The sequence below is a fragment of the Panulirus ornatus genome, chromosome 73 (genome assembly GCF_036320965.1).
Source record: "Panulirus ornatus isolate Po-2019 chromosome 73, ASM3632096v1, whole genome shotgun sequence".
Classification (NCBI taxonomy): Eukaryota; Metazoa; Arthropoda; class Malacostraca; order Decapoda; family Palinuridae; genus Panulirus; species Panulirus ornatus.
The window spans coordinates 5934712-5997118 of NC_092296.1; the positions used below are offsets into that span (position 1 = coordinate 5934712).

The following is a 62407-nucleotide window of genomic DNA, read 5'->3' on the forward strand; positions in this document are numbered from 1 at the left end:
GTTGGCACCTCAGGTGTCGCCCCCCTACACACACACACACACACACACACACACACACACACACACGGATGAGGTCTTGGTTATGACGACTATGTGAAACGATTGAGAGAGAGAGAGAGAGAGAGAGAGAGAGAGAGAGAGAGAGAGAGAGAGAGAGAGAGAGAGAGAGAGAGAGGGGGGGGGGGGGGGGCGTGGAGCGCCTCCTGATAGATAGATGATCCGAGAGTAGCCGGGGGAGGTAGGGAGGGGGAAGGATACCGCATGCCTTTTTCTGTACTTTCCCAAGAGGTGGCTCCCACCCTCTTCCCCCTGTGTGAGTTAGCTGAGAGGAATTAGTTGGAGCGTCGCTGTGTCGTGTGTGTGGACACGTGCCCAGCCCTGACCTCCTTCACCTCTTGACCTGTTAACCTTTTTTTTTTTTACTCCTACTTAATCTGTTTACTCTTTTGACCTGGTCGCGCCTTGACCTGGTCATACCTTGACCCGCTGACCCCGTGACCTGCTGTGGGTCACGCTGCTGCTTATTATGTCCAGTGTGTCCGTCTGAACTTTTAAGTCATGTTTCGACCGTCTCAACTTAGTCAAGTACTGATCGTCCGAACGTAACCCTCCCCCTTCTACCCCCGTCCTTTGTAGGTTACCACCCCATACATACACCAGTAACGAGGGGGGGGGGAGGCTAGGCCGGCTAAGCTAACGAAATGTTTGAAGTCTGAGTGTAGGAACTTTCAGAGAGAGAGAGAGAGAGAGAGAGAGAGAGAGAGATGCTGGGTTAGGCGGCTCAGGTCGGGCAGGGTACGGGGTTGGGGGGGGGGAGGTCTGGTGATCTGAGGTGTGTGTGTGTGTGTGTGTGTGTGTGTGTCCTGAGGGAGATATAGGGTGGTGCGCACGACTCGCTAAGTTCAGGGAGTGGTCGGCATTCTCAGCATTGGGCGGCGTCCCACGTAAATCTGCCTTGAAAAATAGTATGAACCACGTCAAGATAATCTGTAAACCAGTATGAACCACGTCAAGATAATCTGTAAACCAGTATGAACCACGTCAAGATAATCTGTAAACCAGTATGAACCACGTCAAGATAATCTGTAAACCAGTATGGACCACGTCAAGATAATCTGTAAACCAGTATGAACCACGTCAAGATAATCTGTAAACCAGTATGAACCACGTCAAGATAATCTAAACCAGTATGAACTACGTCAAGATAATCTGTAAACCAGTATGAACCACGTCAAGATAATCTGTAAACCAGTATGAACCACGTCAAGATAATCTGTAAACCAGTATGAACCACGTCAAGATAATCTAAACCAGTATGAACCACGTCAAGATAATCTGTAAACCAGTATGAACCACGTCAAGATAATCTGTAAACCAGTATGAACCACGTCAAGATAATCTGTAAACCAGTATGAACCACGTCAAGATAATCTGTAAACCAGTATGAACCACGTCAAGATAATCTAAACCAGTATGAACTACGTCAAGATAATCTGTAAACCAGTATGAACCACGTCAAGATAATCTGTAAACCAGTATGAACCACGTCAAGATAATCTAAACCAGTATGAACTACGTCAAGATAATCTGTAAACCAGTATGAACCACGTCAAGATAATCTGTAAACCAGTGTGAACCACGTCGATATTCTGTAAACCAGTATGAACCTCGTCGAGATATTCTGTAAACCAGTATGAACCACGTCAAGATAATCCGTAAACCATTATGAACCATGTCAAGATATTCTGTAAACCAGTATGAACCACGTCAAGGTAATCTGTAAACCAGTATGAACCACGTCAAGATAATCTGTAAACCAGTATGAACCACGTCAAGATAATCTGTAAACCAGTATGAACCACGTCAAGATATTCTGTAAACCAGTATGAACCACGTCAAGATAATCTGTAAGCCAGTATGACCCATGTCAAGATATTCTGTAAACCAGTATGAACCACGTCAAGATATCCTGTAAACCAGTATGAACCACGTCAAGATATCCTGTAAACCAGTATGAACCACGTCAAGATAATCTGTAAACCAGTATGAACCACGTCAAGATAATCTGTAAACCAGTATGAACCACGTCAAGATATTCTGTAAACCATTATGAACCACGTCAAGATATTCTGTAAACCATTATGAACCACGTCAAGATATTCTGTAAACCATTATGAACCACGTCGATATTCTGTGAACCAGTATGAACCACGTCGACATTCTGTAAACCAGTATGAACCACGTCAAGATATTTTGTAAACCAGTATGAACCACGTCAAGATATTCTGTAAACCACTGTCAACCACGTCAACTTTGTATAGATATATTAACACAAGTGGCCAACCCTAAATGCCTTTGCAAGCAGTAAAAAAAAAAAAAAGACAAGGGGGATATATATCCTGCTTGGGGTCCATCACGCGCTTGTGTGCTGGCTGGCTGGCTGGATCAGCAGGAGAGACGGTTGATCCAGCAGGCTGTTGGTGTCGGTGAGGTGCAGGATGTTAGGTATAGGTCGGGCTACCCCCCACCTCACAGTGCGCCTCCTGTGTGTACCGGATTTAGGGGGGATGACCCGGAGGGGAGGGTGGGGGTGCTGCTCGTACCGTCCACACCACCACTAACCCACCCACCCCCCTCCCCCGCCCCACCTCTCTCTCCCCCATGGCTTGAGTGGGAGGAGGGGTGGGAGAGGCTTCCATGGTTGACGCTGCCACCACCAACACACCTGCTCCTTCCACCCCCTCCTCCTCCTCCTCCCTCTCTGATCCACCACACCTGCCCCCCTCCACCTCCTGACCCACCACACATACACCCCTCCTCATAACCCACCACACATACACTCCACGTCATAACCCACCACACATACACCTCACCTCATAACTCGCCACACATACACCCCTCATAACCCACCAAACCTCCCTTGCCCCTGACCCACCACACCTACCCCCATGTGACCCACTGACAGCAAGAACAGTATTGCACCTCGCACGACAGTGTCCCACTGGACAAACGTACCACTGAAGTTAACTATGAAACTATGATAATGAAAGAAAACGTTATAGGAGAAGTGTACAAGCTAAAGTTGTAACAAAGTAAAACTTTGGGCAAAGGAAAGGATTTACCTAGAAAAAATGTCAAAAATGATTTAAATAGTTTTCCCCCAAGACGCAGAATTTTCCATTGATGATTACCACAATGAATTATCAGGTTTTGGAATGCTGCAATAATAATTAGAAATTATATTATCAGGTTTTTTGGAATGTTGCCAAATTAAGCCTTTGCTACGTAATCTGTGTGAGGTGAAGGTACCGGAAACGTGTTTTAATGACACCTTTGTAACCTCCACCACTTATTGTCACCAACATTTATTGTATCCTGGTAAACGGATTTTCTTAACTGCCGTTGAAATATGAGATATTCATATTCGGCCGTTGCTATAATAGTCAATCTTAAAGTTTATATATATAAACAAGGCGACTCAGAGAGCAGGTAATATAGGTAGGTTGCCTATAATTGTTGTGGTTACAATGTAGATGGAAACGATGGCTCGACGAGAGAATTAAGAATAAGAAAATGGGTGAATAAAGCTGTTAATAAGAAAAGGAAAATGGGTAGATAGCACGCTAATTTGGTAAGAAAAGGAAAATGGGTAGATAACACGCTGTTTTGGTAAGAAAAAGAAAATGGGTAGGTAACAGGCAAGGTTAGCAAGAAAATGGGTAGATATCAGGGTAGGTTAGCAGAAAAAAAGTAATATCGTGGAAGGTTGTGTAGGTTCATGCTGAGTGATAGAAAGATCAGCGTTTATGTAGATGTGCTGAGAAGAGAAAACGTATATTGGACGCGAGAGAGATATGACGGACATCACATGATCGACTACTTGTATTGACGCGCAAAATCCATTTGTTTTGTTCCGAATCTTTGTCGTAGTATCGATGTCATGGTTACGGCAACGTATCTTCGGCCTTGGAGGGAGTTATAATTCCCTGCTTAGGGTGGTGTGCAGCTCAACTGGGGAATAAGCGCCAAACCCAACCAGCAAGAGCAATCTCCGGATTTTGCCGGCCACTTAATGTTGCCCTCTCGCCTGCCCAGCCTTTAGGTAACGCGCAGACGCGCTGTCTATGGTTGACTCTGCTTAACTAAGTTGGTAACTCGTTGTAGATGATATGATTGATCATTATGAGTGATTTGGTATAAGTCTTGACTGTGAAGTTACCTGAGGAAAGTCCCTCGTGTGAGTTGGTTAGGCGAGAGCTGGTAACACGGAGGCCTTGACTCCGGCTTGCCCTCCCATGATCCATCCTCCCGTAACTTGCAAGCGTAGTCAAATACTGTACCATCCCAGGCTCCGCACCAGCACCTTCTCCAGCCATGTGAGGATCAGCTCGGGGTCACGTAGGCAGGGAGACAGTTGTTCTCCGGGAGGGTAAAGCAGGTGGCTTGGTCCAAGCATGTTTATGTAGCCAGTTTTCGTCGTTTTTGTGTGGCGCGGTTGGCGCGCCAGTAGCCGGTGTGTTTTGAATGCCGCGCCTCTGTATTGTCCCCCGTCATATTGTTCTTCGTCCGAGGACGTTATAGGACTAGATTACATAATCAGAGGTAGGTGTTGTGTCGTGCTGATTATAGTTTAAAACGTTTTGTTGGCTTGTATTGCGGGCGTCCGGGGATGTTGCGGTTAGCGGGGTTGTCGGCGGCGCCTGTGACGTCATGGGCTACCTAGCCCACCATATTTGCAACATGGCGCCGTTCTTCGGGCGCACAGGTCAAATAAATTATCAGGGGTTAGTTGTGTTTGGTTGCTCGACAAATCATAGACTTTGGTGTCGTTAATGGATGTTAAATACAGCTGGTAGTTGACGTGAGTGGGCAGTTAAGAGGTACAGGTGAGATGGGTTTGGCGGGAACTGGCGCTAGAATGGGAACGCGTGCGTGGGTGTTCAGGGACATTGGCGGGAATCGGGAAAAGTTACCCGCGTTCTTGGAACTAATTTCCCAACGTGAGATCTTCCGTCAATGTCGAGGCCATGAGAATGATATTGACGGACGGAGTTCTTTCGCAGTCTCTATCTTTCTTTCTTATGGAACATCATTTAAAAAAAAAGATTGAACACAGTTACGGTCATTGCCAAATGTTGCTGGTCATTTGGATATATGTCTTTTTAACTACATTCGTGTTTTCATATAAAACTTTTTCCTTAAAGAAACTTAATTAAAGACTTTTCGAAACTGGTTTGAAAGCAGATTCCTACGGTGTTGTTGAAAGCATGGGAATACAACTGGCTCAAATGTTGTCATACATGGAGATGAATGCAGTCGATTGTGATTTAATTACAATGTAATTGATTTCAAGTTTTATTTTGACAATATACTGGGATTTAGACTCTCTTTGCCAAAATGCTTATAATCGTTGTAAATGGAATGGAGGAAATAAGTGCGATAGACTTACAAGAGACTTAGAATATTTCCATGTTGTATTGGCCAGAGTTAACAACACTATGGCTCTTTGCAACACAGCTCTTACGATGGTGATTAAGCTTGCTCACCAGGGAAGCCAAATGTGACCCACCAGTACACTGTCCCGCTAGTACACAATTCTACCAGTGTACACTTATCAATAAATACAATCCCATCTTTACGTAATATCATGTCAGTATATTATCCACCAGCACATAATGTATATTATCCCACCAGTACACACTCGCACAATACATAAGGTTTCACAGTCTACACTCATGCTAGCACAGTGTCTCCCACAAGTTATCGCACCAGTACACACTAGTGGCCTAAGTGTTGCCAGTGGTGGTGTTATGTCACGAGTCGATGGCAACACTGGTCACGGGGCCTGGCGCCATCTTGTTACCCGCCACAACTGAGGTTGCCTCACGTGACTTGACCCTCCCCCACCCCCCTTCTCCCAACGCCGTTTCCCGCTGTAATAGAAGAGGAAATAACCGTTTTAAGAGACTAGGTTATTACCGGACATTTGATGCTGCTGGAGCCATGAGAACGGGACTTTGGCGCGAACGGATGTTTTTACTAAGTACTAATTAATACACTACCCGCGGATTGTTGATAATTATCCTAAACATCATATATTTTACTGTAAATTACGTTAATGATTTACACTGAAGACTCCTTTTACATATCAAATAAGGCTTGGCCCCAATGTGACTTGAATCCGTAACCGGAGCCTCGAACGTAAAAAAAAAAGACAAAGCCTAAGTTCTGTCTAATAAGCTTTGTGAAGGACGAACTTAGTATCGACTGATGAGCGTTATTATGGATGATCGCTGATCAGTATCGACCTGACAAGCGTTGTTAAAGATGATCGCTGGTTAGTATTACTAACTTGCGTTGAGAGGAGTCTTGAGGACCTTACTGCTCCCTGGTGGACAGGAAGTGCCAGGAAGTGCCAGGAAGTACTGCACATGGCCCCATCCCCTTCCATGACTTGTCATCCTTCCACTGGTTCACAAACTCCTTCATGAACCCCATGCTACGTACCTAGTGTACTGTAATTCAGTGTCGGGTGTTGTGGTTCACGAAGTTGTGCTTCGTGACATCTTTTTTTTTTAATGGGTGTTTGTTGTAGTGAAGGGCAGTGCTTGTAGTGTGTTGTGGAGGGTTGTGGCGCTCGGACCACATTGTAGTGTTGTGGGTCGGCGCATAAAAATTCGAATCAGTGTCGAGAGTCAAGTTACAAGTTGTGTAATGTGTGTTGGTGGTCTTGGCTACGTTTTGTTGCGCAGGTTTTGTATGGTCTGACTTGAATGTATTCTTTCATGGTCTGGAATTTACTTAGATAATTATTGATATGATCGTCCTTGTATCACAGGAATATTAGGTGATCCATTATGGTCTGCTGATTCGAAATTCGTGTGTCGAAGCGTTTCGTAGAGATGGCCATTTGAAAGATTTTACATTACAGACTGAAAGTGACTGAAAGGTTATATATATATATATATATATATATATATATATATATATATATATATATATATATATATATATATATATATATATATCCCTGGGGATAGGGGAGAAAGAATACGTCCCACGTATTCCCTGCGTGTCGTAGAAGGCGACTAAAAGGGGAGGGAGCGGGGGGCTGGAAATCCTCCTCTTTTTTTTTTTTTGATTTTCCAAAAGAAGGAACAGAGAAGGGGGCCAGGTGAGGATATTCCCTTAGAGGCCCAGTCCTCTGTTCTTAACGCTACCTTGCTAACGCGGGAAATGGCGAACAGTTTGAAAAAGAATATATATATATATATATATATATATATATATATATATATATATATATATATATATATATATATATATATATATATTATCCCTGGGGATAGGGGAGAAAGAATACTTCCCACGTATTCCCTGCGTGTCGTAGAAGGCGACTAAAAGGGGAGGGAGCGGGTGGCTGGAAATCCTCCCCTTTCTTTTTTTTTTTTAATTTTCCAAAAGAAGGAACAGAGAAGGGGGTCAGGTGAGGATATTTCCTCTAAGGCCCAGTTCTCTGTTCTTAACGCTACCTCGCTAACGCGGGAAATGGCAAATAGTATGAAATATATATATATATATATATATATATATATATATATATATATATATATATATATATATATATATTTTAAACTATTCGCCATTTCCCGCATTAGCGAGGTAGCGTTAAGAACAGATGACTGGGCCTTTGAGGGACTACCCTCACCTGGCCCAATTCTCTGTTCCTTCTTTTGGAAAATTAAAAAAAAACAAAACGAGAGGGGAGGATTTCCAGCCCCCCGCTCCCTCCCCTTTTAGTCGCCTTCTACGACACGCAGGGAATACGTGGGAAGTATTCTTGCTCCCCTATCCCCAGGGATAATATATATATATATATATATATATATATATATATATATATATATATATATATATATATATATATATATATATAAAGCGAAGTTGATGTGTTGGTTGAATCGTTTTCATGTATTATATCTTAACGTGGGTTAATGTTAAGTAAATATGGCATAGCACGGGAAAATATTGGAGGTGCACAGTATACTGCTGGTTGGGTCCTACCCACTTGTTGTCGAGATGGAGAATAAATAAGGGGACAAAAAGAGTTGTGTGGGCAGTTCTTGAGCGCGAGACGGGGTGGTACAGCTTGAAACTTCTCTCCCACAAGGTCTTGTGGAGGTCAAGTTTGTACTGTGGTGGCCACTCCTCTCTCTCTCTCTCTCTCTCTCTCTCTCTCTCTCTCTCTCTCTCTCTCTCAAGCGGCCGCCCAGCACTCGTTTACCATTATCTCACACTCAGCACCACTGCTGTCCCACACGTACCACCAGCGCCGCGGTTCCACACTCGGTACTACTGTTCCACACTGGGTACTACTGTTCCACACTGGGTACTACTGTTCCACACATACCACCAGCACCAATGTTCCACACTAGGTACCACTGTTCCACACTGGATACTACTGTTCCACACTAGGTACCACTGTTCCACACTGGTTACCACTGTTCCACACGTACCACCAGCACCACTGTTCCACACTCGGTACCACTGCTGTCCCACACGTGCCACCAGCACCACTGTTCCACACTCGGTACCACTGCTGTCCCACACGTGCCACCAGCACCACTGTTCCACACTCGGTACCACTGCTGTCCCACACGTTCCACCAGCACCACTGTTCCACACTCGGTACCACTTCAAACTGGTTACCACTGTTCCACACGTACCACCAGCACTACTGTTCCACACACATCACCACTGCCTCATGCTTGACCACCACTTTCCACCTCATCCAACACCACACCCACTAACACTACCCTTCTTGTCTGTCCTTCTTTCGTTAAGTTTTAGTTATTAAGTTTTAGTTAAAAGTGTCAGTCACAGTTCATATCACTTGCACGTACAGTGAGATACTTCACACTTTATGAAGTCGAGAGAGAATTATTCAAGATGATGAATAGATAGTTATACATTACTGCACATGGATCAGCTGTGCTTTGCACATAGTTTACATAGGAAAGAAACCCGTATGTTAAATGTAACACTTTCATATATATGTATATATATATATTTTTTTTTTTTTTTTTTTTTTTTTTATACTTTGTCGCTGTCTCCCGCGTTTGCGAGGTAGCGCAAGGAAACAGACGAAAGAAATGGCCCAACCCCCCCCCCCATACACATGTACATACACACGTCCACACACACAAATATACATACCTACACAGCTTTCCATGGTTTACCCCAGACGCTTCACATGCCTTGCTTCACTCCACTGACAGCACGTCAACCCCTGTATACCACATGACTCCAATTTACTCTATTCCTTGCCCTCCTTTCACCCTCCTGCATGTTCAGGCCCCGATCACACAAAATCTTTTTCACTCCATCTTTCCACCTCCAATTTGGTCTCCCTCTTCTCCTCGTTCCCTCCACCTCCGACACATATATCCTCTTGGTCAATCTCTCCTCACTCATTCTCTCCATGTGCCCAAACCACTTCAAAACACCCTCTTCTGCTCTCTCAACCACGCTCTTTTTATTTCCACACATCTCTCTTACCCTTACGTTACTTACTCGATCAAACCACCTCACACCACACATTGTCCTCAAACATCTCATTTCCAGCACATCCATCCTCCTGCGCACATCTCTATCCATAGCCCACGCCTCGCAACCATACAGCATTGTTGGAACCACTATTCCCTCAAACATACCCATTTTTGCTTTCCGAGATAATGTTCTCGACTTCCACACATTTTTCAAGGCTCCCAAAATTTTCGCCCCCTCCCCCACCCTATGATCCACTTCCGCTTCCATGGTTCCATCCGCTGACAGATCCACTCCCAGATATCTAAAACACTTCACTTCCTCCAGTTTTTCTCCATTCAAACTCACCTCCCAATTGACTTGACCCTCACCCCTACTGTACCTAATAACCTTGCTCTTATTCACATTTACTCTCAACTTTCTTCTTCCACACACTTTACCAAACTCAGTCACCAGCTTCTGCAGTTTCTCACATGAATCAGCCACCAGCGCTGTATCATCAGCGAACAACAATTGACTCACTTCCCAAGCTCTCTCATCCCCAACAGACTTCATACTTGCCCCTCTTTCCAGACTCTTGCATTTACCTCCTTACAACCCCATCCATAAACAAATTAAACAACCATGGAGACATCACACACCCCTGCCGCAAACCTACATTCACTGAGAACCAATCACTTTCCTCTCTTCCTACACGTACACATGCCTTACATCCTCGATAAAAACTTTTCACTGCTTCTAACAACTTGCCTCCCACACCATATATTCTTAATACCTTCCACAGAGCATCTCTATCAACTCTATCATATGCCTTCTCCAGATCCATAAATGCTACATACAAATCCATTTGCTTTTCTAAGTATTTCTCACATACATTCTTCAAAGCAAACACCTGATCCACACATCCTCTACCACTTCTGAAACCGCACTGCTCTTCCCCAATCTGATGCTCTGTACATGCCTTCACCCTCTCAATCAATACCCTCCCATATAATTTACCAGGAATACTCAACAAACTTATACCTCTGTAATTTGAGCACTCACTCTTATCCCCTTTGCCTTTGTACAATGGCACTATGCACGCATTCCGCCAATCCTCAGGCACCTCACCATGAGTCATACATACATTAAATAACCTTACCAACCAGTCAACAATACAGTCACCCCCTTTCTTAATAAATTCCACTGCAATACCATCCAAACCTGCTGCCTTGCCGGCTTTCATCTTCCGCAAAGCTTTCACTACCTCTTCTCTGTTTACCAAATCATTTTCCCTAACCCTCTCACTTTGCACACCACCTCGACCAAAACACCCTATATCTGCCACTCTGTCATCAAACACATTCAACAAACCTTCAAAATACTCACTCCATCTCTTCTCACATCACCGCTACTTGTTATCACCTCCCCATTTACGCCCTTCACTGAAGTTCCCATTTGCTCCCTTGTCTTACGCACCTTATTTACCTCCTTCCAGAACATCTTTTTATTCTCCCTAAAATTTACTGATACTCTCTCACCCCAACTCTCATTTGCCCTTTTTTTCACCTCTTGCACCTTTCTCTTGACCTTCTGTCTCTTTCTTTTATACATCTCCCACTCAATTGCATTTTTTTCCCTGCAAAAATCATCCAAATGCCTCTCTCTTCTCTTTCACTAATACTCTTACTTCTTCATCCCACCACTCACTACCCTTTCTAATCAACCCACCTCCCACTCTTCTCATGCCACAAGCATCTTTTGCGCAATCCATCACTGATTCCCTAAATACATCCCATTCCTCCCCCACTCCCCTTACTTCCATTGTTCTCACCTTTTTCCATTCTGTACTCAGTCTCTCCTGGTACTTCCTCACACAAGTCTCCTTCCCAAGCTCACTTACTCTCACCACCCTCTCATATATATATATATATATATATATATATATATATATATATATATATATATATATATATATATATATATATATATTGTTAGAAGCAGTGAAAAGTTTTTATCGAGGATGTAAGGCATGTGTACGTGTAGGAAGAGAGGAAAGTGATTGGTTCTCAGTGAATGTAGGTTTGCGGCAGGGGTGTGTGATGTCTCCATGGTTGTTTAATTTGTTTATGGATGGGGTTGTAAGGGAGGTAAATGCAAGAGTCCTGGAAAGAGGGGCAAGTATGAAGTCTGTTGGGGATGAGAGAGCTTGGGAAGTGAGTCAGTTGTTGTTCGCTGATGATACAGCGCTGGTGGCTGATTCATGTGAGAAACTGCAGAAGCTGGTGACTGAGTTTGGTAAAGTGTGTGGAAGAAGAAAGTTGAGAGTAAATGTGAATAAGAGCAAGGTTATTAGGTACAGTAGGGGTGAGGGTCAAGTCAATTGGGAGGTGAGTTTGAATGGAGAAAAACTGGAGGAAGTGAAGTGTTTTAGATATCTGGGAGTGGATCTGTCAGCGGATGGAACCATGGAAGCGGAAGTGGATCATAGGGTGGGGGAGGGGGCGAAAATTTTGGGAGCCTTGAAAAATGTGTGGAAGTCGAGAACACTATCTCGGAAAGCAAAAATGGGTATGTTTGAAGGAATAGTGGTTCCAACAATGTTGTATGGTTGCGAGGCGTGGGCTATGGATAGAGATGTGCGCAGGAGGATGGATGTGCTGGAAATGAGATGTTTGAGGACAATATGTGGTGTGAGGTGGTTTGATCGAGTAAGTAACGTAAGGGTAAGAGAGATGTGTGGAAATAAAAAGAGCGTGGTTGAGAGAGCAGAAGAGGGTGTTTTGAAATGGTTTGGGCACATGGAGAGAATGAGTGAGGAGAGATTGACCAAGAGGATATATTTGTCGGAGGTGGAGGGAACGAGGAGAAGAGGGAGACCAAATTGGAGGTGGAAAGATGGAGTGAAAAAGATTTTGTGTGATCGGGGCCTGAACATGCAGGAGGGTGAAAGGAGGGCAAGAAATAGAGTGAATTGGAGTCATGTGGTATACAGGGGTTGACGTGCTGTCAGTGGATTGAAGCAAGGCATGTGAAGCGTCTGGGGTAAACCATGGAAAGCTGTGTAGGTATGTATATTTGCGTGTGTGGACGTGTGTATGTACATGTGTATGGGGGGGGGGGGGTTGGGCCATTTCTTTCGTCTGTTTCCTTGCGCTACCTCGCAAACGCGGGAGACAGCGACAAAGTATAAAAAAAAAAAAAAAAAAAAAAAATATATATATATATATATATATATATATATATATATATATATATATATTTTTTTTTTTTTTATACTATTCGCTATTTCCCGCGATAGCGAGGTAGCGTTAAGAACAGAGGACTGGGCCTTTGAGGGAATATCCTCACCTGGACCTCTTCTCTGTTCCTTCTTTTGGAAAATTAAAAAAAAAAAAAAAAAAAAATTTTTTTTTTTTGCTTTGTCGCTGTCTCCCGCGTTTGCGAGGTAGCGCAAGGAAACAGACGAAAGAAATGGCCCAACCCACCCCCATACACATATATATACATACACGTCCACACACGCAAATATACATACCTACACAGCTTTCCATGGTTTACCCCAGAAGCTTCACATGCCCTGATTCAATCCACTGACAGCACGTCAACCCCGGTATACCACATCGATCCAATTCACTCTATTCCTTGCCCTCCTTTCACCCTCCTGCATGTTCAGGCCCCGATCACACAAAATCTTTTTCACTCCATCTTTCCACCTCCAATTTGGTCTCCCTCTTCTCCTCGTTCCCTCCACCTCCGACACATATATCCTCTTGGTCAATCTTTCCTCACTCATTCTCTCCATGTGCCCAAACCATTTCAAAACACCCTCTTCTGCTCTCTCCACCACGCTCTTTTTATTTCCACACATCTCTCTTACCCTTACGTTACTTACTCGATCAAACCACCTCACACCACACATTGTCCTCAAACATCTCATTTCCAGCACATCCACCCTCCTGCGCACAACTCTATCCATAGCCCACGCCTCGCAACCATACAAAATTGTTGGAACCACTATTCCTTCAAACATACCCATTTTTGCTTTCCGAGATAATGTTCTCGACTTCCACACATTCTTCAAGGCTCCCAGATTTTCGCCCCCTCCCCCACCCTATGATCCACTTCCGCTTCCATGGTTCCATCCGCTGCCAGATCCACTCCCAGATATCTAAAACACTTTATTTCCTCCAGTTTTTCTCCATTTAAACTTACCTCCCAGTTGCATATATATATATATATGCAGGGGTGTGTGATGTCTCCATGGTTGTTTAATTTGTTTATGGATGGGGTTGTTAGGGAGGTGAATGCAAGAGTTTTGGAAAGAGGGGCAAGTATGCAGTCTGTTGTGGATGAGAGAGCTTGGGAAGTGAGTCAGTTGTTGTTCGCTGATGATACAGTGCTGGTGGCTGATTCATGTGAGAAACTGCTGAAGCTGGTGACTGAGTTAGGTAAAGTGTGTGAAAGAAGAAAGTTGAGAGTAAATGTGAATAAGAGCAAGGTTATTAGGTACAATAGGGTTGAGGGTCAAGTCAATTGGGAGGTAAGTTTGAATGGAGAAAAACTGGAGGAAGTAAAGTGTTTTAGATATCTGGGAGTGGATCTTGCACCGGATGGAACCATGGAAGCGGAAGTGAATCATAAGGTGGGAGAGGGGGCAAAAATTCTGGGAGCCTTGAAGAATGTTTGGAAGTCGAGAACATTATCTCGGAAATCAAAAATGGGTATGTTTGAAGGAACAGTGGTTCCAACAATGTTGTATGGTTGCGAGGCATGGGCTATGGATAGAGTTGTGCGCAGGAGGGTGGATATGCTGGAAATGAGATGTTTGAGGACAATATGTGGTGTGAGGTGGTTTGATCGAGTAAGTTCTTTATGGGAAGAAATCATAAGTAGCAAATGTACGTACAATTGTGTTGAGAAAACACTCAGTGACTCTCCAGGCATACAGACACATCCCAGATAGAAAAGACCAAGAGAAACATACAGGAATGTGAAAGCTGTCAAGCCATTTACAGATGTAAGACATGTGTTACATTTCTTTCTGGTTACCCTTCCAGCTCTCAATCCAGAGGAGGCAAAGATTAGAAAGTGATATGAAAACTAATGAAGAAAAGTAATGTGCATATGACAAATACTGGAAGGTGCAGCAGTTATTCCATGAGGGAATGAGAGACTGGTTAGAATGTACAAATTAAATCCATTGAACAGTGGAGATGAGGAGGAAGATTTTAGATAAAATAGCATAACTATAAAGTGCCTACTTTTATTTTGGAAAAATATAAGGGACCATGGGATGACTCCTGGATGCCTTCAAAGAAAATATACAAAACACCAGATGAATTGCACTTCATATGCTTCATAGAGAGCCAAAGCATCGAACAGGCCCTCAAGAAGCAGTCTTGTTTATAGACAGCTTTGGTGCTTTGAATGATGAAAGAACATTGGAAGTTGGCCTGGTACACATACCAATGTTTTTGCTTCTACTGAAGTTGATGCTTCTCTGTTGAATATGATATTTGTTGTGAAAAGAAAGAATGTCTTTTACATAGATATTAATAAGAAGCATTATTCTTGTATTTTAACTTTCTAAAAGGGGAAACAGAAGAAGGAGTCACACAGGGAGTGCTCATCCTCTCGAAGGCTCAGATTGGGGTGTCTAAATGTGTGTGAATGTAACCAAGATGAGAAAAAAAGGAGAGATAGATAGTATGTTTGAGGAAAGGAATCTGGATGTTTTGGCTCTGAGTGAAACAAAGCTTAAGGGTAAAGGGGAAGAGTGGTTTGGGAATGTCTTGGGAGTAAAGTCAGGGGTTAGTGAGGGGACAAGAGCAAGGGAAGGAGTAGCACTACTCCTGAAACAGGAGTGGTGGGTGTATGTGACCGAGTTTAAGAAAGTAAACTCTAGATTGATATGGGTAAAACTGAAAGTGGATGGAGAGAGATGGGTGATTATTGGTGCATATGCACCTGGGCATGAGAAGAAAGATCATGAGAGGCAAGTGTTTTAGGAGCAGCTGAGTGAGTGTGTTAGTAGTTTTGATGCACGAGACCAGGTTATAGTGATGGGTGATTTGAATGCAAAGGTGAGTAATGTGGCAGTTGAGGGAGTAATTGGTGTACATGGCATTTTCAGTGTTGTAAATGGAAATGGTGAAGAGCTTGTAGATTTATGTGCTGAAAAAGGACTGGTAATGGGGAATACCAGGTTTAAAAAGAGAGATATACATAAGTATGCGTATGTAAGTCGGAGAGATGGCCAGAGAGCGTTATTGCATTACGTGTTAATTGATAGGCACCCAAAAGAGAGATTTTTGGATGTTAATGTGCTGAGAGGTGCAACTGGAGGGAGGTCTGATCATTATCTTGTGGAGGCGAAGGTGAAGATTTGTAGAGGTTTTCAGAAAAGAAGAGAGGATGTTGGGGTGAAGAGAGTGGTGAGAGTAAGTGAGCATGGGAAGGAGACTTGTGTGAGGAAGTACCAGGAGAGACTGAGTACTGGATGGAAAAAGGTGAGAACAAAGGAGGTAAGGGGAGTGGGGGAGGAATGTGATGTATTTAGGGAAGCAGTGATGGCTTGCGCAAAAGATGCTTGTGGCATGAGAAGCATGGGAGGTGGGCAGATTAGAAAGGGTAGTGAGTGGTAGGATGAAGAAGTAAGATTATTAGTGAAAGAGAAGAGAGAGGCATTTGGACAATTTTTGCAGGGAAATAATACAAATGGGTGGGAGATGTATAAAAGAAAGAGGGAGGAGGTCAAGAGAAAGGTGCAAGAGGTGAAAAAGAGGTCAAATGAGAGTTAGGGTGAGAGAGTATCATTAAATTTTAGGAAGAATAAAAAGATGTTTTGGAAGGAGGTAAATAAAGTGCGTAAGACAAGGGAACAAATGGGAACTTCAGTGAAGGGGGCTAATGGGGAGGTGATAACAAGTAGTGGTGATGTGAGAAGGAGATGGAGTGAGTATTTTGAAGGTTTGTTGAATGTGTTTGATGATAGAGTGGCAGATATTGGGTGTTTTGGTCAAGGTGGTGTGCAAAGTGAGAGGGTTAGGGAGCATGATTTGGTAAACAAAGAGGTAGTAAAAGCTTTGAGGAAGATGAAAGATGGCAAGGCAGTGGGTTTGGATGGTATTGCAGTGGAATTTATTTAAAAAGGGGGTGACTATATTGCTGACTGGTTGGTAAGGTTATTCAGTGTATGTATGACTCATGGTGAGGTGCCTGAGGATTGGCAGAATGCTGGCATAGTGCCATTGTACAAAGGCAAAGGGGATAAAAGTGAGTGCTCAAATTACAGAGGTATAAATTTGTTGAGTATTCCTGGTAAATTATATGGGAGGGTATTGATTGAGGGTGAAGGCATGTACAGAGCATCAGATTGGGGAAGAGCAGTATGGTTTCAGAAGTGGTAGAGGATGTGTGGATCAGGTGTTTGCTTTGAAGAATGTATGTGAGAAATACTTAGAAAAGCAAATGGATTTGTATGTAGCAGTTATGGATCTGGAGAAGGCATATGATAGAGTTGACAGAGATGCTCTATGGAAGGTATTAAGAATATATGGTGTGGGAGGCAAGTTGTTAGAAGCAGTGAAAAGTTTTTATCGAGGATGTAAGGCATGTGTACTTGTAGGAAGAGAGGAAAGTAATTGGTTCTCAGTGAATGTTGGTTTCCGGCAAGGGTGTGTGATGTCTCCATGGTTGTTTAATTTGTATATGTTTATGGATTGGGTTGTTAGAGAGGTGAACGCAAGAGATTTGGAAAGAGGGGCAAGTATGCAGTCTGTTGGGGATGAGAGAGCTTGGGAAGTGAGTCGGTTGCTGTTTGCTGATGATACAGCGCTGGTGGCTGATTCGTGTGAGAAACTGCAGAAGCTGGTGAATAAGTTTGGTAAAGTGTGTGAAAGAAGAAAGCTGAGAGTAAATAAGAGCAAGGTTATTAGGTACAGTAGGGTTGAGGGAGAAGTCAATTGGGAGGTAAGTTTGAATGGAGAAAAACTGGAGTAAGTGAAGTGTTTTAGATATCTGGGAGTGGATTTGGCAGCGGATGAAACCATGGAAGCGGAAATGAATGATGGGGTGGGGGAGGGGGCGAAAGTTCTGGGAGCGTTGTAGAATGTGTGGAAGTCGAGAACATTATCTCGGAAAGCAAAAATGGGTATGTTTGGAGGAGTAGTGGTTCCAACAATGTTATATGGTTGCGAGGCATGGGCTATAGATAGAGTTGTGTGGAGGAGGGTGGATGTGCTGGAAATGAGATGTTTGCGGACAATATGTGGTGTGAGGTGGTTTGAGCGAGTAAGTAATGAAAGGGTAAGAGAGATGTGTGGTAATAAAAAGAGTGTGGTTGAGAGAGCAGAAGAGGGTGTTTTGAAATGGGTTGGTCACATGGAGAGAATGAGTGAGGAAAGATTGACCAAGAGGATATATTTATCAGAGGTGGAGGGAATGAGGAGAAGTAGGAGACCAAATTGGAGGTGGAAAGATGGAGTGAAAAAGATTTTGAGTGATCAGGGCCTGAACATGCAGGAGGGTGAAAGGCGTGCAAGGAATAGAGTGAATTGGAATGATTTGGTATACCGGGGTTTATGTGATGTCAATGGATTGAACCAGGGCATGTGAAGCATCTGGGGGTAAACCATGGAAAGTTCTGTGGGGGCCTGGATGTGGAAAGGGAATTATGGTTTTGGTGCATTATACATGACAGCTAGAGACTGAGTGTGAATGAATGTGGCCTTTGTTGTCTTTTCCTAGTGCTACCTCGCGCACATGCCAGGGGAGGGGGTTGTTATTTCATGTGGCGTGGTGGCGATGGGAATGAAAAAAAGCAGACTATGAATTATGTATTTATTTATTTATTTATTTTGCTTTGTCGCTGTCTCCCGCGTTAGCGAGGTAGCGCAAGGAAACAGACGAAAGAATGGCCCAACCCACCCACATACACATGTATATACATACATGTCCACACACGCAAATATACATACCTGTACATCTCAATGTACACATATATATATACACACACAGACATATACATATATACACGTACATAATTCATACTGTCTGCCTTTATTTATTCCCATCGCCACCTCGCCACACATGGAATAACAACCCTCTTCCCGCTCATGTGTGCGAGGTAGTGCCAGGAAAAGACAACAAAGGCCCCATTCGTTCACATTCAGTCTCTAGCTGTCATGTAATAATGCACCGAAACCACTGCTCCCTTTCCACATCCAGGCCCCACAGAACTTTCCATGGTTTACCCCAGATGCTTCACATACCCTGGTTCAATCCATTGACAACACGTCGACCCCGGTATACCACATTGTTCCAATTCACTCTATTCCTTGCACGCCTTTCACCCTCCTGCATGTTCAGGCCCCGATCACACAAAATCTTTTTCACTCTATCTTTCCACCTCCAATTTGGTCTCCCACTTCTCCTCGTTCCCTCCACCTCTGACGCATATATCCTCTTGATCAATCTTTCCTCACTCATTCTCTCCATGTGACCAAACCATTTCAAAACACCCTCTTCTGCTCTCTCACCCACACTCTTTTTATTTCCACACATCTCTCTTACCCTTACATTACTTACTCGCTCAAACTACCTCACGCCACATATTGTCCTCAAACATCTCATTTCCAGTACATCTACCCTCCTGCACACAACTCTATCCATAGCCCACGCCTCGCAACCATACAACATTGTTGGAACCACTATTCCTTCAGACATACCCGTTTTTGCTTTCCGAGATAATGTTCTCAACTTCCAAACATTCTTCAAGGCTCCCAGAACTTTTCGCCCCCTCCCCCACCCTATGATTCACTTCCGCTTCCATGGTTCTGTCCGCTGCCAGATCCACTCCCAGATATCTAAAGCACTTTACTTCCTCCAGTTTTATTCCATTCAAACTTACCTCCCAATTGACTTGACCCTCAACCCTACTGTACCTAATAACCTTGCTCTTATTCACATTTACTCTTAACTTTCTTCTTTCACACACTTTAACAAACTCAGTCACCAGCTTCTGCAGTTTCTCACACGAATCAGCCACCAGCGCTGTATCATCAGCGAACAACAACTGACTCACTTCCCACGCTCTCTCATCCACAACAGACTGCATACTTGCCCCTCTTTCCAAAACTCTTGCATTCACCTCCCTAATAACCCCATCCATAAACAAATTAAACAACCATGGAGACATCACACACCCCTGCCGCAGACCTATATTCACTGAGAAACAATCAATTTCCTCTCTTCCTACATGTACACATGCCTTACATCCTTGATAAAAACTTTTCACTGCTTCTAACAACTTGCCTCCCACACCATATATTCTTAATACCTTCCACAGAGCATCTCTATCAACTCTATCATATGCCTTCTCCAGATCCATAAATGCTACATACAAATCCATTTGCTTTTCTAAGTATTTCTCACATACATTCTTCAAAGCAAACGCCTGATCCACACATCCTCTACCACTTCTGAAACCACACTGCTCTTCCCCAATCTGATGCTCTGTACATGCTTTCACCCTCTCAGTCAATACCCTCCCATATAATTTACCAGGAATACTCAACAAACTTATACCTCTGTAATTTGAGCACTCGCTTTTATCCCCTTTGCCTTTGTACAATGGCACTATGCCAGCATTCTGCCAATCCTCAAGCACCTCACCATGAATCATACATACATTGAATAACCTTACCAACCAGTCAATAATACAGTCACCCCCTTTTTTAATAAATTCCACTGCAATACCATCCAAACCTGCTGCCTTGCTGGCTTTCATCTTCCGCAAAGCTTTTACTACCTCTTCTCTGTTTACCAAATCATTTTCCTTAACCCTCTCACTTTGCACACCACCTCGACCAAAGCACCCTATATCTGCCACTCTCATCAAACACATTCAACAAACCTTCAAAATACTCATTCCATCTCCTTCTCACATCACCACTACTTGTTATAACCTCCCCATTAGCCCCCTTCACGGAAGTTCCCATTTGCTCTCTTGTCTTACGCACTTTATTTACCTCTTTCCTAAACATCTTTTTATTCTCCCTAAAATTTAATGATACTCTCTCACCCCAACTCTCATTTTCTCTCTTTTTCACCTCTTGCACCTTCTTCTTGACCTCCTGCCTCTTTCTTTTATACATCTCCCACTCATTTGCATTTTTTCCCTGCAAAAATCGTCCAAATGCCTCTCTCTTCTCTTTCACTAATAATCTTACTTCTTCATCCCACCACTCACTACCCTTTCTAATCAACCGACCTCCCATGCTTCTCATGCCACAAGCATCTTTTGCACAAGCCGTCACTGCTTTCATAAATGCATCCCATTCCTCCCCCACTCCCCTTAACTCCTTTGTTCTCACCTTTTTCCATTCTGTACTCAGTCTCTCCTGGTACTTCCTCACACAAGTCTTCTTCCCAAGCTCACTTACATGTGTATATATTTATATGTCTGTGTGTGTATATATATGTATATGGTGAGATGGATGGGTATGTATATTTGCATGTGTCGACGTGTATGTATATACATGTGTATGTGGGTGGGTTGGGCCATTCTTTTGTATGTTTCTTTGTGCTACCTCATTAACGCAGGAGACAATGACAAAGTAAAATAAATAAATAAATATTCTTTTTAATTCATTCTTAAGGGAGATCTGTTGGTTTTGTACTTGCTTCATGTGCATAATTTTTTCCAGTACATAGCTTTCAAAATATCCATTAATATCCACAAAACTTGGCTGAAGGTGCATCACATTCAAAAACTTGCACACTGATAAGTTTTTTATTGACAGCTGAACATCAAAAAAAGACATAATTGATAAAGACAACCACTAAACTTGACATGCAGTCTGCCTATGAATAGAGAGATATCTTACTGTTCTGCTTGGAGGGGCCTCCATGTTTCTGTGAACTGAAAAGAATGTCAGTTTTTTCCTAGCATTGTAGCAAGTGCCTTATGCCTGAATTCTCAGTAGTTAGGGAAAGTAAAATATTAAGCAGTTAAATATCATACTGTGTGCTTGAATGTGCTCCTCAGATATATATATTTTTGTCATGCCCATTTGGCAGTTCTTGCATTAGCGAGGTAGCTCAAAGAACAGAGGACTCACCCCCATGGGAACATCCCCTGGCCCCCCTCTCCATTTAGTATTTCTGGGAAATTACATAGGAGGGTATTGATTGAGAGGGTAAAGGCATGTACAGAGCATCAGACTGGGGAAGAGCAGTATGGTTTCAGAATTGGTAGAGGATGCATGGATCAGGTGTTTGCTTTGAAGAATGTGTGTGAGAAAGACTTAGAAAAACAAATGGATTTATATGTAGTATTTTTGGATCTGGAGAAGGCATATGATAAAGTAGACAGAGATGCTTTGTTGAAGGTCTTAAGAGTATATGGTGTGGGAGGTAAGTTGCTAAAAGCAGCAGAGGTGTGTGATGTCCCCATGGTTGCTTAATTTGTTTATGGATGGGGTGATTAGGGAGGTAAATGCAAGAGTTTTAGAGAGAGGGGCAAGTATGAAGTTTGTTGGGATGAGAGAGCCTGGGAAGAGTCAGTTGTTGTTCGGCGATGATACAGCTCTAGTGGCTGATTGGAGTGAGAAACTGCTGAAGTTGGTAACAGAGTTTGGAAAAGTGTGTGAAAGGAGAAATATGAGAGTGAATGTGAATAAGAGCAAGGTTATTAGGTTCAGTATGGTTGAGGGACAAGTTAATTGGTATGTAAGTTTGAATGGAGAAGAATTGGAGGAAGCGAAGTGCTTTAGATATCTGGGAGTAGACTTAGCAGCAAATGGAACCATGGAAACAGAAGTGAGTCACAGGGTGGGGGAGGGAGCGGTGAAGAATGTGTGTAAGGAGAGAATGTTATCTCGGAGAGCAAAGATAGGCATGTTTGAAGGAATAGTAGTTTCAGCAATGTTATATGGTTGTGAGGCATGGGCTATAGATAGTGTTGTACATAGGAGGGTGGATGTGTTGGAAATGAAATGTTTGAGGACAAAGTCAGCCACCAAGCTCTGCAGTCTCCCACCTGAATCAGCCACCAGTACCATATCATTGGTGAATAACAACTGATTCACTTCCCAGGCCATCTCATCCCCAAAAGACTGCATACTCACCCCCTTCCCAAGGCTCTTGCATTTACCTCACTCACCACCCCATCCATAAACAAATTAAACAACAATAGGGACATCTCACACCCCCTGCCACAGACCGACCTTCACTGGGAACCATTCACTCTCCCCTCCTCATACTTGTACAGATGCCTTACACCCTAGATAAATCTTAGTTTCTAGCAGCTTACCTCCCACATCAAGTATTCTTAAAACCTTCCACAAAGGGTCTCCGTCAGCTGTATCATGCGCCCTCTCCAGATTCATAAATGCCACATACAAATTCTTGTTTTTCTAATTATATATCACATACATTCTTCAAAGCAAACACTGATCCACACACCCTCTACCACCTCAGTAACCACGCTGCTCCTCCTCAGTCTGATGCTCCATACATGTCCTCACCCTCTCAATCAGTACCCTCCCATACAATTTACCAGGTATACTCAACAAACTTATTCCTCTCTTATTCCTCTGTAGTCTGAACACTCACCCGTATTCCCTTTGCCTTTATGCAGTGGCAGTATACAAGCATTCTGCCAATCCTCAGGCACTTCACCATGATCCATACACACATTGAATATCCTTACCAACCAATCAATGACACTGTCACCCCCCCCTTTTTTTTTTTTTTTATAAACTCAACTGCCACACTATCCACTCATGCCTCTTCTCTCCTCACCAAGCCACTCTCCATGACTCTAATTTTACATACCACCCCGACCAAAACACCCTACATCCAGCATCAAACAAACTCTGTCAAAACACTCACTGTATCTCCTCCTCACTCCACGAATACCTGTTACCTCTTTCTTTTCCCTCTTGCTGATTTTCTCATTTTTTCTCTTTTCTTTAACAAATTATTTACCTCCCTCCAAAACATCTTTTTATTCTCTCTAAAGTTTGATGTTGCTCTTTCACCCCAACTCTCATTTGCCTTCTTTTTCAACTCCTGCATCCTCCTCTTGACCCCCTGCTCTTTTCTCATAGACATGTCCAAATCATTTGCACTTATTTCTTGTAAATACCTCCTAGATGCCTCTCTTTTCTCTTTCACTAGCATCTTTACTTCTTCATCCCACCACTCTACCCTTTCTAATCTGCCCACCTCTTACCTTGCCACATTACATCACTACCTCCCTAATTACCTCACATTCCTCACCCACTGCCCCCGTTTCATGTGCTACCACATTTTACCATTCTACACTCAATCTCTCCTTGTATATCTTCTCACAAGTCTCCTTTCCAAACTCGCTCACTCTCACTACCCTCTTTTCCGCAACATTGTCGCCTCCTTTTTAAAGACCTCAACAATTCTTTACCTTCGCCTCCACAAGATAGTGATCATACATCCCACTAGCTGCCCCTCTCAGCATATTTACATCCAAAAGTCTCTGTTTTACATGCCTGTCAACTGATACATAATCTGATAATGTCCATTGACCATCTCCCCCACCCACGTAAGTATACTTTTTCAACCTGGTATTCCAAATCACTAGTCATTTATCTGCACACAAATCCACAAGCTCTTCACTATTTCCATTCATAACTCTGAATACCCTTTACACACCACTTACACTCTCAACTGCCACATTACTTACCTTTGCATTTAAAGCACCCATCACTAATACCCGTTATGTTATGACACAAGGCATTCAAAAGTCATACAGATTTCAAAAGGTGAAGGGGTAGTTAGTTGAACTTCTGCGTTTGTGGTCTATTTATGTGTATAATTTTTTCTTGTATGTAGAAGAAGTGCCAGTTCAGGATGTTGATGATGAAATTGTTTATACTGAGAATTATCTGAGTTTGAGATTTGCACCTTAATGTTTTTGTTACATTTACCTGCAAGACAGAAGAAGTTGCACATTCCAAGTATGACAATGGGAATATCATCTATTGTGATAAACATTTTGGGTATTTAATCATTTGTGGAGAGGACATTTATTTATTTTGATTTACAGGTTGAACAGCTCATGGGGGCATATGAAGAGCGGCTAAAGAAAGCAGTAAGGGCAAGGGAGAGGTGCCAGAGTGGTGGTGGTGGAGCAGTGGGAGTACAGCCATCTGGGACCAAAGGTGGCCGATCAAGTCCTTCTACCCCTACTGGGCCTCCTTCATCTCATCCAGACTCAAACACTGGGTTAGTATGATTATGTTATTGATGACCTCAATCTAAGACGAAAAAGTTGTATTTTGTAAGTTTATGTGATATCACTTAGCAATTTCAGTTTGATTTAGCACATTGAAAAACAAAAAAACAGGACTTTAGATTTTATAGACCTTCAGAGTGAGAGATAAAACCAGTGATGACATGCTTCAAGGTGCCAGCACTCTCCCAAATAGAATACTGTTGCATGCAGGCATCACCTTTCAGAATTGATGAAATTGTAGTTAGAGAAAGTTGCTTAAATATTTTATGATTTACATTAACACATTTACATTAACTTTCCCCATAGTTTCAGTTTTTAACACTGCTAAAATATATATCTTTAGATAAAGAGATATGTTTGGTAAAGTGTGTGGAAGAAGAAAGTTAAGAGTAAATGTGAATAAGAGCAAGGTTATTAGGTACAGTAGGGTTGAGGGTCAAGTCAATTGGGAGGTGAGTTTGAATGGAGAAAAACTGGAGGAAGTGAAGTGTTTTAGATATCTGGGAGTGGATCTGGCAGCGGATGGAACCATGGAAGCGGAAGTGGATCATAGGGTGGGGGAGGGGGCGAAAATTCTGGGGGCCTTGAAGAATGTGTGGAAGTCGAGAACATTATCTCGGAAAGCAAAAATGGGTATGTTTGAAGGAATAGTGGTTCCAACAATGTTGTATGGTTGTGAGGCGTGGGCTATGGATAGAGTTGTGCGCAGGAGGATGGATGTGCTGGAAATGAGATGTTTGAGGACAGTGTGTGGTGTGAGGTGGTTTGATCGAGTGAGTAACGTAAGGGTAAGAGAGATGTGTGGAAATAAAAAGAGCGTGGTTGAGAGAGCAGAAGAGGGTGTTTTGAAGTGGTTTGGGCACATGGAGAGAATGAGTGAGGAAAGATTGACCAAGAGGATATATGTGTCAGAGGTGGAGGGAACGAGGAGAAGAGGGAGACCAAATTGGAGGTGGAAAGATGGAGTGAAAAAGATTTTGTGTGATCAGGGGCCTGAACATGCAGGAGGGTGAAAGGAGGGCAAGGAATAGAGTGAATTGGAGCGATGTGGTATACCGGGGTTGACGTGCTGTCAGTGGATTGAATCAAGGCATGTGAAGCGTCTGGGGTAAACCATGGAAAGCTGTGTAGGTATGTATATTTGCGTGTGTGGACGTATGTATATACATGTGTATGGGGGGGGTTGGGCCATTTCTTTCGTCTGTTTCCTTGCGCTACCTCGCAAACGCGGGAGACAGCGACAAAGTATAATAAGATAAATAAATAAATAAAGAGATATGTACATTATCACTCAAAATCTGAAACTACAGGAATGATTGAAAACACAGGCTGTACTCTGTAGAGTACAGACGGGAGATACATTGTGATTTAAACTTGGAAATTCTTGGAAGGTATTTTTCCCAGATTGCACTCATAAACAGGTTACCACTGGCATGACAGACATGGAAGATCCTGTAAAATATTGTAACTGAAATCAAAAGGTACATTTAGTAGAACGAGAAAAAAAGATATAAAAATCTGGGACTTAGAATTGTAGCCATTAGAAACACCAGGACTTTACATACTGTGGAGAACTTTTATAAGGGTCACTACAAGTTCCTCAGATTTCTTAGACCTCTTGTATTTCTTGATTTCTTGTATTTGAGGAAATACTATATATCAACTTTTTGGAAAACATTTTTCTTAAATTTTTGATGATTAACAATAGTCATTAGTCATTTGTATCTTGTTATGTTTTGAATGCATTGTAGGTGTATGTTTTCATATCAAGAGTCTTTCTTTGTTTTTTATTATTTTTTCTTTTATTATACTTTGACGCAGTCTCCCGCATTAGCGAGGTAGCGCGAGGAAGCAGATGAAAGCATGGCCCAACCCACCCACACACATGTATGTACATAAACACCCACACACGCACATATACATACCTATACATTTCAACATATACATACATATACTCACACAGACATATTCATACATGTACATATTCATACATGCTGCCTTCATCCATTCCTGATGCTAATTTTCTCCATGTTTAGATTGTGATGCCAAATGATGAGATAAGGAGAGCAGGGAAGTAAACCTTGAACAAGAATGTTTAAGATTAGAAAATTGGAGGCTAATTTCGGGGAATTTAAGAGTGACTTGGAGTTTATGATGATGACGATAATAAAAATAAGATAATAATGTGTATGGATGTAACCAAGATGAGAAAAAAGGAGAGATAGGTAGTATGTTTAAGGAAAGGAACCTGGATGTTTTGGCTCTGAGTGAAATGAAGCTTAAGGGTAAAGGGGAAGAGTGGTTTGGGAATGCCTTTGGAGTAAAGTCTGGGGTTAGTGAGAGGACAAGAGCAAGGTAAGGAGTAGCACTACTCTTGAAACAGGAGTGGTGGGAGTATGTGATAGACTGTAAGAAAGTAAACTCTAGAATGATATGGGTAAAACTGAAAGTGGATGGAGAGAGATGGGTGATTATTGGTGCATATGCACCTGGGCATGAGAAGAAAGATCATGAGAGGCAAGTGTTTTGGGAGCAGCTGAGTAAGTGTGTTAGTAGTTTTGATGCATGAGACTGGGTTATAGTCATGGGTGATTTGAATGCAAAGGTGAGTAATGCGGCAGTTGAGGGAATAATTGGTGTACATGGGGTGTTCAGTGTTGTAAATGGAAATAGGGAAGAGCTTGTAGATTTATGTGCTGAAAAAGGACTGGTAATGGGGAATACCAGGTTTAAAGAGAGAGATATACGTAAGTATACATATATAAGTAGAAGAGATGGCCAGAGAGTGTTATTGGACTACATGTTAATTGATAGGTGCACGAAAGAGAGACCTTTGTATGTTAATGTGCTGAGAGGTGCAACTGGAGGGATGTCTGATCATTATCTTGTGGAGGAGAAGGTGAAGATTTGTAGAGGTTTTCAGAAAAGAAGAGAGAATGTTGGGGTGAAAAGAGTGGTGAGAGTAAGTGAGCTTGGGAAGGAGACTTGTGTGAGGAAGTACCAGGAGAGACTGAGTACAGAATAGAAAAAGGTGAGAACAAAGAACATAAAGGGAGTGGGGGAGGAACGGGATGTATTTAGGGAAGCAGTGATGGCTTGCCCAAAAGATGCTTGTGGCATGAGAAGCGTGGGAGGTAGGCAGATTAGAAAGGGTAGTGAGTGGTGGAATGAAGAAGTAAGATTATTAGTGAAAGAGAATAGAGAGACATTTGGACAATTTTTGCAGGGAAATAATGCAAATGAGTGGGAGATGTATAAAAGAAAGAGGGAGGAGGTCAAGAAAAAGGTGCAAGAGGTGAAAAAGAGGGCAAATGAGAGTTGGGGTGAGAGAGTATCATTAAATTTTATGGAGAATAAAAAGATGCTTAGGAAGGAGGTAAATAAAGTGAGTAAGACAAGGGAACAAATGGGAACTTCAGTGAAGGGGGCTAATGGGGAGGTGATAACAAGTAGTGGTGATGTGAGAAGATGTAGTGAGTATTTTGAAGGTTTGTTGAATGTGTTTGATGATAGAGTTGCAGATATAAGGTGTTTTGGTCGAGGTGGTGTGCAAAGTGAGAGGGTCAGGGAGAAGGATTAGGTAAGCAGAGAAGAGGTAGTAAAAGCTCTGAGGAAGATGAAAGCTGGCAAGGCAGTGGGTTTGGATGGTATTGCAGTGGAATTTATTAAAAAAGGGGGTGACTGTATTGTTGACTGGTTGGTAAGGTTATTTAATGTATGTATGACTCATGGTGAGGTGCCTGAGGATTGGTGGAATGCTGGCATAGTGCCATTTTACCAAGGGAAAGAGGATAAGAGTGAGTGCTTAAATTACAGAGGTATAAGTTTGTTGAGTATTCCTGGTAAATTATATGGGAGGGTATTGATTGAGAGGGTGAAGGCATGTACAAAGCATCAGATTGGGGAAGAGCAGTGTGGTTTCAGAAGTTGTAGAGGATGTGGCATCAGGTGTTTGCTTTGAAGATTGTATGTGAGAAATACCTAGAAAAGCAAATGGATTTGTATGTAGCATTTATGGATCTGGAGAAGGCATGTGATAGAGTTGATAGAGATGCTCTGTGGAAGGTATTAAGAATATATGGTGTGGGAGGCAAGTTGTTAGAAGCAGTGAAAAGTTTTTATCGAGGATGTAAGGCATGTGTACATGTAGGAAGAGAGGAAAGTGATTGGTTCTCAGTGAATGTAGGTTTGCAGCAGAGGTGTGTGATGTCTCCATGGTTGTTTAATTTGTTTATGGATGGAGTTGTTAGGGAGGTGAATGCAAGAGTCTTGGAAAGAGGGGCAAGTATGTAGTCTGTTGTGGATGAGAGAGCGTGGGAAGTGAGTCAGTTGTTGTTTGCTAATGATACAGCGCTGGTGGCTGATTCGTGTGAAAACTGCAGAAGCTGGTGACCGAGTTTGGTAAAGTGTGTGAAAGAAGAAAGCTAAGAGTAAATGTGAATAAGAACAAGGTTATTAGGTACAGTAGGGTTGAGGGTCAAGGGAATTGGGAGGTAAGTTTGAATGGAGAAAAACTGGAGGAAGTGAAGTGTTTTAGATATCTGGGAGTGGATTTGGCAGTGGATGGAATCATGGAAGCAGAAGTGAATCATAGGGAGGGGGAGGGGGCGAAAATCCTGGGAGCGTTGAAGAATGTGTGGAAGTTGAGAACGTTATCTCAGAAAGCAAAGATGGGTATGTATGAGGGAATAGTGGTTCCAACAATGTTATATGGTTGCGAGGCGTGGGCTATAGATAGAGTTGTGCGGAAGAGGGTGGATATGCTGGAAATAAGATGTTTGAGGACAGTATGTGGTGTGAGATGGTTTGTTCGAGTAAGTAATATAAGGGTAAGAGAGATTTGTGGTAATAAAAAGAGTGTGGTTGAGAGAGCAGAAGAGGGTGTTTTAAAATGGTTTGGTCACATGGAGAGAATGAGTGAGGAAAGATTGATCAAGAGGATATATGTGTCGGAGGTGGAGGGAACGAGGAGAAGTTGGAGACCAAATTGGAGGTGGAAAGATGGAGTGAAGAAGATTTTAAGTGATCGGGGTCTGAACTTACAGGAGGGCTAAAGGCGTGCAAGGAATAGAGTGAATTGGAACGATGTGGTATACCGGGTTCGACGTGCTGTCAATGGATTGAACCAGGGCATGTGAAGCGTCTGGGGTAAACCATGGAAAGTTCTGTAGGGCTTAGATGTGGAAAGGGAGCTGTGGTTTCGGTGCATTATGACATGACAGCTTGAGACTTATTGTGAACGAGTGTGGCCTTTGTTTTTTCCTAGCGATACCTCTCACACATGAGGGGGAGGGGGTTGTTATTTCATGTGTAGCGGGATGGTGATGGGAATGAATAAAGGCAGACAGTATGAATTATGTACATGTTTATATATGTATATGTCTGTGTGTGTATATATGTATATGTTGAGATGTATAGGTATGTATATTTGCATGTGTGGACGTGTATGTATATACATGTGTATGTGGGTGGGTTGGGCCATTCTTTCGTCTGTTTCCTTGCGCTACTTCGCTAACGTGGGAGACAGCAACAAAGCAAAATCAATCATTAGATAATTAGATAAACAATAATAATTATGATAATGATAATAATAGTAATAGTAATAACAATAACATAAGACTAGAAATTGTTAGAGAAAGATGAAAATATAGAATATAAAGAAATGGGATACAGTGAGAGGAAGTGAAATAGAATTTGATATAGGCTTATAGACTTGGGATATGGTGGGTTTAGGTGATTTGAGGATATAAGGGAGAATAAGCACAGCACAGGCAACTCCTAAGGGACAGGATTGAACACTGAGAACATGTGCAGGCACAAATGTTGGGCAGAAGTATGGGCATCACAGATGTAGGGGTGAGGTCTTGGGGCACATGAGTGGGACTTGAGAGTCAGAGGTGGGATCAGGGGTGCAGGGGTGAGGTCTTGGGGCACAAGAGTGGGACTTGAGAGACAGGGTGGGAACCTCGGGCTTGGGCAGGCTTCTGAGAAGGGAATTGGATCTGAGGAACAGGGCAGGCACTTTCGGCACAGGGGTGAGCATTTGTGGTGCAAACAGATGGCTGTGTTTCTTAGATTCATCAGAGCTTAGCCTTTTTTTATTGCAAAGTATATATTAAGTACTGAAAAGTTTGTTTTTTGAGGATTTGTGTAAAAAAATAAAGATTAAAAATGCCTGCTCAACTTCCTGCTTCTAAAAATGGTTACCGAACTTTGAAGTTTCAAGAACACAATCATCCATATTCTTATTTATTTGATGCATTATCTGGCTATTAACTCTGAGGTGCCCTTAACAGCCTGAGCAGAAAAGCATATCCGTCGGGTCTTAGACCGAGCTGTAGGGGTACAGACACCAGAAACAGCCATAAAGTATACATATTGTAATGTGTAGAGGCACCAGAGAACATCATTAGCATTTCCAGGTGTTAGGTTAAATTAGATGCCTCATAAGGGCAGAGTAAGTAAGATGGTTACTTCAGTATGCTTGAATTTAGTCACTGTCAGTTTAAGGCCCCAGGCAGTAGTGGAGTAGATATTAGCTTAGATTAAGGGTTAAATTAGATGCCTCATAAGGACAGAGTAAGTAAGATGGTTCCTTCAGTATGCTTAGATGTAGTCACTGTCAGTTTATGGCCTCAGGCAATAGTAGAGTAGATATTAGCTTAGGTAAAGTGTGCTGCATATGTCTTGAGAAAAAAGCATTATGTAGGGGAGAAATTGAAAATGAGCTTGTGATGATAAAAGGATGCTCCATATTTGATGACTCATCATAATTCTTTATTTACGGCAACTAGTAGACAGTACTCAGATATCCACTTTTCACAGTGATGATGAATCCCAGTGCCCAATCTGCCTGATGTGCATGGTGGAAGGTGAGAGCCTTGTGATGTGTGAGGCTGGGTGCCGCAATTTGTTGCATCACCATTGCATGGCAGTGTGGGCTGCTGATCGGAATGCGCAGGGCCAGCCTCTCCTCTGTCCCTTATGTCGGGCACCCTGGCCTCTTAGACACCACCCTCGCCTTACACCTACAACAGGGAGCATACCTGTTATACGCCCACATCCTACTACCTCGCCTACAGCTGGCCGGTCACCACCACTGGCACCTGACTATGCCTTCCCACTCATGAGTGCCAGTTTTTCAGGTTAGTGCCTTGGATTGATTCAGTATTCTGTTACTATATATCAAAGACTTCATTGCACAAAATTGTGTATGTTTATCATCAAATTTAAGTATTAGATAATCGTTTGAGAAGTAGTAACTAGATCTCTCATGTTCTGAGTGAAAATGTCAGTTTGGATCTCCGTGGTGTAGTGGATAGCATTTCTGACCATGATGCATTCACAGGCCACCCTGGGTCAATCACATAGGTTCGACTCCAAGTTTTAGCAGTTGGTCCACAGTCAACCCAGCTGTTCATCCACATAAAGGGGTTGGTTCCTAGAATATATATTATATTTATCATACTTGATCTCTGTTTCCTGCATCAGTGAGGTAGTGCCAGGTAACAGATGAAGCATGGCCCATCCACTCATATACATATGAATATACATAAACACCCAAACACCAACATATACATGCATATACATATCAAAATATATACATATACATGCATATACTTTTCTTTCACACTACTCGCCATTTCCCGCGTTAGTGAGGTAGCGTTAAGAACAGAGGACTGGGCCTTTGAGGGAATATCCTCATCTGGCCCCCTTCTCTGTTCCTTCTTTAGGAACAAAAAAAAAAAATATCAAAATATACACATATACATACTTACACTTATACATTTATATTTTTATTTATTTTATTTTGCTTTGTCGCTGTCTCCCGCGTTTGCGAGGTAGCGCAAGGAAACAGGCGATAGAAATGTCCCAACCCACCCACATACACATGTATATACATACACGTCCACACACGCAATATACGTACCCATACATCTCAATGTACACATATATATACTCACACAGACACATACACATGCACACAATTCACACTGCCTTTATTCATTCCCATCACCACCTCGCCACACATGGAATAACATCCCCCTCCCCCCTCATGTGTGCGAGGTAGCGCTAGGAAAAGACAACAAAGGCCCCATTCGTTTACACTCAGTCTCTAGCTGTCATGTAATAATGCCCGAAACCACAGCTCCCTTTCCACATCCAGGCCCCACAGAACTTTCCATGGTTTACCCCAGACGCTTCACATGCCCTGATTCAATCCATTTACAGCACGTCGACCCTGGTATACCACATCGTTCCAATTCACTCTATTCCTTGCCCGCCTTTCACCCTCCTGCATGTTCAGGCCCCGACCTGTCAAAATCTTTTTCACTGCATCTTTCCACCTCCAATTTGGTCTCCCACTTCTCCTGGTTCCCTCCACCTCCGACACATATATCCTCTTGGTCAATCTTTCCTCACTCATTCTCCCCATGTGCCCAAACCATTTCAAAACACCCTCTTCTGCTCTCTCAACCACACTCTTTTTATTTCCACACATCTCTCTTACCCTTACATTACTTACTCAATCAAACCACCTCACACCACATAGTCCTCAAACACCTCATTTCCAGCACATCCACCCTCCTGCGCACAACTCTATCCATAGCCCACGCCTCGCAACCATACAACATTGTTGGAACCACCATTCCTTCAAACATAGCCATTTTTGCTTTCGGAGATAATGTTCTCGACTTCCACACATTCTTCAAGGCTCCCAGGATTTACGCCCCCTCCCCCACCCTATGATTCACTTCCGCTTCCATGGTTCCATCCGCTGCCAGATCCACTCCCAGATATCTAAAACACTTTACTTCCTCCAGTTTTTCTCCATTCAAACTTACCTCCCAATTGACTCGACCCTCAACCCTACTGTACTAATAACCTTGTTCTTATTCACATTTATTCTTAGCTTTCTTCTTTCACACACTTTATCAAACTCAGTCACCAGCTTCTGCATTTTCTTACATGAATCAGCCTTCAGCACTGTATCATCAGCGAACAACAACTGACTCACATATATACACATATACATACGTAGACATGTACATTTATATTTATTTATTTATTTTGCTTTGTCACTGTCTCCCGCGTTAGTGAGGTAGCGCAAGGAAACAGACGAAAGAATGGCCCAACCCACCCACATACACATGTATATACATACACATCCACACACGCACATATACATACCTATACATCTCAATGTACACATATATACACATACAGACATATACATATATACACATATACATAATCATACTTATGCCTTTATTCATTCCCATCACCACCTCGCCACACATGGAATAACAATCCCCTCCCCCCTCATGTGTGCAAGGTAGCGCTAGGAAAAGACAACAAAGGACCCATTCGTTCACACTCAGTCTTTAGCTGTCATGTAATAATGCACCGAAACCACAGCTCCCTTTCCACATCCAGGCCCCACAGAACTTTTCATGGTTTACCCCAGATGCTTCACATGCCCTGGTTCAATCCATTGACAGCACGTCGACCCTGGTATACCACATCGTTCCAATTCACTCTATTCCTTGCACGCCTTTCACCCTCCTGCATGTTCAGGCTCCGATCACACAAAATCTTTTTCACTCCATCTTTCCACCTCCAATTTGGTCTCCCACTTCTCCTCGTTCCCTCCACCTGACACATATATCCTTTTGGGCAATCTTTCCTCACTCATTCTCTCCATGTGACCAAACCATTTCAAAACACCCTCTGCTGCTCTCTCAACCTCACTCTTTTTATTTCCACACATCTCTCTTACCCTTACATTACTTACTCGCTCAAACTACCTCACACCACATATTGTCCTCAAACATCTCATTTCCAGCACATTCACCCTCCTGCGCACAACTCTATCCATAGCCCATGCCTCGCAACCGTACAACATTGTTGGAACCACTATTCCTTCATACATACCCATTTTTGCTTTCCGAGATAATGTTCTCGACTTCCAAACATTCTTAAAGGCTCCCAGAATTTTTGCCCCTTCCCCCACCCTATGATTCACTTCCGCTTCCATATTTCGATGCGCTGCCAGATCCACTCCCAGATATCTAAAACACTTTACTTCCTTCATTCAAACTTACCTCCCAATTGACCTAACCCTCAACCGTACTGTACCTAATAACCTTGCTCTTATTCACATTTACTCCTAACTTTCTTCTCTCACACACTTTACCAAACTCAGTCACCAGCTTCTGCAGTTTCTCACATGAATCAGCCACCAGCGCTGTATCATCAGCCAACAACAACAGACTCATATATACATATATGTCAGAGGTGGAGGGAACAAGAAGTGGGAGACGAAATTAGAGGTGTGCTCAACCTTGGATGGGGCAGCCCGTGAATTCATAATGTGAGGAATGCGAACAGCTGCATCACAGTTCATATTTTTTTTTATTTATTTTTATTTTGCTTTATCGCTGTCTCCCGCATTTGCGAGGTAGCGCAAGGAAACAGACGAAAGAAATGGCCCAACCCACCCCCATACACATTTATATACATACACGTCCACACACGCAAATATACATACCTATACATCTCAATGTACACATATATATACACACACAGACACATACATATATACCCATGCACACAATTCACACTGTCTGCCTTTATTCATTCCCATCGCCACCTCGCCACACATGGAATACCATCCCCCTCCCCCCTCATGTGTGTGAGGTAGCGCTAGGAAAAGACAACAAAGGCCCCATTCGTTCACACTCAGTCTCTAGCTGTCATGCAATATGCCCGAAACCACAGCTCCCTTTCCACATCCAGGTCCCACACAACTTTCCATGGTTTACCCCAGACGCTTCACATGCCCTGATTCAATCCACTGACAGCAGGTCAACCCCTGTATACCACATCGATCCAATTCACTCTATTCCTTGCCCGCCTTTCACCCTCCTGCATGTTCAGGCCCCGATCACTCAAAATCTTTTTCACTCCATCTTTCCACCTCCAATTTGGTCTCCCACTTCTCCTGGTTCCCTCCACCTCCGACACATATATCCTCTTGGTCAATCTTTCCTCACTCATTCTCCCCATGTGCCCAAACCATTTCAAAACACCCTCTTCTGCTCTCTCAACCACACTCTTTTTATTTCCACACATCTCTCTTACCCTTACATTACTTACTCGGTCAAACCACCTCACACCACATATTGTCCTCAAACATCTCATTTCCAGCACATCCACCCTCCTGCGCACAACTCTATCCATAGCCCACGCCTTGCAACCATACAACATTGTTGGAACCACTATTCCTTCAAACATAACCATTTTTGATTTCCGAGATAATGTTCTCGACTTCCAGAGACATTCTTCAAGGCTCCCAGGATTTTCGCCCCCTCCCCCACCCTATGTTTCACTTCCACTTCCATGGTTCCATCTGCTGCCAAATCCACTCCCAGATATCTAAAACACTTCACTTCCTCCAGTTTTTCTTCATTCAAACTTACCTCCCAATTGACTTGTCCCTCAACCCTACTGTACCTAATAACCTTGCTCTTATTCACATTTACTCTTAACTTTCTTCTTTCACACACTTTACCAAACTCAGTCACCAGCTTCTGCAGTTTCTCACATGAATCAGCCACCAGTGCTGTATCATCAGCGAACAACAACTGACTCACTTCCAAAGCTCTCTCATCCCCAACAGACTACATACTTGCCCCTCTTTCCAAAACTCTTGCATTCACCTCCCTAACAACCCCATCCATAAACAAATTAAACAACTATGGAGACATCACACACCCCTGCCGCAAACCTACATTCACTGAGAACCAATCACTTTCCTCTCTTCCTACAGGTACACATGCCTTACATCCTTGATAAAAACTTTTCACTGCTTCTAACAACTTGCCTCCCACACCATATATTATTAGTACCTTCCACAGAGTATCTCTATCAACTCTATCATATGCCTTCTCCAGATCCATAAATGCTACATACAAATCCATTTGCTTTTGTAAGTATTTCTCACATACATTCTTCAAAGCAAACACCTGATCCACACATCCTCTACCACTTCTGAAACCACACTGCTCTTTCCCAATCTGATGCTCTGTACATGCCTTCACCCTCTCAATCAATTTTTTTTTCATACTATTCGCCATTTCCCGCGTTTGGGAGGTAGCGTTAAGAACAGAGGACTGGGCCTTAGAGGGAAAATCCTCACCTGGCCCCCTTCTCTGTTCCTTCTTTTGGAAAATTAAAAAAAAAAAACGAGGGGAGGATTTCCAGCCACCCGCTCCCTCCCCTTTTAGTCGCCTTCTACGACACGCAGGGAATACGTAGGTAGTATTCTTTCTCCCCTATCCCCAGGGCCTTCACCCTCTCAATCAATATCCTCCCATATAATTTACCAGGAATAATCAACAAACTTATACTTCTGTAATTTGAGTACTCCCTCTTATCCCCTTTGCCTTTGTACAATGGCACTATGCCAGCATTCCGCCAATCCTCAGGCACCTCACCATGAATCATACATACATTGAATAACCTTACCAACCAGTCAACAATACAGTCACCTCCTTTTTTAATAAATTCCACTGCAATACCATCCAAACCCACTGCCTTGCCGGCTTTCATCTTCCGCAAAGCTTTTACTACCTCTTTGTTTACCAAATCATTTTCCCTAACCCTCTCTCTTTGCACACCACCTCAACCAAAACACCTTATATCTGCCACTCTATCATCAAACACATTCAACAAACCTTCAAAATACTCACTCCATCTCCTCCTCACATCACCACTACTTCTTATAACCTCCCCATTAGCCCCCTTCACGGAAGTTCCCATTTGCTCCCTTGTCTTACGCACTTTATTTACCTCCTTCCAGAACATCTTTTTATTCTCCCTAAAATTTAATGATACTCTCACCCCAACTCTCATTTGCCATCTTTTTCACCTCTTGCACCTTTCTCTTGACGTCCTGCCCCTTTGTTTTTTACATCTCCCACTCATTTGCATTTTTTCCCTGCAAAAATCGTCCAAATGCCTCTCTCTTCTCTTTCACTGATAATCTTACTTCTTCATCCCACCACTCACTACCCTTCCTATTGTCATTATTATTATTTTGCTTTGTCGCTGTCTCCTGTATTAGCGAGGTAGCGCAAGGAAACAGACGAAAGAATGGCCCAACCCACCCACATACACATGTATATACATACACGCCCACACACAGCACATGTACATACCTATACCTCTCAATGTATACATATATATACACACATAGACATATACATATATACCCATGTACATAATTCATACTGTCTGCCTTTATTCATTCCCATCGCCACCCCCCCACACATGGAATAACATCCTCCCCCCTCATTTGTGTGAGGCAGCGTTAGGAAAAGACAACAAAGGCCCCATTCATTCACACTCAGTCTCTAGCTGTCATTTAATAATGCACCGAAACCACAGCTCCCTTTCCGCATCCAGGCCCCACAGAACTTTCCATGGTTTACCCCAGACGCTTCACATGCCCTGGTTCAATCCATTGACAGCACGTCGACCCTGGTATACCACATCGTTCCAATTGACTCTATTCCTTGCACGCCTTTCACACTCCTGCATATTCAGGCCCCAACCTCTCAAAATCTTTTTCACTCCATCTTTCCACCTCCAATTTGGTCCCCCACTTCTCCTCGTTCCCTACACCTCTGACACATGTCCTCTTGGTCAATGTTTCCTCACTCATTCTCTCTATGTGACCAAACCATTTCAAAACACCCTCTTCTGCTCTCTCAACCACACTCTTTTTATTTCCACACATCTCTCGTACCCTATTATTACTTACTCGATCATACCACCTCCCACCACAAATTGTCCTCAAACATCTCATTTCCAGCACATCTACCCTCCTGTGCACAACTCTATCCATAGCCCACGCCTCACAACCATACAACATTGTTGGAACCACTATTCCTTCAAACATACCCATCTTTTCTTTCCGAGATAATGTTCTCGACTTCCATACATTCTTCAAGGCTCCCAGAATTTTCGCCCCCTCCCCACCCTATGATTCACTTCCTCTTCCATGGTTCCATCCGATACCAAATCCACTCCCAGATATCTAAAACACTTCACTTCCTCCAGTTTTTCTCTATTCAAACTTACCTCCCAATTTAATTGACCCTCAACCCTACTCTACCTAATAACCTTACTCATATTCACATTTACTCTCAACCCTCTTCTTTCACACACTTTACCAAACTCAGTCACCAGCTTCTGCAGTTTCTCACATGAATCAGACACCAGCACTGTATCAGCGAACAACAACTGACTCACTTCCCAAGCTCACTCATCCACAACAGACTGCATACTTGCCCCTCTTTCCAACACTCTTCCATTCACCTCCCTAACAACCCCATCCATAAACAAATTAAACAACTATGGAGACATCACACACCCCTGCTGCAAACCTACATTCACAGAGAACCAATCACTTTCCTCTCTTCCTACACGTACACATGCCTTACATCCTCGATAAGAACTTTTCACTGCATCTAACAACTTGCCTCCCACACCATATATTCTTAATACCTTCCACAGAGCATCTCTATCAACTCTATCATATGCCTTCTCCAGATCCATAAATGCTACATACAAATCCATTTGCTTTTCTAAGTATTTCTCACATACATTCTTCAAAGCAAACACCTGATCCACACATCCTCTACCACTTCTGAAACCACACTGCTCTTCCCCAATCTGATGCTCTGTACATGCCTTCACACTCTCAATCAATATCCTCCCATATAATTTACCAGGAATAATCAACAAACTTATACCTCTGTAATTTGAGTACTCACTCTTATCCCCTTTGCCTGTGTACAGTGGCACTATGCAAGCATTCCGCCAATCCTCAGGCACCTCACCATGAGTCATACATACATTAAAGAACCTTACCAACCAGTCACAATACAGTCACCCCCTTTTTTAATAAATTCCACTGCAATACCATCGAAACCCGCTGCCTTGCCGGCTTTCATCTTCCGCAAAGCTTTTACTACCTCTTCTTTGTTTACTAAATCATTTTCCCTAGCCTTTTCACTTTGTACACCACCTTGACCAAAACACCCTATATCTGCCACTCTATCATCAAACACATTCCACAAACCTTCAAAATACTCACTCCATCTCCTCCTCACATCACCACTACTTATTATCATCTCCCCATTAGCCCCCTTCACTGAAGTTCGCATTTGTTCCCTTGTCTTACGCACTTTATTTACCTCCTTCCAAAACATCTTTTTCTTCTCCCTAAAATTTAATGATACTCTCTCACCCCAACTCTCATTTGCCCTCTTTTTCACCTCTTGCACCTTTCTCATGACCTCCTGCCTCTTTCTTTTATACATCTCCCACTCATTTGCATGATTTCCCTGCAAAAATCGTCCAAATGCCTCTCTCTTCTCTTTCACTAATAATCTTACTTCTTCATCCCACAACTCACTACCCTTTCTAATCTGCCAACCTCCCACGCTTCTCATGCCACAAGCATCTTTTGTGCAAGTCATCACTGCTTTCCTAAATACATCCCATTCCTCCCCCACTCCCCTTACGTCCTTTGTTCTCACCTTTTTCCATTCTGTACTCAGTCTCTCCTGGTACTTCCTCACACAAGTCTCCTTCCCATGCTCACTTACTCTCACCACTCTCTTCACCCCAACATTCTCTCTTCTTTTCTGAAAACCTCTACAAATCTTCACCTTCGCCTCCACAAGATAATGATCAGACATCCCTCCAGTTGCACCTCTCAGCTCATTAACATCCAAAAGTCTCTCTTTTGCACGCCTATCAATTAACACATAATCCAATAACGCTCTCTAGCCATCTCTCCTACTTACATACGTATACTTATGTATATCTCTCTTTTTAAACCAGGTATTCCCAATCACCAGTCCTTTTTCAGCACACAAATCTACAAGCTCTTCACCATTTCCATTTACAACACTGAACACCCCATGCACACTAACTGCTCCCCCAACCGCCACATTACTCACCTTTGTATTCAAATCACCCATGACTATAACCCAGTCTCGTGCATCAAAACCACTAACACACTCATTCAACTGCTCCCAAAACTCTTGCCTCTCATGATCTTTCTTCTCATGACCAGGTGCATATGCATCAATAATCACCCATCTCTCTCCATCAACTTTTAGTTTTACCCATATCAATCTAAAGTTTACTTTCTTACACTCTATCACATACTCCCACCACTCCTGTTTCAGGAGTAGTGCTGCTCCTTCCCTTGCTCTTGTCCTCTCACCAACCCCTGACTTTACTCCCAAGACATTCCCAAACCACTCTTCCCCTTTACCCTTGAGCTTCGTTTCACTCAGAGCCAAAACATCCAGGTTCCTTTCCTCAAACATACTACCTATGTCTCCTTTTTTCTCATCTTGGTTACATCCACACACATTTAGACACCTCAATGTGAGCCTTCTCCATTTCCCACATTAGCAAGGTAGCATTATGAACAGAGGACTGAGCCTAAGAGGGAATCCTCAATTGGCCCCTTTCTCTGTTCCTTCTTTTAGAAAAGTATAAATTGGAGGGAAGGATCTCCAGCCCAACCCTCCCTCCCCTTGTAGTCGCCTTTTACGACACGCATGGAATACGTGGGAAGTATTAATGAGATAGCCTTGATTATTGCTTCAGTTGCCCTTGCCATCTTAGGTAACATAAAAAAAAGTTTTGTGTCATATTCAGCAGTATATGAGAATATGTTGTATTGAAATAATAGTAAGAGTAATGTTTACAGGAGTCTGTAGCAGTGGTCGCCAGAGTCCTATGGGATCCTCTCTGATGTCCCGGTCCTTATCAGCAGCTTACCCTCATACCCAGTCACCATACACAGATTCTGCATACTCTTCTCCTGCAGGGGGTTCAGTCTATCCACCTACAGTAAGAGGTGGGTATAACTTATGATACTACATTTGAATAGACGTAGCTGTGGACAAACATTCTCACTAAATTCATGAAACAAAAATCATGCAGAATACTTGTAATATTTCTTTTGCATATATATCATTTTGAATTTTCCTTTTTTTCTCTCTTCCTTTGATAAAATTCTGTCAAATTTTTTGATATCTGTGCCTGAACTCCAGTATCTCATTATCTTCCATATTTACACAGTAATGCCATCTTTACTTTCCTATGTTGTGCTTTAATTTCTTTTTCTCTCAATAAAATCATCTTTTTGCTTATCCCAAAATTCCCTATCCTCATGATTCTTGGTTTTCTTAATTCATTCTTCTCAAATATTAATCTTTGAATTCTACTTTTTTGTGTGTGTGTGTTGCACACTTTCACACCTCTCTGGTTGTCTTACACAACAGGGGAAGTATCAGCAGCCATTGTTGTGAGTGCTTCAGAAGAAGCTGTGCCACTCCCTAGGAGTGAGCCCATACCAGCTGAGCATGAATCCACCGCAGCTGGTTGGGTTCACGTCTTTGGCAAGGAGCTTGTCTCGTGTCTCTTCTCTCGAGATTGGGCTGTGAGAGAAACTAGTCTCAGGAGACTTGCACATGAAGTAAGTATGGAAGGTTGAAAAGTTTCTTTGTGAAGTTATTTATATTTTAGCTGTACTAAATTTCATCAGAAGCAGATTGAGATTCAATTTAGGATTATCAAACTTCTCTGTCAGAAGTGATATATAGGAATGCATTAAACAGTAACCATATGAGCAAGTGTGTGTTTAATGTTGTTTATATGTTTGGGCAGTTTCAGAATTTAGTTATTAATGTTTTTGTTATTGTCACAGCCACATTTTCTTTTCATTCTCATATGTGCTTCTGAGGTGTACTGGTTAGCATTGTTGAATGTGAGTCATGTGTAGGCAGTCAGCCTGTAGCCAACCCAGTTAGTCTGTAAATAGGTACCTAGTTTAGGCTGGGGTTGTTTATATACATGTAGTATAGATGAGGTGCCCTTAATCAGGGCATTGTTGCCTGTGTCATCTCAGTTATTAAAGACATTACAAAAATGTGGGATGTACTTTTGCAGGGGCATTTTGTGCAAAGCTATTTTCAAACCATACATCAAGGTTATGAATTGAATTATTACCAAGTTGAAGTGTATTGACACCATTGAAAGTGTTAATTGAATATAGTCACTGAGAAATATATATTCATGGCTAGTATCACTTGCATCATAACGCTAGTGAAAACAAAAGACGGGATGAGTTATAATTTTTCTCATTCATAATCACAGTTGGTTCATATAATTATCTCAAAAAACTTTTTCCTTTGTTCAGCAATGGAAAATGGATATATTAGAAAATGAACATAATCATAATCATACACATCAATGCCATCTTAAATCATGAGAATGAAAATATGGATAGGTTTCATATCATACTTTCCACATGAAATTTACAAGTCCAATTTATCATGCACTATAAGTGATAAAAGTTTTTGATATGTATATTTTTATTTTCATGTTATTTTGTTGTTTACTTTTGTGTGTTCCATTTTGATTTGTATAGTTTCTATCGTCAGTCCATACATGTAACACGTATGTTCCACTGTTTAATTTTTAATGTGTCGAAAGTAACCAGCTATCCATTCCTCCTATCATGTGGTTGAGCCTGTAAGCTTAGTAAAGGGACTGACTGATGTTTGGTGGGATTAGTTTTTAGTAGAGTGCAGAAAGAGTAGTAACAGTATGTTTTGCCACTTCCCACAAAGTAACAAATACTGTTGGCATGTTGGCTTTTCTCGTGGAAGTGATAAAAACAGTAGTCATCAAAATGATGGTAAATTGACTTTTACTTATTATGGTCAGCATAACATATTAGTTCATAACTCCCTGAATTACTTTAAAGATGGTTAAATTATTTTGTGACAGGACATCATCAACCCCTTATTTTTGGCTGATCAGAATAAGATTTTAACTGCATATGTTTTGTATGTAAGTAATGTAAGGGTAAGAGAGATGTGTGGAAATAAAAAGAGCGTGGTTGAGAGAGCAGAAGAGGGCGTTTTGAAATGGTTTGGGCACATGGAGAGAATGAGTGAGGAAAGATTGACCAAGAGGATATATGTGTCGGAGGTGGAGGGAACGAGGAGAAGTGGGAGACCAAATTGGAGGTGGAAAGATGGAGTGAAAAAGATTCTGTGTGATCGGGGCCTGAACATGCAGGAGGGTGAAAGGAGGGGAAGGAATAGAGTGAATTGGATCGATGTGGTATACCGGTGTTGACGTGCTGTCAATGGATTGAATCAGGGCATGTGAAGCGTCTGGGGTAAACCATGGAAAGTTGTGTGGGGCCTGGATGTGGAAAGGGAGCTGTGGTTTCGGGCATTATTGCGTGGCAGCTAGAGACTGAGTGTGAACGAATGGGGCCTTTGTTGTCTTTTCCTAGTGCTGCCTCGCACACATGAGGGGGGAGGGGGAAGGTATTCCATGTGTGGCGAGGTGGTGATGGGAGTGAACGGGGGCAGACAGGGTGAATTGTGTGCATGGGTATATATGTATGTGTCTGTGTATGTATATATATGTGTACATTGAGATGTATAGGTATGTATATTTGCGTGTGTGGACGTGTGTGTGTATGGGGGTGGGTTGGGCCATTTCTTTCGTCTGTTTCCTTGCGCTACCTCACAAACGCGGGAGACAGCGACAAAGCAAAATAAATGATAAATATAAATGTTTTGTATGCATGTCTAATTGCCATTATGAGAGCATTTCAAACGGTTTTCATCCCTTGCCATTTTTGTGTTAGGAAGTAAAATTATAAGTAAAATGAAGAGAAGTTTGATGATTATCAGTGAAAGGATCACTGAAAAATATAAATAGATATCTTATGAGACTTAACTTATTTGTCTTACTTTCCTCCTTTCAGGTAGTGAAAGTGTTACATTGGGACAGATTAGTGACTGGTGAGGAGAAAAGACGCCAAGTTATTCATTGTTGTGCTAATATACTCGCCCAGGTGGCGAATGATCCTGTTTACAAAGTGTACCTGGCATGCTTGCGATGTTTGCGAGTGTTGTTATCCCACCTTAACCCTTCAACGGGAAGCCAAGTGACAGCACTGCAAGAGTTGTTCCGTCCACTTGTTCGTACATTACTTCTAAAGTGTGCTGATGGCAACAGACGCACATCGCAAATTAGTGTGGATTCTATATTAGAACTTTGCCGTGGTCAAGATGGCGAACTGGCATTAGCTACTCAGGTGTCAGCATCTACTCCTGGTCTAGGGGGCATCAGTTTTATTCTCTCCTGCATCTTAGAAGACACTGCACCTTCAGAAGCTCCATGGCAGTGGCTCCTTGGTCGCCTTTGTGTGCTTGACCGCCTTGTTGACGAGTTTCCATCTGAGTTTCAGTTGCAGTATGTGCCACTGCAACCAGCAGAGTCAGGCTATAAACTGCAAAATTATGACCGTCTAATGACTGTGGTTGAGTTTGCCTTTAAGGCTTTGGGAAGTAGCCATGCAACTGTCAGCAAGTTAGCCCGCCGTGTATATATATGTGGGGCAAGATTTGCTGCTGCCGAGGCTGCAGTATTCCATCAAGTTTGTGATATGCTGGCAAAGTTAGACGTATCATTACAGATGCGTCTCAAACGGCGACTGCGATCCATGCAGGGTCAACACAGTGATCGGAAAGCTACCATAGCACGTTTGGAAGGGAAGTTAAGCCTAGGGACATGGGATTTGGGTGACACTGCTGGACCGCGCCTCGTGCGTTCGGTGTCCCATTCACCATCAAGAATGCTATCAGCTTTAAGATCATCATCCCAGTCTCCTGCACGGCAGCCAATAATCTCAGCAGCTCCTAAAAAAGATACAGAGAGAACGTGCAAAGGTCCAGCAGGACCTACTTCATCCCCACCTAGACCCACTCATCTTCCTTTAGACTGCTTTGAGGCAAAATTTAAAGAAAAACAAGCAAAATTACGTCTCTATCATAAAACAAGACAAAAACACGACGTTCCTTTCATTGCACAAAATGTATTAGTTTCACCTATACAACATGAACGACATCAACGCTGGAGTCCAATGAAGATGGGAGGTGCACTCTATAAAGGTGGGCTTTCACAAAGTCATGGTGATGCTCTAGATGTTTCACCACAGACACCTCTAGGGCCTGTAGCACCACCACAGTTCTCCTTCAAAGACGTAGTTAGTACTCCTGCCACACCCACTGCCCCACATTGTACGCCTGTCCGAGAGATGCCTCCATCATTGGGTCAGAATGATTGTGAAGCACAAGTAGGCCAGGATCCATGGACATCACAAGAGGCACCACTCCCAGTTATCCCGGGCCTCGACCTTCTTCCAGCCCACCTAGATGAATCCTTACACCCTTATGAACAGGTAAGAGTACATTACTACCCCTCTGTGTTGGTTAATATGATTGTGTCATAAAGGGGACTGTCAGGCATAAATTTCAGACTTGAACCTTCTCTTAGTGATTTCATATGTATAGGATTGTCTAATGGTGAGTTAGTAAACTAGTTTTCTTTATATTCTCTTTGCAAGTGGAATTTCAAACTTTAGCAATAATCTATGTAACTGATACACACAAGGTTGTTTGGTAATGTCACTCTTTATGCAAATTTGTGTCATAAAGGGGACTGTCAGGCATAAATTTCAGACTTGAACCTTCTCTTGGTGATTTCATATGTATAGGATTGTCTAATGGTGAGTTAGTAAACTAGTTTTCTTTATATTCTCTTTGCAAGTGGAATTTCAAACTTTAGTAATAATCTATGTAACTGATACACACAAGGTTGTTTGGTAATGTCACTCTTTACGCAAACATGAGTTTTACATTAATTTGTTCCTAGAGGTGTAAATTTTCCATGTGCTGATCCACAATGAAAATGGATTATTATAATATGATTGTCTTGTGAGTGATGACAGTAGATTACTTAGAGTGGAAAAGATTGTTAGTACTGATACATTAGTTGATGATCATAGATGTTTATAGATACCTCTGCAGTCAACTTTGTTGCTTCACCTCAACAAACTGATGTGTTTATATGTTTCTGATCCTGTGCTGTGTGAGTTCATCATCACTTGTCACAGAACTCTTGAATTTGAATCATAGATTTCCCACAATGTTCATTTAATGTTGGCATAGTGAGCAAAGAAATGGTTTGCTCATTCCCAAAATGCTGAAAATCTTGGAGCTTCTAGGGCCATCCCCCACACCATGATTTGTGATTTTTTTTAATCATCTTTTTACATCTTTGTGGAATGGATAACGCATTATTACTGGGCTCAATTTCAGACTTAGTCACGGCTTGGATGTGTGTGTGTGACACTAATAGACACCCAACCAGTGGATTATGGAATTACATCTAGATTTTCTGCATATGAACAGAAAACTTGACACTGGCATTGATTACATGACTAGTTTGCTCTAGTCCTCCACTTTAGTCATGTTGACACTTGAAAAAACTGCTTTATACTTTTGTGGTCAGAACACTATGGAAGACAATGCAAAACAATTGTAAAGGAAGTGTATAAAGAAAATGGTCCCTTAACTGGAATATAATAATTACAAAAAGTTCGCACATAGAATATTTTCACATTTTTTTTCACACTTGATTGCCATATTCTAGTGAGGTTGCTCCAGGAACAGACCAAGAAAAGGCCTCATTCATTCACATTCATCCTCTTAAGTTTTATGTGTAATGCACAAACATCCCCCCCCCCCCACACACACACAGACACACACACACACACACACACACACACACACACACCACAACCAGGCCTCAGAGACTTTAATGTGATTTCCCTTGGCTGCTTCATATGCCCCGGTTTTCCATTGACAACACATTGCTCCCTGTGTACCACATCATTTTCACATAGACTTTGTAATAAATCATCTTTTCCAGAATGTGGAGGGTGGACAGTATGAGGAGGGCAGGGACTGGGTGCGAGGACCCTTACTTGGCACAGGAGCCTTTTCTTCTTGTTATCAAGCTCGTGACGTGCAGACTGGCACACTGATGGCTGTCAAGCAAGTCTCCTTCTGCAGGAACAATGAGAAAGATCAAGAGCGAGTTGAAGCATCGGTTGAAGAAGAGATCCTTATCATGTCACGTTTACGTCATTCCAATATTGTGAGGCTATTAGGAGCCTCCAGACAGTCCACGTCATTCTCTGTTTTCACTGAGTGGATGGCAGGAGGATCAGTAGCCACTATGCTGGATAAATATGGCACCTTTTCTGAGCAAGTCATCTTGAAGTACACCAGACAAGTGCTGGCTGGGTTGGCATACCTTCATGATAACAAGATCTTGCACCGTGACCTTAAAGGTAAGCTTGCAGGAAGAGTGATGGATACATTCATAGACACCTGATGATAGGTAATCAAACTTACCATGTAAATCTTTTAAGGCTTGCATAGAAATTACTGCTTAGCACAATATTACAAGAGCTTAGTAAAATATTACAAGACAGATTTACAGCTCAGTTTTGAACCAAGAATGGTGGGTAACTGAAAATCTATCTCCCCCATATAACAATTGGTAGCACTTAAAGTCCCTTTCCCCTTAAGCTGCTCTTGTAGATTTTCTCTTGCAGTATTATTATGTTGCCTTGGTAACTGCTAGATGTCATGTGGGTCTCTCATGTCATGGATTACTTGAAATGAGATTAAACATGCAGGAGGGTGAGAGGCGTGCAAGTAATAGTGAATTGGAATGATCGCTGAAAATCTTTTTCACTCCATCTTTCCACCTCCAATTTGGTCTCCCACTTCTTGTTCCCTCCACCTCTTACACATATATCCTCTTTGTCAATCTTTCATTTCTCATTCTCTCCATGTGACCAAACCATTTCAATACACCCTCTTCTGCTCTCTCAACCACTCTTTTATTTACCACACATCTCTCTCACCCTTTCATTTCTTACTCGATCAAACCACCTCATACCACATGTTGTCGTCAAACATCTCATTTCCAACACATCCACCCTCCTCCGCACAACCCTATTTATAGCCCACATCTCGCAACCATATAATATTGTTGGAACCACTGTTCCTTCAAACATACCCATTTTTGCTCTCAGAGATAATGTTCTCGCCTTCCACACATTCTTCAACGCTCCCAGAACCTTCGCCCCCTCCCCCACCCTGTGACTCACTTCTGCATCCATGGTTCCATCCGCTGCTAAATCCACTCCCAGATATCTAAAACACTTCACAGATGTGGGAAACGGTGTTCAAGTGTAATGAATAAGATGAGGATTGGCGGAATGCGTGCATAGTGCCATTGTACAAAGGCAAAGGGGATAAGAGTGAGTGCTCAAATTACAGAGGTATAAGTTTGTTGAGTATTCCTGGCAGATTATATGGGAGGGTATTGATTGAGAGGGTGAAGGCATGTACAGAGCATCAGATTGGGGAAGAGCAGTGTGGTTTCAGAAGTGGTAGAGGATGTGTGGATCAGGTGTTTGCTTTGAAGAATGTATGTGAGAAATACTTAGAAAAGCAAATGGATTTGTTTGTAGCATTTATGGATCTGGAGAAGGCATATGATAGAGTTGATAGAGATGCTCTGTTGAAGGTATTAAGAATATATGGTGTGGGAGGCAAGTTGTTAGAAGCAGTGAAAAGTTTTTATCGAGGATGTAAGGCATGTGTACGTGTAGGAAGAGAGGAAAGTGATTGGTTCTCAGTGAATGTAGGTTTGCAGCTGGGGTGTGTGATGTCTCCATGGTTGTTTAATTTGTTTATGGATGGGGTTGTTAGGGAGGTGAATGCAAGAGTTTTGGAAAGAGGGGCAAGTATGAAGACTGTTGGGATGAGAGAGCTTGGGAAGTGAGTCAGTTGTTGTTCGCTGATGATACAGCGCTGGTGGCTGATTCATGTGAGAAACTGCAGAAGCTGGTGACTGAGTTTGGTAAAGTGTGTGAAAGAAGAAAGTTAAGAGTAAATGTGAATAAGAGCAAGGTTATTAGGTACAGTAGGGTTGAGGGTCAAGTCAATTGGGAGGTGAGTTTGAATGGAGAAAAACTGGAGGAAGTGAAGTGTTTTAGATATCTGGGAGTGGATCTGGCAGCGGATGGAACCATGGAAGCGGAAGTGGATCATAGGGTGGGGGAGGGGGCGAAAATTCTGGGAGCCTTGAAGAATGTGTGGAAGTCGAGAACATTATCTCGGAAAGCAAAAATGGGTATGTTTGAAGGAATAGTGGTTCCAACAATGTTGTATGGTTGCGAGGCGTGGACTATGGATAGAGTTGTGCGCAGGAGGATGGATGTGCTGGAAATGAGATGTTTGAGGACAATGTGTGGTGTGAGGTGGTTTGATCGAGTAAGTAACGTAAGGGTAAGAGAGATGTGTGGAAATAAAAAGAGCGTGGTTGAGAGAGCAGAAGAGGGTGTTTTGAAATGGTTTGGTCACATGGAGAGAATGAGTGAGGAAAGATTGACCAAGAGGATATATGTGTCGGAGGTGGAGGGAACGAGGAGAAGAGGGAGACCAAATTGGAGGTGGAAAGATGGAGTGAAAAAGATTTTGTGTGATCGGGGCCTGAACATGCTGGAGGGTGAAAGGAGGGCAAGGAATAGAGTGAATTGGAGCGATGTGGTATACCGGGGTTGACGTGCTGTCAGTGGATTGAATCAAGGCATGTGAAGCGTCTGGGGTAAACCATGGAAAGCTGTGTAGGTATGTATATTTGTGTGTGTGGACGTATGTATATACATGTGTATGGGGGTGGGTTGGGCCATTTCTTTCGTCTGTTTCCTTGTGCTACCTCGCAAACGCGGGAGACAGCGACAAAGCAAAAAGAAGAAAAAAAAAAAATATATTTCATGAAGACAGCAAGTATGAATATGTACCTCTGTATATATGTATATGTCTGTGTATGTTTATGTATGTGCACACTGAAATGTATAGGTATATATGTGGGCGTTTATGTATTTGCATCTGTATGTGGGTGGGTTGTATCATTCTTTGCGCTACCTTGCTAACGTGGGAGACAGCGACTAAGTATGATAAAAAAAATGATATGTATTTCATACATATTCACCATTTCCCACATTAACCAGGTAGTTACAAGAACAGAGGACTGAGCCTTACAGGGGAAATCTTCACTTGGCCCCTAAATTGTTCCTTCTTTTGGAAAAGTTAAAAGTGGAGGGGAGGATTTCCAGCCCCCTGCTGTGTGTGTGTGCATGTATATGTATATATTTACATATATGTGTATGAGAGTGGATGTGACCTTTCTTTGTGGGTTCCAGGTGCTACCTCATTAAGATTGGAAACGTCAATTAAATATGAAAAAATATATTTTATTGAAATTTGGTACGTTTTGATTTTTTTTTTCACTTTGTTTACATTATGTTTGGGGCCAAAGGTTTTTCCAGGAACACTTAATCTTATAATGAGAATTTGGGAAAACTGCTTTTGCCATTTGGAATTTTAGTGTGTGGAAACTAAAAGAATGCACTTACTCTGAGTAGTAAGTTATAGGTGTATTTTAATTTCCCTTTTTTCAGGCAGTTTACTTTTGAGCCAAACCAGATGTAAAGTAATGTTTTGTTGATGAAACTGTTATTGTGTAAATTTTCTAAGGGTGATTTCAGTGAGAAATTAATTTGAAAAAGCAAGTGTAAGTTTAGATACTTTATTAATGTTTCCACTTGCTTTCTCAATACAGGTGCGAATCTCCTGGTGGACAGCACAGGTCAGTGGTTAAGAATTGGTGATTTTGGAACGGCTGCTCGAATGGCAAGCAAGTCAACAGTGACAGGGGAATTTCAGGGTCAGTTATTAGGCACAATTGCCTTTATGGCTCCTGAGGTCCTGCGTGGTGAGGATTATGGCCGTTCTTGTGATGTGTGGAGTGTGGGCTGTTGTGTCATAGAGATGGCTACTACCAAGCCACCCTGGGGAGCAGATCATGTTTCCAATCAACTGAAGCTGATGTACAAGGTAAGGAGACTTTACAAGTAATAGTATTATGAGTAACATAGCAGAAGGGAGGATAAGCTGTTTCTTCTTGATTTTTTTCTTTTTTGCTGCAAAAGATCTTATTTTCTGATATGGGCGCTAGATGCATTCTCTATATATTGCTTTTTACCATCCGTCAGGGTGTTTCATACAGTCTTATCCTTTCTGCTTATAGTCATGAGGCTCTTTTCATACAGTTTAATCCTTATTGCTCATAGTCATGAGGGTCTTTTCATATAGTCTTATCCTTACTGTGCATAGTCATAAAGCTCTATCATGAAATGATCAAATTTGCATCTAGTCCTGTGGCATGGACACATAGCCTCTCAGATCACCTTTTCGCCTCCACAGTGTACACCCAGTTTGTTAATGGAGACAGTGAGCTTTCTTTTGCATAAAAATGTATCTTTTTCACTTTTCACACTGTTTTGATTCATCAGTTGAGACCAATTTCTCCATTCATACCACCTTTTTACACAAAAAGCATCCATTGCATTTGATCCTAGATTATTCCTTTAGCATCTTCAACTGTCCTTTTCATCCATTGTTTAACTTGCCTCCTTGTGCCATCAACTTTACAACTGTATAGGTGTAACTGAGTTCTGCCTTCTTGAAGTTGTGCTGCAAGTGAAAAGTCACCTTCAGCAAGATTGTATCATTGAGGGTACAGTCTCGCCAAAGAAATTCTCACCCCAAAGGAGTCTGCAGTCCCTGTTACTGGAAGTAGCACAGCCTTGGGCTGCAGGAGCCTTTAGAAAGGTCTTTGGTAACACTAGAACTCTTTTGTTGAAATTGGTCCAGGATAATTATCATAGCTTAATAGATACAACTATATATCTTCCTGACCAGCCTGTCATCTGCCATCCCTTTCATGTGGCCATATCATCCTAAATTACTTGCATTCCTTATACCTCTAAGAATTCATCACACCACATGCTGTCATTTTTTTTCACTCCTCTTCATTCAAACTATACTATGTAAGTTATCCATCTCATTTATTCCCCCCACAAACGTAAGATATTTGGGTTTCACATCCATATTTCAGAGTAGGAACAAGTACTCCTTTCTGCAAAAATTTCTTGAATATTTGACACTATTTTCCATTCAGCAAAGCTTTCACAGCTCCTCCATTTTTTCTCCCGGACTTCTGCTTTCTTGCTACTGTCCACACTGACCACTACTCCCAAATACTTAAGCTCATCTGCGTCTTCCATTTCATCACCAGTCAGACTGATATTATGCTGTATATACTAGTTTTACGTTTATTTACGTTCACTTTCGACATCCTTCTCAAACACAGCAACATAGTAATCTGCTATTCTTTTCAGGGCTTCTTCAGATTTACTTACTAGTATAACATCATCTGCAATGAAGAAGGCATTTTTGAAAAAAAGGAAAGAAAATGAGGATCTTGATAGAAATGTAAAAGAGAAGTGCAAAGAATACTGGAAATGCTAACATTTATGAGTGTATTCAGTATGCCTCGTCCTGCCCTATCAGTCTCAGTCTGTTGAATTGTGGGTTCAGGTCATAGGCACTATTCACAAAACCTCATCATCACAGGCCTTTGACCTAATCCTTACAGGTCGAAGGTCATCTTCATTAGACCTGTTTTCACTTCACCCTCATCTTCAATACACTCTTGACATCACTCGCCATCTTTGCTACACCCTTCTTACCACATGCCATCTTCAGTGCTTGTAAAAGTGAAAGTAAAGTGATAGTGTTTGAAAGGAAACAGTGAAGGTATAGATTTTGTAAAACCATTTAGAGTGAAAGGTGTGTACTAAACTGTGTTTTGGATATGGGGAAGAAATACTGGAAGTGAGAATTTAAGTATTTAGGAGCTGTCTTGGGTAAGTTTGGTGATATGCAAGGAGAGAGCAGAACAGGTAAGAAGATTCATTTTGTCCCTTAATAGAATGATGAAGGGTTGAGGTGTAAGTGTGGAGGTGAAGGGAGGATTAAGGGACAGCATAGTCCACCCAACCCTGACCTATGCAGTTGAAACATGGACATGGAAGGAGTCAAGAGGTCTGGAATCCAGGCTTTAGAAATCAGTTATTTGAGAGGAGCATGTGGTATGACTAGATGGAATGAAGAAAGAAATGAAAGGGTGTTTGAGAGATGTGGTATGGTAAGGAATGCAAAGGGAATGAATTCTAGAATGGTAGAGTGGGTGAAACGTGATTCTTTGAGGTGGTTTGGGCTTGTGGAAAGATTGCAAGACTGGGAGCTTACAAGGAGAGTGTATAATTGTCCAGTTGAAAGTGTTGGTGTCAGAGGATTACCACCTGCGACATGGGCAAATTGAGTTGAAGAATACTACAGGGAGAGAAATGGTGGAAGAACACATGGAATGGTGTATGCGAGAGAGGCATGTAATGACAGGGATAAGTCGAGACTTTTACCATACTCACTCCCTTGATGGGAGTTCCCAGAGGGAATGTGCATTAGAGATGTAGATAGATAGATAGAATGCTGGGTGAGGCAGAAAGAAAAGACAGCTTCCTGAATCAGAGGAGTGCAACTTGACTACCACTGAAGTGCTGGCTCTTTACTCAGCCTTCACTAACCCTTCCTGATACCCAGGCAGGTAGCACTGGTAATATACTTTCTTGGTTGTTGGCTGCTTGCCAACTACTACCTACATGTCTATGTTCCTGGTTCCATATTTCTTGGTATGATCCCCTCTGCATTAGGATTTCTTTTCTCTGTTGATAACTGTTGCTTCATTTATCGTAGCTGAGTCAGCATGGAGACTTTTGCCACACATTTTGCTTTGAATGTAGGTCAAGTATTTATGATAAAAATCTGCAAATTCTGTTTTATTAAAGAATAAAATTTTTCACAGATTGCTACCAGTAGTGGACCTCCTACAGTACCTGAGATGCTGTCAGCCAGCACACGTGACCTAGCTCTTCGTTGTCTTGAGATCAAAAGTGAAAACAGACCACCAGCTAAGGAGCTAATTCAACACCCATGTTTCAAGACACAGCCACCATGACCCCAGCCTGCCTCAGAGTTTGGGATTGAAGAAATATTTCAGTACAGTTGTTGAAAATGTATTAAATAAATTTCAAAATTAGAAAACTCATACAGCACAATCCTTTTTAATTGGGCAGACAAAAGTTTTTCTTTTAATATGATAAATTGGCAACATTTCTTCATGTATTGAGATTTTTCCATATAAATTGGAAGTGTTCAAAAGGTACATTAATGTTAGATGAATGCAGGCCTTAAATTGGCAATGCCAAATATGTTCCATTTCAATATTTACCTCTGTGTCTGAAAATCTTAATAGTACAAATTTTCACTTATGTTACTTTCCATTTCCTTATTTCATTATTTATTGGAAAAGTTCTTCTCCTGATGAAATTCATTAGAAGTGAGCAGGCAGAGCATATAGAGCTTGGTAAGGGACATCTAGCTCTATAGTGTATATATTAACAGTATACAAGCTTAGTGTAGGTCATAGACAGCCATCTGTGAGGACACCTAGTAGGCTAAGGAAGCAAGCCAACTTCTAGGGCATTAGGACTCTGATTTGCCCCTGTGTAAGTTCCAGAAAGATTTCTACAGATGCAGACAGAAAGCCAGAATGTCCCCATGATACATGGGTGCTGACAGCATTGGTATCCTTGCAAAGGTGGAGTCAGGCCTGTCTGTCCCCCAAGACTGTTCTGCAGAATCAAGTATTAGATTGCATGTAGATTAAAAAATGAAGTTAATGGAACCATTTTTTATTATAATTTTGGATTTTGGAGAAATCCATAAATTTATGAACTGATATTTTCAGTTTAGAGAGTAAAAATTATGTACCCTTGATCCTGTCAGACTAGCGTTGCTAGGCATACAAAATTGCTCCACTATATTTCTTGACCTTCTCTTGTGGGTAATATTAACAGCCTCTACAGTGGCTTGGTGCTGTCATTTTACCTCACAAACTCTTGTGTTATTCTGTTCTTTTGTGGTAACTTTAGTGAGATTGGTGGGAGGCAGAACATGAAAGACAACAGTACTCAAAAAATCAGATTGGTTTCACAAAATTTTTGGGAAATGCCTGTTTATCTTATGTTCAGCAAAATCATGTTCTGCTGCTTTCCAATCTGGCCATGGTTACGTGTGTGGATGAAGATAACTTAGCTGTTAACTCCGACTTTTTCCGTCATAACTGTGAAATTCCATTGCATTTGTAACACTTTACAAAGTGACTACAGATCTCAGTGTAATTTAGGGGACCAGCTTGTCTTTACTATTTATGTATTTTATTTAAATTATTTGTATTGTCTTTCTATTTGTTACATATATTAATTACTGTCCCCAGTTTCTCTTACCTTGGAATTTTCCAAAGTGTTCAGGTGCGCCATCCTGTGGTGAATTTTTGTTAGTAGAATTTTAACTATGTAATTTTTGTGTTCAAGACTTCCTTAGCTGTATATTGAACCAGTATAGGAAGACTCTTAGCAACAGATTTAACAAAAGAACAAATTTTTAAGATGAATAGATTTATTACAAGGGTATGGCTGCTCAGATCAACTAATGGAGTTTTGCAATGACGAGTACCCAGCCATATTTCAATATTTAGGTCACAACTTTGTAAAGTTACTGGAAGTTCAAAAGTGTAACTTTTATATTTACAAAAGCCAATGTCCTAGCTTTAGGAAAAATTTTGTAGACTTTTATTTATTTATTTATATTTTTTGATTTGGTGAGCCCACAGAACTGTTACATAACTCTGACCTGTTTGTTCTTCTAGTGTTAAGGGTCAACTGCGGACAAGCACCTGAGAATTACAAGTTTTAAGCTTGGGACTTCAACCACACCCAAATTGGTTAATGAGATACTTGTAATTTATTCTTGAAAATCATTTTACATAGTACAAAATAATTCAGATCATTGTGATGCTGTTGCCTTTCCTTGAAAACCAAAAAAAAAAAAAAAAAAAAAAGCCATCCTCCTTGGACATTTCACAAAGTTCGGGTGTATGTCCTCTTTGACACAACTGAAGTTATGAGAAAAAGAAAAAAAAAAAGTACTTAGTGCAAGTTGGGGAATAATTACAGTAATTATGAGTCTCCCCACTAGTGGACTTTATGGAGGATTAAGGGACATCTGGTAGGGAATCTTCTTCAAAACCAACCCACTGAAAAAAGTGCCTAATTTACATTATACTAAATTTATTGGGAAGAGATTCTCATTTGACTACATTATCACACAGACATATTATTTATTATTACAAAACAGTATAGGAAGGTAATCAAAATGGGAAACAGAAATAGCTGAGAATCCTCTCTCCAGTTGAGTTGCCAATTGATTTGGAAATGTTTGAAAAGTTTGGTGTTTGGGGGAAATGGGTATTGCAATGGAGATGACTACTACTATTTTGCTTTCATTATATGTTGAGCTTTAACTATAGTTCCGTACAGTATCTATACTTTTCTTTTTTTTTTTTTTCTAAAGTACAAGTCCACTTTCTGTATCTCCACCATTCCCAGGAACCCATTCAAACCACTGTCTTAAAGGTGCCAAAATGTACAGAGCACAATCTAGTTTAAGCTATTTTTCTACTGTTCACTGTTTGCATTTCTGAAGTGAAACCGTTTTGTGAATGTCTGGGACCAAGTTTAAAAAATCTTGATGTTAATTAGGTTTTTTGTAGTTGATTTTTGGTAGATTAAAATAAAGTGAAGAAAAACCAATTCATTGTCAAATATATCCGTAACAACTCCCGTGAACTTTGTAATCAACTTATATTTATTATTATAATCATTATACTTTGTCACTGTCTCCTGTGTTAGCAAGGTAGCTCAAGGAAACAGGAAAGAATGGCCCAACCCACCCACATACACATGTATATACATACTCGCCCACACAGGCACATATACATTTCAATGTATAAATACATATATACACATGAACATATTCATACTTGCTGCCCTCAGCCATTCCCATTGCCACCCCACCACACATGAAATGGCACCCCACTCCCTCCGCAGGCGCACAAGGTAGCGCTAGGAAAAAGACAACAAAGGCCACATTTGTTCACACTCAGTCTCTAGCTTTCATGTGTAATGCACTGAAACCACAGCTCCCTTTCCACATCTATGCCCCACAAAACTTTCCATGGCTTACCCGAGACACTTCGCATGCCTTGGTTCATGTGTATATATATATATATTTTTTTATTATTTTGCTTTGTCGCTGTCTCCTGCGTTTGCGAGGTAGCGCAAGGAAACAGACGAAAGAAATGGCCCAACCCACCCCCATACACAATGTATATACATACACGTCCACACACGCAAATATACATACCTATGCATCTCAATGTACACATATATATACACACACAGACACATACATATATACCCATGCACACAATTCACACTGTCTGCCTTTATTCATTCCCGTGGCCACCTCGCCACACATGGAATACCATCCCCCTCCCCCCTCATGTGTGCGAGGTAGCACTAGGAAAAGACAACAAAGGCCCCATTCGTTCACACTCAGTCTGTAGCTGTCATGCAATAATGCCCGAAACCACAGCTCCCTTTCCACATCCAGGCCCCACACAACTTTCCATGGTTTACCCCAGATGCTTCACATGCCCTGATTCAATCCGCTGACAGCACGTCAACCCCGGTATACCACATCGATCCAATTCACTCTATTCCTTGCCCTCCTTTCACCCTCCTGCATGTTCAGGCCCCGATCACAGAAAATCTTTTTCACTCCATCTTTCCACCTCCAATTTGGTCTCCCACTTCGCCTCGTTCCCTCCACCTCCGACACATATATCCTCTTGGTCAATCTTTCCTCACTCATTCTCTCCATGTGCCCAAACCATTTCAAAACACCCTCTTCAGCTCTCTCAACCACGCTCTTTTTATTTCCACACACCTCTCTTACCCTTACATTACTTACTCAATCAAACCACCTCACACCACACATTGTCCTCAAACATCTCATTTCCAGCACATCCACCCTCCTGTGCACAACTCTATCCATAGCCCACGCCTCGCAACCATACAACATTGTTGGAACCACTATTCCTTCAAACATACCCATTTTTGCTTTCCGAGATAATGTTCTCGACTTCCACACATTCTTCAAAGCTCCCAGGATTTTCGCTCCCTCCCCCACCCTATGATTCACTTCCGCTTCCATGGTTCCATCTGCTGCCAGATCCACTCCCAGATATCTAAAACACTTTACTTCCTTCAGTTTTTCTCCATTCAAACTTACCTCCCAATTGACTTGACCCTCAACCCTACTGTACCTGATAACCGTGCTCTTATTCACATTTAATCTTAACTTTCTTCTTTCACACACTTTACCAAACTCAGTCACCAGCTTCTGCAGTTTCTCACATGAATCAGCCACCAGCGCTGTATCATCAGCGACAACAACTGACTCACTTCCCAAGCTCTCTCATCCCCAAGTCTGTTGTGTATATATATTTTTTTTTTTTTTTTTGCTTTGTCGGTCTCCCGTGTTTGCGAGGTAGCGCAAGGAAACAGACGAAAGAAATGGCCCAACCCGCCCCCATACACATGTATATACATACGTCCACACACGCAAATATACATATCTACACAGCTTTCCATGGTTTACCCCAGATGCTTCACATGCCCTGATTCAATCCACTGACAGCACGTCAACCCCGGTATACCACATCGATCCAATTCACTCTATTCCTTGCCCTCCTTTCACCCTCCTGCGTGTTCAGACCCCGATCACACAAAATCTTTTTCACTCCATCTTTCCACCTCCAATTTGGTCTCCCACTTCTCCTCGTTCCTCCACCTCCGACACATATATCCTCTTGGTCAATCTTTCCTCACTCATTCTCTCCATGTGCCCAAACCATTTCAAAACACCCTCTTCTGCTCTCTCAACCACGCTCTTTTTATTTCCACACATCTCTCTTACCCTTACGTTACTTACTCGATCAAACTACCTCACACCACACATTGTTCTCAAACATCTCATTTCCAGCACATCCATCCTCCTGCGCACAACTCTATCCATAGCCCACGCCTCGCAACCATACAACATTGTTGGAACCACTATTCCTTCAAACATACCCATTTTTGCTTTCCTAGATAATGTTCTCGACTTCCACACATTCTTCAAGGCTCCCAGGATTTTCGCCCCCTCCCCCACCCTATGATCCACTTCTGCTTCCATGGTTCCATCCGCTGACAGATCCACTCCCAGATATCTAAAACACTTTACTTCCTCCAGTTTTTCTCCATTCAAACTTACCTCCCAATTGACTTGACCCTCAACCCTACTGTACCTAATAACCTTGCTCTTATTCACATTTACTCTTAACTTTCTTCTTTCACACACTTTACCAAACTCAGTCACCAGCTTCTGCAGTTTCTCACATGAATCAGCCACCAGCGCTGTATCATCAGCGACAACAACTGACTCACTTCCCAAGCTCTCTCATCCCCAAAAGACTTCATACTTGCCCCTCTTTCCAATACTCTTGCATCCACCTTCCTAACAACCCCATCCATAAACAAATTAAACAACCATGGAGACATCACACACCCCTGCCGCAAACCTACATTTACTGAGAACCAATCACTTTCCTCTCTTCCTACACGTACACATGCCTTACATCCTCGATAAAAACTTTTCACTGCTTCTAACAACTTGCCTCCCACACCATATATTCTTAATACCTTCCACAGAGCATCTCTATCAACTCTATCATATGCCTTCTCCAGATCCATAAATGCTACATACAAATCCATTTGCTTTTCTAAGTATTTCTCACATACATTCTTTAAAGCAAACACCTGATCCACACATCCTCTACCACTTCTGAAACCACACTGCTCTTCCCCAATCTGATGCTCTGTACATGCCTTCACCCTCTCAATCAATACCCTCCCATATGATTTACCAGGAATACTCAACAAACTTATACCTCTGTAATTTGAGCACTCACTCTTATCCCCTTTGCCTTTGTACAATGGCACTATGCACGCATTCCGCCAATCCTCAGGCACCTCACCATGAGTCATACATACATTAAATAACCTTACCAACCAGTCAACAATACAGTCACCCCCTTTTTTAATAAATTCCACTGCAATACCATCCAAACCTGCTGCCTTGCCGGCTTTCATCTTCCGCAAAGCTTTTACTACCTCTTCTCTGTTTACCAAATCATATATATATATATATATATATATTATCCCTGGGGTTAGGGGAGAAAGAATACTTCCCACGTATTCCCTGCGTGTCGTAGAAGGCGACTAAAAGGGGAGGGAGCGGGTGGCTGGAAATCCTCCCCTCTCTTTTTTTTTTTTTTTTCCAAAAGAAGGAACAGAGAAGGGGGCCAGGTTAGGATGTTCCCTCAAAGGCCCAGTCCTCTGTTCTTAACGCTACCTCGCTAACGCGGGAAATGGCGAATAGTTTGAAAAATATATATATATATATATATATATATATATATATATATATATTTATCCCTGGGGATAGGGGAGAAAGAATACTTCCCACGTATTCCCTGCGTGTCGTAGAAGGCGACTAAAAGGGGAGGGAGCGGGGGGCTGGAAATCCTCCCCTCTCTTTTTTTTTTTAATTTTCCAAAAGAAGGAACAGAGAATTGGGCCAGGTGAGGGTATTCCCTCAAGGCCCAGTCCTCTGTTCTTAACGCTACCTCGCTAATGCGGGAAATGGCGAATAGTTTGAAAGAAAGAAATATATATATATATATATATATATATATATATATATATATATATATATATATATATATATATATATATCTACTTATTCGGAGTTGCAGTACAGTACGCGCATATCAAAGCAAAGCTTGTCCCACATAATACCAGAAACATGTAGGGCCATATACGAGGTGCTGAAGGCTGACTACTTACAGGTAAGTGAATCTGTTATAAACATGTTACGTATAAATAATGTTGTGACATTGTGATGTAAGTAACTATACTATATAATGGGCTGCCATCGTTAAATGTTCACTGTGCTACTATGCCGTGGGATGTGGGATGAAGGCCCGCTGTGGGTTCACGATATTATCTTGCGTCTGGCAGGGTAGAAACTCCAGCTACCGTGCACCAGCTCGGTGATTTCGCTCGGCGGGATTTCGGGCAATTTGATCGTTTGCCGGTCAAATATGCCCGTTAACGGGCAAGCCCGCCGATCAGGCCCGCTCGTGTAGACAGGCCTTAAGTTTCTACCTCGGCGCCTCGGCAAGTACATGCATCATGTCGCTTGGCCGTGCGGGTGCGAATCGTAGTATTAGTGTTCGACCCCAATGCCGCCGCCGCTACAACAACACCAGCAGCAGCAGCAGCAGCATCAGTAGTAAGTATCCTTCTTCAATGCCACTAGACCCAATCTAATAGATATCCTTGGTCTGTCTTTTCGAAGACATTCTTTTCCATATGGAACCGTCATGGCACCCGCTGCGGCACGGGGGAGACGACGCCTCGCCGTTCATGGCTTTTTCCTATTGTGAGTGTTGCCTTCCTTCCCCCGACGCTTCAATGCAGCACATTTCCTGAGAATTCCACAAGATGGGATTTTCTTGTTTTAAAAAGGGGCGGGATGTTGTGGTGGCACCCGCCCATGCCAATTGTTATGATGATGATGA

At 42.1% G+C, this 62407-nt stretch overlaps 1 protein-coding gene across 1 annotated transcript; it reads left to right on the plus strand.

Moving 5' to 3' along the window:
- The first annotated feature begins 24590 nt into the window (after positions 1-24590).
- LOC139748232 (mitogen-activated protein kinase kinase kinase 1-like) lies at positions 24591-57466 on the plus strand. The gene is made up of 8 exons (XM_071661096.1): positions 24591-24795; positions 31631-31950; positions 41607-41756; positions 42184-42377; positions 44691-46169; positions 47702-48125; positions 51476-51750; positions 54623-57466. The coding sequence occupies exons 1-8, from the start codon at positions 24629-24631 to the stop codon at positions 54773-54775; spliced, it is 3162 nt and encodes a 1053-aa protein (XP_071517197.1). The 5' UTR covers positions 24591-24628; the 3' UTR covers positions 54776-57466.
- The last annotated feature ends 4941 nt before the right edge of the window (positions 57467-62407 follow it).

Coding starts and splice junctions, on each gene's coding strand:
- LOC139748232 (XM_071661096.1), top strand. CDS start 24,629: ATGGGGGCATATGAAGAGCGGCTAAAGAAAGCAGTAAGGGCAAGGGAG. Junction 31,951..41,606: donor CATGAGTGCCAGTTTTTCAG/GTTAGTGCCTTG, acceptor TAATGTTTACAG/GAGTCTGTAGCAGTGGTCGC. Junction 51,751..54,622: donor AACTGAAGCTGATGTACAAG/GTAAGGAGACTT, acceptor AATTTTTCACAG/ATTGCTACCAGTAGTGGACC.